The sequence below is a fragment of the Onychostruthus taczanowskii genome, unplaced genomic scaffold (genome assembly GCF_017590055.1).
Source record: "Onychostruthus taczanowskii isolate IOZ18803 unplaced genomic scaffold, ASM1759005v1 scaffold43, whole genome shotgun sequence".
In the NCBI taxonomy this organism is placed as follows: Eukaryota; Metazoa; Chordata; class Aves; order Passeriformes; family Passeridae; genus Onychostruthus; species Onychostruthus taczanowskii.
In genome coordinates, this window is record NW_024501792.1 from 6547990 (window position 1) to 6618591 (window position 70602).

Genomic DNA, 70602 nt, shown 5'->3' on the forward strand with positions numbered 1-70602 from the left:
CTGCAGTGATCCCTGGGCGAGCTGTCAGGGATTCTGAGACCTTTCAGGAGCCCTGCTGTGCTATAAATAGAATTTATTGTGATTTGTTTCCCACAGAAGGCAGCTCTTTCACATTTTATCTCTTTCTTCATGTAAACACAGAACAAAGTGAGGAAGGCTTTCTCTCAAGATCAAAGTGTGTGTGGAACTCTTCCCCTGGATCATTTACATCACTGCACTGTGTGTGAAGCATTTCCCAGCTCTGCCTGTCTCACCTGCCAGGGATTAAAGGCTGCACTGCAGCCTGAGTTCTGTGCTCATGACTTAGCACCTCACATCCCCTTCTTTAAATAACAGTACTTTCATAGTAAATCCCACAAATACATCGTTTACAGAGGGCTTTTCTACTCTTAGTTCTTCTGCTACTGTTCTGTCTGTTCCTGGCTCTGCTGTTGCTTGGATTTGGCTTTGTTTTGCAGTCAAGTTGTCCTTGTTTCCTGAATTTCTGTATGTAGGATCAGTCTCTCTCAGACAGGAGTAGTAACAGACCCTGTGCTTCATGGTCATGTGCCAGGTTCCTCTGAATGTGTCTCACCTCTCACTCAGGAGTTTCCCAGCAGATGTGTTGAAAGGAACATCACTCCAGACTTGCTCTCCATTAATAGACATTTTGGACTTCAGCTTTTAAACTCTCTTTTTATCTCAGAAGCACAAAGGCCCTCCCTGATATCTGCAGTTGGGCCATAGTGGCACCACAGGGAATGGGGGAATCTGGGGGGAGAATGCAACCTCTTAATTCTCCCTGTACCTCCAGAAAGCAAAGAAACCTCCGGTGACCCCACAGAATTGCTCAAAAGGGAAAGGATTTGTTGCATTCCTGAACAGATGCACTTTTCCTTTGGATAATACAGGTTTTCTGCCCTGTGAATTCCTTTAAGTGTCTGCCCATGTGATGAGCTGAGCTGACACTGAAGCACATCAGCCATGACCTGCTGATTTTCCCTGCTCTGTTTTTGCTCCTGACCCTGCTCTCCTGGGCTGCTCAGGCTGGCCCCTGCAGGCTGATACTCCACCTTGGACCAGTCCAGGCTGCACATTCACAGACCAGACACCAGTGGCTGGGAGGATTCCTGTCCATCACAAGTGCTCCAGACTGGCACTGATGGGTTTTGTCCTGCCCCTGGTTCCTGAGGCCTAATTCCTATCATTTTCAGTAACATCCACTCCAATCTCACCTCAGCAATTTCCATCCCTCAGCTCTCCCTGGCTGCCTCCCCACGGTGTGGATAACAGCCCTAATTCCAGAGATGCTCAGCACAGCCTGCAGCCCCTGCTGTGGCCTTTAGGCTCAGCCCAAGACTTAGGCTGTGAAAAGCCTGGCTTCAGAACCTCCCAGCTGAACCCAGAGCTGGTAAAGGCATTTTGTGCTCTTTCGTCCAGGGTCTGATGAAGCAGATTTTGTCCATCTGGATTAGAGTCTGCTTGTGCCCAGCAGATTGGTTAAAATGTTCCTGGGATTTATTACAGTTTAATGCCATGGAAGCTAAACAAATTTCAGGAACAATTTTGAGGCTCAGATCTCAGCAGGCAGCTATTTGCCTAATGTCCTACTTTTTTATACATCTCCTGCAGAAAGAAAATAGCTTTTAGTTACACGGGAACCTGATTATTGCCTGAAATACTGGCACTGAAAATTGCCCCTTTTCAGGCCATTTCCTGCTGTCAGGGGCATGCTCAGTGCCCTTGGAAGGTGCTGGGGAGCACGAGCTGCAGATCTAAAGGCAGGAACACTCTGCTTTGCCTGGGATATGCAATATTTCACCAGCAAGGCTTTTTCTATCCCCATCCTCCAGTTACTTTTGTGCTCCTAATTATTTCTATGAGTGTAATTGACTTGCAAGACATTCTTGGCTTGCAGAGTGCACGGAGTGAATTATTGACCCGTCACATGGGTCATTGATGTGAGGAGATGTCAGAACAAACTGGGTGCAAAGCAGCTACTCTGCATTCCTAATAGCAAATGTAAGCCATTAATAACTGTGCTGCCTTGCTGCACTCAGAGCCTGCCCAATTTGGGTTTGACATGCATATGGCTGAGTTCATCCTCAGTGTAATTTGAAATTCATTGGGCACGGACTTCAGCTCCTTCTGCCGCTTGAAAATCTCTCCTGTGCCGAGATGTGCTATGCTAATTCCAGCGTTCATGGCTGACTTGAGATGTTACATTTGAAAAATCAAATCCAATTAAATCAACTTATTACCAAGGTCAGAGACCAGCATTCAGTACATTCATTCCTTGCTATTTCACAGCAAGGAGTAAACTTAGGGAGCAGATTCTGTCTTAACCCAAAACCCAGCTGATCTGTCCTAATCAAATGGCTTTTGGCTGCAGGACCTAGGAAGTGCAGTCAAGTGATAAAGCATTCCCCAGAGTCCAAATAGCTGAGCTGAATTCCCAACTTTCCACTTTTTTGTGTACTATGAGACAAATATTCTCCTCTTGGTGCCTGTTCCATCTGCTGGTAAGATGGCAGAGGAAGGAGGGGGTTGGGTGGATAAATTCAGTGACTGCAAAGTTTTGAGTGTGGAGCTGTGGGCTGGTAACAGCATCAGCTTGCTGTAGTCAGAGTTGGAATGGAGCACAGATTTTAGGAGAGTCTCAAGAGATGCCCCATTGTTATATTGGCAGGCACCTGTTTATTATCTGTGAAGGAAAAAAATTCTGCGAATATAGTATCCCAATATTCTCAGCAAGGAGTGAAGCAGAGGGAATATACAATGGCTTTTGGAGGGGGACAAATATAAAGCTGATTTGCAGATCCTTTTGCAAATTAAAGTCTTAAGTTTGGATTTATGATGAGCTCCCACACTGTGCAAGGCTTTGTATTTAAATTACACCATCACCAAGAGCCCAGTGGCACTTTCTGCCTCTTATTTTTCAGTACCTAATGCAGTTCCTGCAGGAGGTCCTTATGTTCCAGACAGAACCAGACAGAAAAGAGAGAGCAATGTTGACCTCTTGGACTCCCTTTACGTATATCCCACTGTTTCATTTCCAGGGAAAAACAGCTTAACCTGTCCAGGCATCTCACATCCTTCCCACTCATTTAGGAGCTTAAATCTCAATGGAATTTTCTGTGGTGGTGATTCATTCCACCAACCTGAGGGAACTTACTCAAGTGACTCTGGTGCCTCAGAATTCCTCTCAGTTCTCAGAAACTGGCATTTCAAAGTGAATTGCTTCAAACTTCCCTGGATCATCAGCTACACAAGCAGTTCTAGGTACCAAGATTCCTTTTTTAAGTTTCTGCTTCTGTTAAGTGCCTAAGTTGAACCTGGGACTAAATTACTTCCAAAACTGAAGCTCTGACCTCAGCCATTAATGAGCTTTAAAAAATCTTGTATCAGTTGTGCCACTTCATGTAGGATTCAATTATGCAGCAAACTTTAGGATGTTATTTGAGCTTTCCAAAGTTCTACTAAAGTGGTGTAAAGCCCATGAAGGATTTACTCTCACCTCACTTTGCCCCTTCAAACATTTGAAGAGCCCAGGCAGCTCATTTAAGAGAGGCACCAGAGCTGCAGTTTAAATTTGAGGGCTGAAGGAGCTGCTCTTCAGGGCATCTCCTCTCACCCAGGGTGACAAGATTAGACACAGCCCCCAAATTTAAACAAAAAAAGGGAAGTGAGACGGATTCCTCTCGATATTAACAAACCTCCACACAGAGGGTGGCCATTCAGGTCGCAGCAGCTCTGCCCTGTGGTGCACATTTGTAGAACTGCCTGGTTTTCCCTTTGGGATGGGCATTCCAAGGGCTTCCAGCAGTACCTGGCAGCTTGTTGCCCGTTCTGGGCTCCTCTGTGCACAGCTCTGCCCACAGCACACAGTGGCTGGGAGAGTTTATTAAAGCCTGAGCTGAGTTAAAGTCCCTTGCCTTTCTCATGCAGAGGACGCAGGTTCCCATGTCCCTGCCCTGCTTTCCTCACCAAAACCAAGCTATTCAAACCACCACACTGGGCCAAGCAAGAAGGGAACAAACCCTTACCTGGGTGAGGCTCAGCAGGGAGGATGAGCCCTCATTGGCCCCGTGCTGCTCCCAGCTCCTGCTCTGGGGACAGGACTCCTGATGGGGGGCAGCCAGAGCGCTGGAACTGAGCTCTAAAGCTCCTTTTCTCTGTGGGCAGGCTGAGCTGCAGTCCAGGCAGGGCGTGTGGTGCTGGTGCAGCTTTGGGATTGTGTGCCCAGGGCACACACAGCGGGCACTCCTGGGGCGCCCTGGCTGGGAAGGGGAGGTTCCATTCCCGTGTCAAACTGCCCTCGTTCCTGCTGTAATCCAAAGATTTAGGGATGTGCCTTGATCATAGGGGGCTGAGGTGAGCTGCTGAACCCACTACAGCCCTCTGGAGCTCTGAACTCCTCTCGGGAAGGGCCTTTCCCACCACCACCCCTGCAAGAACCCCACAGTTCCCCAGGATGTGCTGCTCACCAGTGCTGGGGTGGGTCCACGGGACTTCTGCCAGAGAGGTGAATTCCCCGAGCTGCACTCTTACATTTCTCCTGTCAAGGACAAAAAACAAATCTGGATGGAGCTGGAACCCAGCAAGAATCCCAAATCCCATGGCAAGAAAATGAAGCATGGGAGTCTCTCTCCCCCACCTCCCACCACCGTCTCCTTCACATCCAAACACAAATCCATGATTGAGGCTTAGTGCTCTTTGCCCTCATCCCTCCCCACTCCATACAACGCTCCCACTAAGCAGGGCTGTGTTTCCAATTCTCCACACACTCTCCCTTCAATGTCTTCTTGCCAGCCTAGGTTCTGTCTGAAGTAAGGACCTCCTGCAGGAGCTGTAGAAGATGCCAAGCAGTAAAAGGCACAAAGAACCACTGGACAACTGATTTAGGTACTCAGAGAGCCCATCCCTAGAGTTCCATGCCCTCTGCATCCAGCTCCAGCTCCTCATCCCTGTGCTCTGTGTGCCTTGTCCAGCTCCCCCAGACGCTGCCAAGCAGAGCCTGGAGGGATCCAACAGCCCCAGCTGTGATCAGGGACCTGGAGCCAAAGGCTCTGTGCCTGTCTCAGGGACACTGCCCCGTGCATGGAGAACACCTGGAACTATGAGAAGCTCTCACACTGCACCTCTTTGGGCTTTTGGGACAGAGTTTAACTCAAGAGTGGCAGCTCTCAGATAAGTACCTATGGAAAAAGGCCATGGTGGAGGAAATACAGGCTGAGCATGAATGGCCACTTGTTCCTTCATGATCATTCAAACCATTACCTGGTTATTTTTGTAATTCTATAGGGGAGATTTTCCCCCTCTTGTGCACTAAAGTTGCATGATGCAGAAAATTGGTTTGTTTAAGCAAGAGCTCTTATGATGTCTTTCATCAAATGTTCTCTGAGAACATTACTAATAATTCATTAAAGCAGCACTGTCAGCTGGAACACTTTTAATTACCATTTTCTGACAAGTGAACCCTTAAGTGGTATGCCCTGATTTTTAAATTTATTACTAACACATATGCAGATTTTTTCCCTTTCCCTGCTGATGTTTATAGGGGTTGAGAAAAGCAATTGACTGTGGGATTAAGGAAGTGAACCATGCACTACACGTTGTCATGCCCAAAATGGAAGAGAATTTAAGGGTGGTTACTTTTTTTAACTTTAGAAGTTTAGAGAACCTTGTTCCTAGAGCTCTGAGCATCTCCTGCAGCTGAGCTGGGGGAACTTCTGCTCTGAGCTGTTGTTTCTGGGGAACTGAAACACCTCCCCAGCTCAGGTAGGGCTGTGGAAACCCTGAGCTGATGCTCATTAACTGTCCACTTGCACACACTTAATTAGCCCTTCAGTTACTCTGAAGTTGCTGAAGTCACTCTGAAGCCCAGGCGGCTGCTGCTAACACAGGGCTAAACAGCAGTGCTGGGAGGTCCCACACAAAGCTGACATGCTCTGAGCTTGTAGCAGCTTATCCCACCCTGTTTTTTCCCAGAGCTGAGGCTGAAGGCCCTTCTAGCCCCATGTCACTGTCAGAAATGCATTCAGCATTCCCAACAGAAGCAGTGACTGAGCTGCCATCAGCTGCACTCGGTGGCTGAGGGGACTGCAGCAGATGCAGAGCTTTTCTTTGGCAGTGTTCTCCTCAGTAGCTGCTTAGTGGGAGCAGAAATGAAGGCACAGAAGTGGCAAAGAGCTGCCCAAGGAGAGGGGAGCCAGTGATAAGGCAGACTAGAATCCACAGATGCTATTCCACAAAAAAAAAAAAAAAAAGGATTTTTTTGTTCCCTTGCTGTAGTCTTGACATGGCAAATTTGTGCAAGGAGACAGAAGGGACAGTATATAGGGAAGTATGATGGGAAAACAGTAGAACCCTTACCTTGTGTCTCACCCAGTGCAGAAGGGAGATGGAGAGGAGCTGCCCGTGTCCTCCTGAGCAGGGAACTCCCACGGAACTTGGGTCCAGCAGCTCCTGCATCTAAGGAAGAGAGCCCAAGGCCCTCCTTGGCTTTTATGTGTGGCTGTGGCAGGTCAGACTTGCTGCCAGCTCATCTGTATGCAATGGCTCATTAATGCTGGGCCTCATCTGCACGGGGCATGTGGAAGGCAGGGGAATGGGCTGCAGGATGGATGGGGAGGCAGCGAAGAGCTAGGCTGCCAGAGTTAAACAGTAATGCAGCGTTCCCTGGAGGAGTGACGTTACTGCTGCTGCCCAACGCCTGAGCCTCGTGTCCCAGTCCACCAGCACAGGCACAGCATGGGTGCCTTGGCCACCTGTGAGCTCCAGGCCTTGCCTTTGCACAGGGAGTTGGTTTGGGCAAGAACCAGGTGCCTCTTGATGACCCCACATGCTGCAGAACCCTCTGCAGCCTGATGTAATGGGGCTGTGCTCTGTGAGCTGGCTGTGTCCTTGCCCAAACTCCTGGTCTAACTTCTCCCCCAGGTCTGAGCTGAACCTGAGTCCATCTGAGCCCTTTGCAGAGGGGAGGGGCTGCAGGAGTGACCCCACTGGGTCTGCAGGAGTGACCGACTGAGTCTGCAGGAGTGACCCCACTGGGGCTGCAGGAGAAACATCACTGAGGCTGCTGTTTGTCTCTCTGTATTTCTGTCACCTTGGAGCTTAAACCAATGTCCATCTTTGGTAGTTCTCCATCCTCTGAGGTCCCCTGAGGGACCAAGTGCCAAGGCTAGGGCTGCAGGACAAACATCACTGAGGCTGCTGTTTGTCTCTCTGTATTTCTGTCACCTTGGAGCTTAAAGCAATATCCATCTTTTGTAGTTCTCCATCCTCTGCACCCTGAGGGACCAAGTGCCAAGACCTGGGATGATCCCCTACACCTGCAGACACACAGACACGAGGTGTCTGATAAAGCCAGGTCTGGTTCCACTCGTGCTCAGGAGGCATCTCCTCTTCTCCCTCTCAGGCAGGTGTCCAAGGCTGCACTGCTTTGTGGAGGTGCCCATCCCTCTCCATCAGCAGAGGATGGCTGGGGCAGGCTGTATCCCTGAGTTTTGGAGGCCCTGCTGTAAATAAATGAGTTCTTCCCTCAACAACCCCAGCCTGGAAGCTGCTCTTTCTTTGGGGATAGAGCAACAAGTGCCCGGTGCCTCTGGCCACCATCAGGGACAGCTGGAGATGGGATCCTCCAAGGCTTGAGGACCTTGGGAACAGGATTTGGATGATCAAAACAAGTTCTTTAACACCTGGGCAGAGGCAGGTGTGCTCAGAGTGAACCAGAGGAGCTCTGTGGCTCAGGGAGGCAGTGTGTGCCCCACAGCTGCAAGGACAAAAGCACAGGAACAAGGAATTAACTCTGCTATTAGACACCCCTTGTTCTAATAGCTCTGCCATTAGTAACAAATTTGATCTCACTCAGGCAGCCCTTTTCATCTGCAGAGCATGTCAGTCCCTGTTACACCTCCTGGCAGGCAGCTGTGTCACACCAACACCTTTGGGCTTTTACAGCACCAGGAGCTGAGGATGGAATTGCTCCAGACCCTTTACCAGGAGCTGATTGATGAAGTATACCCTGAAAGAACCTGGTTATTTTTATACCCTACCTACTACACTCAGGATTCCCATCTTTTTCACCTATTGGCAGTTCATGATAGCACAAATTAATTTTCTTGCATCACTTAACACACTGCAGATTGTTTAACATAATTTTCCAAAGCATCTGGCTGGTTCTCCTGCACTGAAACTCAATGGGATTTTTCCCTCTAGCTTCAAAGACCATAGCTGAGCCCTTAAAGGGATTTACTTCTGTTAAATATTATCCTCAAAACTGAGAAATTAAAAGCAAATGAGCTTTCTTCCTTTTTCCTCTAAGACATGTCAAAAGAATATTATAAAATAGAATAGCCTTCCCCAGCTTTCAGAGACTCCTCAAGTGAATTTCAATTGCAGGTTTTTAGGAAAGAGTGTAATTAACAACTTTAATTTCTGAAGCCAGAAAATACATTCTATATTTAGCATGAAAAAAAAGCAGAGCAGGAGGAGGGGAGTAAATGACCTAGATTTTCACAAGTGACAAATGACTCCAAGGTGCTTGGAGCCCCCTTGGATGGCAGGGATTCCCACATAGTGCAGAAGGATTCTTCTCCTTGTCTCTCATGTTGGACATTCCAAACCACCCAAGGCACTCTTGGAAATCCAAGGGGTTGTGTTTGTAAAACTGTTTATTTTATTCACCTCGGGTAATAGTCCCAAAATTGCATCCATAACCAAGCAATTAAATCCCATTTTCAGCAGCCCAACATTGCCTACTTTTCTGAGCTTCCTTCATTGTTTTCCTGGAAATGTGTGTGATGAGAGCATCTCCCACCAGGAAAAATGGGGAAAACAAGGCATGACTGAGATCCCATTGCCAGAATGTCCCTTGCTATATTTGCATTTTCTTGTCTTTCAGCATTCTGTTTGCCACGATAAAGGCAACATTTTCTATAAAAAGCAAGAGCCTGCTTGCCTACCAGCAGTTTTTCTGTCTAAATGCTGATAATCTCTGTTCTGTCAAAAGAAACATTCAGTGCTTTTATCTCTTGGAATGGTTATTTATGGAGAGGTCTCTCGAAGATGCAATCAAAGATACAGACGTTAAAAATAGGAGGCGAGTGAGTCCTGCAGGCGGTTGTTTATTCATTAACCTCGGTGCAGGAATCCTGGCAGCCTCCCAGTCCTATACTGACGGTGTGCTGGGCACGGGAGGGATGTGAGCTGCAGTGCTGGGAGAGAGGGTCCATCCTTCCCAGGACAGGTGATCCATCCTTCCCGGGGGACATGATCCCTCCTTCCCAGGAGAGGTGATCCCTCCTACCCAGGAGAGGTGATCCATACTTCCCAGGGGACATGATCCGTCCTTCCCGGGGGAGATGATCCATCCTTCCTGGGAAAGGTGATCCCTCCTTCCTGGGGAAGATGATCCCTCCTTCCTAGAGGAGATGATCCGTCCTTCCCAGGGAGGTGATCCATCCTTCCCAGGAGAGGTGATCCCTCCTTCCCAGGGAGGTGATCCCTCCTTCCCAGGAGAGGTGATCCCTCCTTCCCAGGAGAGGTGATCCCTCCTTCCCAGGGAGGTGATCCCTCTTTCCCAGGAGGGGTGATCCATCCTCCCGGGGCTGAGGCGCGCTGAGCGGGTTCCAGCCGTGCTGGAGCAGCAGGGACAGGGGGCTGAGCACTCACTCTGCTGTCTGAGCACCTCTGAGTCACTCCCAAACCTCCCTCCCTGGGAATAAGCGCCATCATAGTGCAGGAAATGTGAGAGCGGGGTTTTGGCTCCTCTTGGCTTCCACGCCAGCCTTCCCTAAATAATCTGAGCACGCAGGCAGGCAAGCAGAGAGTGTAAATCTCTGAGTGCCTGCAATGGAAGAACTGCCTTACAGATGGAGTAAATTATACCCCTCATCCCTCCCAGCACCTTCAAGCCTTGCTAGTAATGAAAGCAAAGGGTTTGTAATCACTTCAGCCTCACACGTTCTGAGGCAGCAGCTCGGTGAAGCCTTGTCCTCCTCTGCTGAGTCTAATGACAAAATTTAAATGCACAGGCTGTTTTAAACGCATGTGGGACCCCAGAAAGGCAGAGACCAGTGGGATTGGACTCTGGGAGGTCAGACACAGCAGCAGGGCCCTTGTGTTCTCTGCTCTCTTCTTTACAGAGCACTGAGGATGGGCCCAGAGATGGGAAATCCCTCCTTGCACTTGACAACATGAGAGATGCCCTGGCAAGTTATCATGGAATCACAGAATCATGGAATATCCTGAGCTGAGAGGGACCCACAGGGGTCATCCAGCCCAGCTCCTGGCCTGGCACAGGAAAGCCCAACAATCCCACCCTGTGCTTGGAATGTTGTCCAAACCCACCCCTCCACTGCCCATCCTGAGGATGCTGAAGTCACCCTGAGGTCTCCCCGCAGCCTCCTCCTCTCCAGGCTGAACAAACCAAGTTGTTTTGTGTCTTTCTGACACGTTCACACACTTCATTCTTCATTTTCAGAGAACTGATGAAGAGAATTTAGCACTGTCTTTGAGTTGTTACATTGGAGCAGCTCAGCTGCCATAAAAAATTCCTAAAACCGTGGGATCCAACCCCGGGTGCCTGGCAAGGCCTCAGGGGACAACACCTCTGCTGGCAGTGCCACGTGGGGAAAGTGGGACTTATGCAACTCTGCTGATGGAGGGAATTATCCCCCAGCACAGCTCCTCACCTGTATTTACCTGTAAAGCTGGCTGCTCAGCAGAGCAGGGAGTGCCAGGGAAGTCCTTCCTTGCCTGGCACTGTAGGGCTCCGCTCTCCATCCTGCCGGGCTCGGCTGCAGCCAGCACGGGCTGGGGGCTGTGGAGGGAGAATCCATCAGTGAATCCATCCATCCCCATCCAGGGACCGGGCACCGAGCGGGGAGTGGGAGCGGGATGGGAGTGGGATCAGAGCAGGGATGGGAGCAGGGATGGGAGCGGGATGGGAGCAGGGATGGGAGCGGGATGGGAGCAGGGATGGGAGCGGGATGGGAGCAGGGATGGGAGCGGGATGGGAGCAGGGATGGGAGCGGGATGGGAGCAGGGATGGGAGCGGGATGGGAGCAGGGATGGGAGCGGGATGGGAGCAGGGATGGGAGCGGGATGGGAGCAGGGATGGGAGCGGGATGGGAGCAGGGATGGGAGCGGGATGGGAGCAGGGATGGGAGCGGGATGGGAGCAGGGATGGGAGCGGGATGGGAGCAGGGATGGGAGCGGGATGGGAGCAGGGATGGGAGCGGGATGGGAGCAGGGATGGGAGCGGGATGGGAGCAGGGATGGGAGCGGGATGGGAGCAGGGATGGGAGCGGGATGGGAGCAGGGATGGGAGCGGGATGGGAGCAGGGATGGGAGCGGGATGGGAGCAGGGATGGGAGCGGGATGGGAGCAGGGATGGGAGCGGGATGGGAGCAGGGATGGGAGCGGGATGGGAGCAGGGATCAGAGTATGGATGGAGCAGGGATCAGAGCAGGGATTAGAGCAGGGATCAGAGCAGGGATGGGAGCGGGATCAGAGCATGGATGGAGCAGGGATGGGAGAAGGGATGGGAGCAGAAGTGGGATCAGAGCAGGGAGCAGGATGGGAACAGGGATGGGAGCAGGGAGTGGGATAAGGGGCTCGTGGCACCTTAAGTGGAGGGTGTGCACAAACAGCAGAGTCAATTCTCTTTTCTAGTTACTGAATCCTTCTTTCAGTGAGTTAAGTTGAGCCTACAGAAGATGAGATAAGGCTTGTACTGATAAAGAGCCATGTTCCTGCACTGGCAGCCATGTCTTTATCACCTTCCTTGCACTCCTAAGCAAAGGAATCCATGGAAAAAATGAGTGAGTGCTCTGAACAGTGGCACTGGCACCTGACTCAGAGGTATCTGAAATCTCTCCTTCTGCTTGAATCTTGAAAAACAGAAGTTTGAAACTCTGTGAGTAGGAAAGTGTTTGAAGCCACAAAGAACTGGTCAGCAGGTAACACCTGCTGACATTTTGTTTCCAGATTTTCAGCTGGGTTTGTCTGGTACCATCAGGTTTCTGACGGACATTGGAACTCTCAAGCTCTCACCCTATCTAGTGCACATGGTGGTAATAAAAGTGTTAATTAGTAGCTGCAACTCGGTGACAAAGTTAATTAATTGGGTAGAAGAAGGAGCACAGATGTCCCAGGTACACACAGCACACCAAGGTTTTTCTGAGCAGCAATTGATCAAATACTCTGAAGCCTTAAAATGAGCTCACACTTCATTTCATCCTCTGCATGTTTCCTCTCACATTGGTTGCCAAATAAACTCACTTCTGGAAGCTCTAAAAAGGGAATTTGGGGAAGTTTAAGTTTCCTCAAGGGCCTGAGATGTTCCTAAATTGCCATTTGTGAGGTGCTGTCCCCAGACCAACCCCGGCGAGCCCCCGGGCTGTCAGATCCAGCTTTGCTGGGAGCACAGAGGTGTCTCCACACAGGTTTTCCTCTGGAGCATGTGACATCCTGCTTGCCTGAGCCAGCTTGGGAGCTGGATAAGGGGCAGGGTGGCACAGCCAGGCATGGGGACTGTTCCCTGTCTGCCAGAGCGAGAATATCCAAACAGGAAATAGCAGATTAGGGTATATTTGGCTTACTTATGTTGTCTTCTCAGGGCTGTGTTCAACATCACCAGCAAAATTGAGTTGGGAATAGAATATCATGTCTAGCTCTGGAGAACGGGTTCTGGAGAACCAGATGTGGACTTCTGCTAAATCTGCTGTCTGTGCCTCAGTTTTTCCAGCCCTGGAACTTCCCAGATGAATAAAGGCAGAGTTCTGTGTAGCTACAGCCCTGCCTCACTCTTGCTCAGCAGCAGCCACTCCTCCTGCTGCTGTTCCCGAAGTCCCTTGACAATCTAATGGTTGATCTTGCTGCTCCCCAGAAGTTCCCAGATATTGTCATGCCTCCTCTGCAGCAGGACCTGCTGTTGGTTGTTGTTGTCTCCTTTGGGATGTGTCTCTAAGGTCATCCTTTGGCTCAATGTCCAACTGACCATTTTGGCCTTCCCTTCCTCCTGGCTTCAGGAACTCATTCCATCTGTTCCCCAAGCAGGCTGCCTGGCAGCCTCAGCTGCACTTCACAGACTGTTAGGCTCAGGTTTTACTCGGGTTTGATTATTACTGCTGCTTTTACTTTAGACAGTGTCAGTAGGTGATTTGAAAGGAAACAGCACAGCACAATCCTTGTGCAAGGTAGAACATTCTGTGGTGCTTCACGCTGAGTCTCCTCATCTGCAGGTCCCCAAGAGCTCAAAGAGAGCATCATTTATTATCAGCACTAGTAAATGAAACTCACCCTCTCTCTGGGAATGCAGGTGAGGCAGAGAAAGAGGCAGGAAGCAGTCACCATTCTGCTTTTCCCAGAGGATAACCAAGGCAGAGACAGGCAAAGCAAGGCAGAAAGCCTGGTTTGATATCCTGACCCACTGAAGTCAGGCTCCCCTGGGAGCCATGCAGAAAGTGAGAGCACATTGTGTGAAGGAACTACAGCCCTGCTGAATTCCCTCTGCAGATAATGGCTGGGCTGGAGCCCACGGCGATAGGAGAGTGAGGAAGTGAGCAGGTTGTGTGCAATGATTGTTTATTTAGTCATCTCCCAAGAGCACTGAGGTCCCAAAGACACACAACAGGCTAATGAGGAATTCAGCACATCCCCTCCACATGTGTTCTGCTCTTTGTTCTGCTCTTTCCCTGGGAGAAGGGCTATCTTTGGCTGGTGTCTGAGGGCAGCTCATGGGCCTGTGGGGCCTGGCATTGTGAGATTCAGACAAAGCCTCCGTGGGAAGAGCTGGACCCAGGAGCCAAGCCTGCACTGCTGAGCAGGACTTTGTGCTCCATGAAGGCAGTGCCAAGGGGGACTGGAGCCCCTGAATCCCTGCGTCCCTCAGGAGCCCCCCAGCCCTGGGAGCAGCAGAGGTGGGTGGCAGCTTTGTCCTTGTTCCTCAGGGCAGCAGAGGGGGCTGGCAGTCCCACACTGCTCCCACTAAAGTTGTCATTCCTTTTGTGTGTGGCTGCTGCCATCAGAAGAAAAGAGCACGGAGCTTCCAGCAGGTTTTGTCGCTCAGCTGAGGCCTGCAGGTGCCTCAGGGCTCCCTTTGCAGGAGCACATTTCCCAGAGAACCGTGCACAAAGCCAGACCTTTCTTTGGAAGGTCAGCCCCTGAGGAAGGAAGGATGGCTGACGCCCAGAGTGAGCCCATGCAGGCAGTCACCCGAGGGCTCTGCCAGCAGGCAGGGAGCCGCTGCCACCCGGGGTGGGAGGAAGCAGCCTCAGGTGCCAGCTCGGCCTGCTCTGCGCGCCCCAGCACCGCAGGGCTGGAGAAGAGGGGACAGTGGCAGAGCAGCTCCTCCCAGCTCAGTTTGGCCAGGCCGCTCTGGGTGGCTCGCAGCTCCCCTCGGGAGGCAGCTGGCTCCAGAATCCCTGCCGGAATGGGAAGCAGGAATTCAGCCAGCTCTGAGTCAGGTTGTGTAGGTTGGCTCCTTATCTCTCTCAGTCTGATAAAGCCTGCCAGGCTGGGTAGATGAGACACTCCTCTGCCCTTCCTCTCACCATGTGTCCATACCCTGAGGTCTCTTTGTGCCAAAGTTTCCCATTTACAAAGATTTTATTCCAGAAACACTTTCTGAAGAGGAACTTGATTTATGCCCAAGCAGGCACCTCCAGCTCCTGCACCAAGATTTTTGGGAGGTCTCCATCACTCACACTGAGGTGAAACTTATCTGCACAACCTTTTCTGTAGATGTCCCAAAACGTGTTCTGTAGATGTCCTGCACGGTACTTTCTAAAAGTGTGAACTCTTACCTAGGCCTCATACATGGGTAAAGAACTTAAAATCAGTGTGTCTTTGCCATCAAACTATGGACAAAGCTCAGTAAAACTTCTGCTTCATGCTTGGAATCATAGAATGGTTTGAGCTGGAAGGGACCTTAAAGATCATCTGGTTCCACCCCCTGCAATAATCAGGAGGACCTTCCACTAGAAAAATTATACTTAACAACAACAAAAAAAAAGTTTAATCTTTTTTTGCAAATAGTGTGTGTTGTTAAATAACGTCCTAGAGATGCGTGGCTTTACCCCACACTGGGCAGGAGAGGAAAAACCAGTGTGGTGGCCCACTCCCCTCTGCTGGGCTGTGCAGGGACTGCTGGAGGCAACGCTGGCTGCTTGTGGTGGGAAAACCACTGGAAAACATGAAATAAAGGTGGAGGGTGACAGGGAGGGGGGGAAGGTGAAGCTTTGGGCAGGAAATGTTTTAGCATTTTCATGCCATACCTGCCTGAGCCTACAAAGATCCGTCCTGCTCCTCAAAATAGGGCCAGTGCTGTCAATTAAAAAAACACTCAATCTTTTGTCAAAACCTTTTGCACAGCAAATAGGGGAATCAGAGAGGCTGAGCTTTCCATGCAGTTGTGGTTGTTCTGCTGATATTTTGGGGATGGGGTGGCCACACATGGGAGCCAAAACAAGGGTGGTGGTAGCACTCCCTGTCTGTTGGCTTTAGCAGTTTTAGCTCAGATTTAAGACAGCTCAGATGAGAGCAGCATCTGGTCCAGGCACAGCAGGGAATTTTCTTGGCCTTGGCTCTGAGTGCTGCATAAGTCTTGGATAAATCACCCAAAGCAACAATCAGAGCCTTTCTGGCACCTCAGGGACTTTGCTGGGTGACAAGGTGTGTGCAGGCTATCAGCACAGATGAATCAATTCTCCACAAATGGGACAGTGCAGAATGCACAAGTTCCAGTGCTTTTGTCAGTGTGGAAACACCACAGCCCACGGCAATTTCCGTGCTGAGCTGACACAACCCAGTGCTCCTGCTCGGAAACGTTCTGCCATGGCAGCACCTGGGGGACTGCCAGAAGCCTCACCAGAACAAAGACCATGTCCATATGGTATCATATTTCCTGGGAAAGCTTATTTTTATGCTTTTTGACATGCCTACAATTCTGGTGTTATGCCTCATTTACGGGGGTACGTCCTGGGAAATCCAGGCAATAATTCCTGTGTCTGTTCCTGCACGGAGCAGCGGGACCCTGCAGTTGGCTGAGTTATGGCTGTGGTTGTCTGCACGCTGAGAAGGTTTTATAAAACTGAGATTACACTGATCTCCTTCATCTTGGGCTCAGATACATCAAACAGAGGATGAAATTCATGACTAACCAGGAAGTAAAGTAAATTTCATCCATCTGGGTGAAGCTTCTTTTCTCGTACAATTTTAGCACTAAGCAGCAGTAAAATTTGGAGTTGGTGTGTGGAGTGGCACAGGAAGAAGCCTCAGGCGGATCCAGGCAGAAAAGAAAGTTCCACTGAGGGCCTGTGGGGTGAATCCAACAGTTTTGCTGCAATTTTAGAGAGGTGTTGCTGCTCAGTGACAGCATGGGAGGGAGCCCTGTAGTGTCACTGAATACTGCATAACTGCAGGGAGGAGTGGAGGTTGCAGAGGACCCAGTTTGCCTCCCAGCAGCAGAGCCTCATTCCCAGGACTCCCTGAAAGGTTCCTGGCTCTGACCTGCAGCAGGTTTCACACAGGTCACAGCAAAACTCATCTGTTCGCTCCTTGGGAGGATTGGGAGCACTTTGAGGAAGGTCTGCCAGTTAAGGGTTCTCCAAAATGCTGGGCACTGCCCAGGCTCCCAGAATGGGAATGGGCATAGCCCCGGGGCTGCCAGAGCTCCAGGAGCCTTTGGACAGCACTGCCAGAGATGCCCAGGGTGGGATTGTTGGGGGGTCTGGGCAGGGCCAGGGGCTGCACTGGGTGATCCTGGTGGTCCCTCCCAACCTGGGTTATTCCATGGTTCTGTGAAAAGCCATTCTGCAGCTGAGTTCAGGAGCAGCAGCTGTCCCAGCTGCAGAGGGGCAGGGTCTGGCAGCAGTGCCTGCATGTCTCCTTCTTCCAGGGCATTCAGGTCCCACAGTGCAGCATCCTTCTCTGGGCACACGAGTGTGCTCCAAAGGGTGTCCCTGCTCCAGCCCCCCTGCAGGACAGGAGGGGGTGTGGAGAGGGCTGCCAGGCCCTGCTGTCACAGAGGCTTGAGGCACCTGAGCCCCACAGCAGAGGCTCCATCCTCTGCCTGTGGGAGCAGAGAGGAACACGGAGCCTCCCAGGGCCAGAAACTGCAGGAAGCAGGAGCAGGGGCACCCCAGAGCTTTGGCACTTTTTTTCCTCACTGTTTGAGCCAGGCACTGCTGCAGTTTTATATTTATGAACCCGTGCCGGGGGATTGCTGGAGAGGTCTTTAATTTCTTCTGGTTTCACTCTGAACATGCCTCTCTTGGGACAGAGGGAACATTTTCGGTGTTATTGAATGTCATTTCTGTGCAAACTGAACAGAGGAAAAATATTCTCATAATAACTGGAATATATGGAGGGTGGTAGCTCCTGGCTGCTGATTTTTTTTTCTCCCTCTGATGAGAGTTTCAAGGTCAGCTGGATCCACAGACACAAATATGCCAGGAACAAAATGTGCAGATGCTCAGGAGTGTGGGACAGCCACGCTGGCACTGTAAACAGCCCTGGCTCGTGGCCAGCACTGCCTGCACCCAGCATGCAGGAGGGCTCAGGAAAAAACACTTTATTCCAGCCAGATCAAGATTTATCTTTTCTCTCCGCTGCATCATTAAACGTGAGTTATTCGTATTTTTGTGGGAAAACCTGGATTCAGCACAACCTCAACATTTTATTTGGAGGATCAGGAAGGGTTTTATTTAGAACCCAAAGGCAATATCTGAGTGCATAACAGCACTGAATGAGTGGCTGGAACAAAAATAGGGAGGGAAAAATGGTTCTTTTCCTCATTCTGCTGCTGATTTATTGTGTAAACATAGACAAATCTTTCACTGTAGCTCTTGCAATTTCTTACACTCCCTCTCTTTTCCCTCCTAGATATGTCTGCTTTTGTCAGTTACTTGTGTGAACTAAATATCAGCCAGTCAGGCAAAAGCTGGCAATATCTTCCTCCAGCAGTCTCAGGCTGACTTAAAATATTAATGCATTTTATAATGTACTTATTTTTTGTAACTGTCAGTCGTTGTTACCAAGACAGGGGATTCCTTATAAATATTGAATGCTGCTGCAAGGTCTGCAAATAAAATTCTAGAAATGGTTCTCTCGAGCTCGCAAAAGACTGAAAAACTGCTGAAAATCTTGCTAATTTTAGTAAACTCTGTGGAAATCCGAGTTGCATAACTGTTTCTGGGGTTTTCTAATGAACAGCGATGGTTACAGTGGCGGGTTTGAATTCAAGCAGTGCATGCAGATTCCTCTCTGGCCACAGACACTTTGGGGACAAATGGAATGATTAGTCTCACTGTGTAGGACTCCCTTGAAGGTGTGGGTGCACCTCAGAAATCGGCTTGAAGGTCTATTATGTGTAAAAGAATAAAACCTAGTTGCAGAGGAGATCCAGTGCCCAGCCCAAGGGCTGGAATTGTGACAGAGCAGAAAATTCCCCTGTAGAGCGTTTCCAGCCCGTGCAGGGAAAGGGAGTGCAGCCAGGAGTGCTGTGCCAGGTGTGCCCAGCAGCTACTCCGTGCTCCTGCTGTGGCAGCAGGAATTCACATTTTGGTTCCTTGATTCACCCAAAGAATCCCAGAGCAAGACTGAACTGGGAGTAAGAGGGGGTGAGACCAGCTGCAAGGGCCAATCTGCTTTTAGTTCCTGAGAACGGATTGCAAATAGTTTCAAAACATGGCATTTACACACATTGCTGCTGCAGGGTCTCTCCTTGCTGCTTTTGCTCCACAGATTGTGCTTTCTGCTCACTGACCACAGGACGTGCTGGAAGAGGCTGGTTATGGTGCCCTGATCCCTCTCCAGGGGTTCCTGGCTCCCCTGATCCCTCTCCAGGGGATCCCTGGTTCACAGGGACACAATCCAGGCCTGGAGGGGAGCACACTGAGCTTTAGCTGAGCTGTTTCCAGTGCCCAAAGGCAACATTCAGTGTCTGACACTCATGCAGAGACATTTGTGGAATCTTGCAGAACCAATTAAATCCCCTGGAAGATTCTTCATAGGCAAATGAAGGAATTGCTGGCTCTACCTGCTCTCCCTCCTGCCAGTGCTGGGAAAGCCACGAGCTGGAGCTGAGATCCGTTTTCAGGGAAGAGGTTAATGAATGGCTGGTTTGAGAAACAGACTGTGCCTTCCTGTACCCACCCCTCCCATCCCCTCCCATCCCATCCCATCCCATCCCATCCCATCCCATCCCATCCCATCCCATCCCTCTGCAAAGGGGAAGCTCTGTGCTTTAAGAGAGAATTAATGTAGCAAGATCCCCACCTGGAAGAACCAAGGCATTTGCTTTTGTCACACACCTTTCCAGTTCTGACAGCTAACAGGGAAATTGTGTCCCTGGCTTGCCCTGATCAGTGTCTGGCTGGTGCCTCTGTGGTTGCTGAGCTGCAGGCGGGGAGAATCCCGGCTCTGGAGCGGAGCTGTGCTCGCAGGGGAGGTGGCACACAGGAGATGTCACACGGCCCTGTGCCACTCCCGGGATCCTCGTCCTGGCACCTACCGGGAACTTCAGCCTTAGGTGCTGCTGCTGCACCTGCAAAACAAGAGCTTAATTAGTGTTAATTACCAGAGCAGCTCGCTCAGAGCAGGACTAACCCACTGGGCGCTCCCGAAGGTAAAAGACCCACGGGCTCGGCCGGCGCGGTGCAGCGGGACAGCGGCGCATCCCTGCCGGGCTCGGATGGCATCCTCATTATCACATCAAAGCACGTCCAGCCTGGCTCCTCCACAGCCGAGCGGGGGAGTTGGCTGAGGAAACTTCCCCTCGCCTGCCTCTGCGCCTGCTTCCCAAGTTTCGTTTTGATTTTGGGGGCTGGATAAGCCCCAAACACAAAAGGAAGTCGAGACAGAGTGGGTGACTGTCACGTCAGGATTCTCAGAGCCTCAGCTCCCGTTCAGGCGAGTACCAGGGGAGGCTGGAGGCGGATGAGCAATCCTAGGAGCTGTTTCCAGCACTGCCTCTTACAACTCTGTTTTCTTCTGGTGGGGTGGCTGACAAACGGGAAGAGACATCTCTCATTCCAGAGATCAAATTGCACAACAAATTAAAACCCTCCCTGGAGGCACTGCTGCTCCCTCTCCTCTCAAAGCCAAAGCCTGCCCTGACTGCAGAGCAGGTGCCTGTGTCACCGGGGCTCACTGTTCCTTTGGGTGACGAGTGTCAGGGCCAGTCTGGCCTCAGCAGGGGCGGTGGCTCATTTATAGCCCGTGAAACCTCAGGGAAATGCCGGGAACTCCCCCACTGGCTCCCTGACAGATCACAAGTGGGGCCGCCCTGCTATGTTCTACAGGAACCTGCAAAAATCCAAAGTGTTCGTTTTAGGCAGTCTTTTGATATAGGTAGGATCCTCAGAGAGCAATTTAGTGACACTAAAATAAGATTAGAGCTTGTTCTTCCACAGCTTGTTGTTCTGCTTGCAGTTCCAGGAGCTGAGCATTCCACAGTTGCCATAAATCCCCCCTGTAAATAGCTCTGGTTGTCCTTTGAACAGTACAGCTGTTAGAGCTTATAAGCACCCCCAGGAAAATCAAGATGTTGCACTGATGTAAAATCTGTACCTCCATGCTCCTGGAATTGGATCCTTCAACCCATTCTAGCACAGGGTTTAATTTGGCTGCCTCCTGCTCCTACCTGTCTGTCTGCATCAGCTGGAAAGGAAGGAGCAGAGCTGCTCAGACTCAGAGCTGTGCATCCTGAATGCCACTGCCTGAGGTGAATCCCATCCTGAACAGAGAATCAATCCCTCTGCATTTCCATGTTTCCATCCCTGCCCAAAAATATCCAAACTGTGCTGCCATTTGGTGTTAAATCAGCCCTTCTGCAGCCTGCTGATCCCTGCAGCTCTGGAACGTATTTCAAACCTTTGAGGCCATTGGAAACTTTTTCACCACCTCAGCAGGGGCACAGTGATGTCACTGGAGTTGGTTTGCAGCTGAAAAACTGCTCTTGGGTCTGGCTGGTCTTTAATTAGTGCAAATTGGGAGATGTCTGTTGAAATAATATGTGAAACTCAGCAGAGTTTGCAGTGTAGGGATAAGGAAGCAAAAGCAGGGACTCGCATGGACCAGGGGAAGTTGATCCTGCCTGGTGATCAAAGAAAAGCTCCTGAAAGGCCTTTGGTGCTGATTGAAGCAGTGTCTCTCAAGAGCCCTGCTTGGTGTGGCCTTGGCTGTGCTTGGGTTGGTGCCCCAGCCCCTGTGACAGGCACAGAAAGGCACTTCCAGCGTGGGCTGGTTGGGGCTGGGGTCAGGAATTCTGCTCTGCTCCGAGCTGGCACCTGAGACAGGAGTGGGCACAGCGCTGTGCAATCCCACAAGGAGGGCAAGGGTCCCAACTATCCACCTGCCATGGACAAACGTCCTTAGGGGAGAAGCCTCTAAGCCTTTGTGTATTCTCCAGCTGGACAATCCATGGAGGATGTTGGGAAAAGTGGGATTTCTGCAGCCGCAGGGGCTGGGAGGGCTGTGAAAATCCAGAGCCACGTTTAACCCCTGGCATAACCCCGCTTGTGTGGTGGTTTTGGGGCTGGTTTGGAGGGATGGCCGCGGGGCCGGCAGATGGCAGTGCCTGTCAGAAGTCCACTGTCGGGAGAGCAGAATTCCAGCGCCGGGAGTGCAGAATTCCACTGTCTGGAGAGCAGAATTCCACTGTTGGGAGCGCAGAATTCCTGTGCCGGGAGGGAAGAATTCCAGTGCCGGGAGAGCAGAATTCCAGCGCCGGGAGCCCCGGGAATCTGCCCAAGCCGGGAAAGGTGTCAGGAACGTGCACGAAGCACGGAGCCACTCGAGCTGCTCTGCCACGGGAGCCGTGCGGGGCTGGCAGACACCCACCCACCCACCCAGCCAGCCGGCCGGCACGGCGGGGACCCCTCCGGGCCCCCTGTCCCCGGTCCCGTTCCCAGAGCGGCCGCTCGGGCCAAGCCCGCGGGCTGCGGGAGGGATGCTCCCCCAGCCCTGGCCGTGACACACCGGCCTTGCGGACACTCCGCTCCTCCAGCGCTGCTGCCTGGGCAGCACAAAGATTCCTTCTGCATTTCCTAGCACAAAAATTCATTCCAAATCTTATTAAGAGAGATGAAGGAGGAAGCGGAGCTGATGCCATTCTGAAGGTGGCACTGTCCTTAGTGCTGGGGAAGCAGTATCCAGGGACCTGCTCTGAAATCTGTGATTTAGTGGGGCTGACTCTCCCACTGAATGAAGTTACTCTTTAGTGCTTTTTAAGGAAGTCTGAATGCTCATTAAAAATACCCAAACTGTGACTGTAGTCCCCAAACAGCACTTTTATAAAGTTATCATAGACATACCCCTAAAAGGTAAAAGTGATTCTGCTGAAAAGACATTCCTGGCAGTTATGAGCAGGCAGAAGATCTGATGGAATTTCACTGAATTTGATCAACAGTTCATTACCACGGCCTTTGCTTTCATTGCAAGGGGTTTCACTGCTGACTGGAGCTCAGCCCTGAGCTGTTGCAGCCTTGCTGGGCCACCCTGAGCTGCTGCTGGGCAAACAGGAGCCAGGCTGGCTGGGCTGAGCCCACTGCCCACGCTGTGCTGCAGTGGCAAACACGAACTAGCACGTGGAAAAGCAAAATTACACCTCCAAAACTGATTTTGATGGCTGAAATCCTTGGTCTGGCTCCAGATTCCTGTCCCATCTGGACAGATCCAACATCCACAGGAAAGAACCAGAGCACTGATAAAAGGAGTGTGTGTATAGAGATGGGCTTTCTTCTCCCAGTCCCTGGGCAGTATGACTATTAATAATATTCAAACCTGTGGTTATTTCCCTTTCTTCAGCATGTCTGTCTTTGATTTTCCCAGTCTAGTCTCCATAATAAGGGGTTATTTAGCCTTGATTTAAGCTGGTTAAGACCTAGGTTTTCTGATGTACATGAAGTTCCATTAGTTCCCTTTTTACCTTGTTAAAAAAAATTAAAAAGGAATGCAAATAATAAATTGCAAAATGTCTAGATAGGAAAATAAAAATAAATATCATTCCAATGCTGATGTATTTTATTAGTGATAGTGTAACTTTAAAAAAAAAAAAAAATTGAAAATCATTTAAAGGACAACAAAAAGTAGCTTGCAGATTCCAGCAACAGCCACACAATCCTGCACTGTGCTTTGGTTTGGGTAAATTCTCTTTTCCTGACCAGACAAATCTTCTATGAAAGGTTTTCTGATGGGCTGTAATGTGTGTGCTCCTGGAATAGGGAATTAGGGAGGACAGGGGGACAGGACTGGCAACAAAGCCTGGGGGTAACCTGCAGTCAGCAGGCAGATCTGCCTGAGATGTGCAGCTGGCCTGACATTTGCTTTTCAGAAAAGGAAATAGTTCACTAAGCTGGGGAGACAGTGTGGTATTATCAGTGACGAAGGAAAAACAATAAAATAAAAGAAGAAGAAAAAAGAGAAAGACAAAAAATTACGGCAAAGCACTGAAGCACTTGGAGAGCGCTCCCGGGGACCGGCTGTATCTCCGGCAAACCCCACAGCGGGCAAACACCATGGCAGAGCCTGATAGAACCACGCTCTCCGCCTTGTCCCCACTGTCCTTGGTCCAGCCTGGCGGAGTTTCCACGGTGCTGGTGACGATTTTCACACGTGTGAAATGCGCGGCTTCCGCGCTCTCCCTTCCTCCCGGCTTTAGGAGCTGCTGTGTCTGTGCGATGCTGAGAGCCCCGGAAGGATGCCAGCCCAGCACACCCAGCCCAGCCCAGCCCAGCCCAGCCCGCACTCTGGGAAGGGCGAGCCCGGCGGAGCCGCTCGGAGCCCCTCGCTGGGAGCTCGGAGGTCTTTCCCGAGCTCAGAGCTCCTGCGATCCCGAGCTCCCCAGGCAAGGATTCGCCTCCCCGCCTGCCCAGCCTCCCTCCCGGCAGCCCAAACCCCTCCCTCGCCCCCCGCCCCTGCGCTCACGGAGAGCAGATACGGCGCCGTCACTCGCAGCCTCCGCGCCCTCCCTCTGCCCCAGCCCTTCAAAAGCTCGGGAGCGCCGCGGATCCCCGCAACGGGAGAGGGCACAGCGGGGCAAGGCGGGCGAAGGAGAGGCAAAAGTGGCACGGCGGCGGCGGAGGGCTCGGAGCCGAGCAGGAACATCGGGGATACCCAGGACAGGGGCGTGGGCAGCCTCCGTGCCACGCCAATGTTCGCTGCCAGCGGGCAGCGCCAGGGAGGCGGCGGGCAGCCCGGGGCCCCGAGGAGCAGCCCGGCTCCCTGGTGATGGCATGGACCGGCCGCTGCCCCCCCAGCCTCTCCCAGCCCCGCTCCTGCCCCCGAGCCCAGGCGCGACTGATGCGGAGCCGCTCGTAGCGAGTAAGTTACGGTTCCTTTGTTATTCCAGGTCACTCCCGATCTTCTCTGGCTACAGAGGATCGGGACGAACGCGGAGCTGTTGGGCCAGCGGGATGCCAGGCTCCTGTGCCCAAACCTGCCCGGGTGTGAGCTGTGGACAGGCTCCTGCCTAACTCACAGCTGCCACGGAACTCTTTGGGAGGGCAGGGATTGGATGCTGATCTTGGGCAAATGCACCGTCAGATCTAAAGGTGTGATGCGCGAAAAGACATTAAAAAACAGGAACTGCTCAGATACAGGATTAGTGGAGATCACTGAAATGCAAAGGGCACCGGGAGACTGATCAGTGAGCAGCCCTGAATTATGGAGCGACTCCATGATCCTTATCTGGAGCCAAGATTAAATTCTTTCATAATTAAGATACTTGCCAGTCAGCTTGGAGTTACAGAGCCCTGGCAGTGCAGCCTCCAGATGAACAAGTGGCATATGCAGCCCTTGGAGGGACAGGGAATGCAGTGCGCTGGGAATCCTTCGGGGGTTATGGCTCTGGGAGGTAAAAGCATGACTGTTTTTTTGACCAGTGTCCTGTTGCATCACTCAGAAAGGCGCCTGGGGTTCTCCTTGTGCCAGCACATGGTGGTTGGGAGTACCAGGTTAACTTTTACACAGCCTCTCCCTTGGGTTTGAACAGGGAGTTTCAGGAACCAGTCGAGAACTGGCAGAAACTGACCCCTGTCCCAAAAAACTTACCTCTGGCTTTTGGAGATTCTCATCAAGCAGCTCCTTCCTCCTGTGCCCTTTTACTTTAAAGTAGACCTTGGATTTGTGGAAGAGGAGCTCGGAGGGAAACCAAACTGGCTTTCCTCACTGGTTCTCTGACCAGTCCAAGCAGAAGTCCTGAGAAGGGGGGCAGCGTGTGGGGCAGTGTTTGTGCTGGGGGGTTATTTCACTTCTGGGCTTCAGGGGGGTTATTTCACTTCTGGGCTTCAGTTCTTTGGCTCACTCTTCCTACCCAGTTGGAAATAAAGGATTAGGATAATTTCTGATTCCCATGGCAGAATATTTTCTATCTCTGAAAAGTTCCAGCCCAATTATTTGTGGAGGAAAAAAAAATAAAAAGGGCAAACAGAGCTTTGGAGTAATATTCCAAGGCAAATCTCCAGACTCCACTGTTTAAGTCACCCATTTTCTGTTGGGTTTGAGGTCAGGAGAGGCACTTGGATACTTGGGGCAAGCACTGGCCCTTGTCCAACAGTTTGGTGTGGGGTCAGTTTGTCCCTCTGTCACTCTGTCCCCTTTCTGCAGTGGGTTCAAGCACTGCTGAAGGCCTTGGGGCAAAAAAAGCCTGTGTTTGGTAAACCCATCAGTGAGCTCTTTGGGTGCAAGGTACTGCAGAAGTGTGAAGTGGTCCAACAATTTAATGTATTTTTAAAAAGTTTTACTGGTTTTGGTTTTTTTTTTGGGTTTTTTAGGTGATTTTGTTTGTTTGTTTTGGGGTTTTTTGTTTGTTTGTTTGGTTGGTTTTTATTGTATTTTTTTTTTTTTTTTGGGTTTTTTAGGTGATTTTGTTTGTTTGTTTTGGGGTTTTTTGTTTGTTTGTTTGTTTTTTATTGTATTTTTTAAAGCCACTGCAGATTGCAGAGTGATTCTCTGTTGCTGCAATGGTAAATTCCTAAACAATTGAGAATGGGAACACTGCTGCTCCTGGGGCAGGATTTTCTCCTAGAACTGAGATTCTGCTTTCTCAACATTCAGTGTTTGCTGTTCAGAGTAAACAGCCAGGAGCAGGAGAAACAGGAGTGTCTGATCAGGACAAAGGTGTCCCTGGCTTTGTTCAGTTGTGCTGCTTGAAAGACAATGGTCAGATTTTCAATGACACCATAAGATGTCCCGAAAATAGAGCTGGGGTGAGAGGCCAGGGACAGAGAGGCTGCAGAGTGCCTCAGGCACAGTCACTTCCTTGGAGGTGGAAGGATCAAATTGATTTATTTCCAGGCTTTATTTGTTGTTGGTAGAGAAAATATCATTTGACTGTTCCAAGTCGTGGAAAACACCTAAGAGCACAATATTGTGGCTGCACCCTTTGCTCAGGGACTAGTCACACTCAAGGTCTTTAATTCAATGAAGTACAAGAGAATTGCCTGGGTGTTACATGGATTAAATCCTCCCATCCTTCCTGTGCAGTGGAACTCTGCCGTAGGAGATAGTCCCAGTTTTATGGAAACTCCATATTCTCCAGTCCTCATGCTCTAACAAGTTGTAAAAGCCTGAATGATGCCTCAAGAAGCGTTTTCTAGTTTTCATCTTCTTTTTCTGTAAAAAAAGATCAGTTTTGTTTCTCCACTCTGTTCTGTATAGGTCTGGAGTCATTATATTTAATGCAGCTGTGAACTTGTGACGTGTGGGGTTTTTTTTTTTTACTTCAATCCGTAGCTGAGGGAAAAAATGTATTTGAAACCTGTAGCTATTTGAGAGAACAGAAACTGCCTTCGTTGGCTTGGGAAATAATCTTGCTGGGTTATTCATCTGGTGGATCAGGCTGTGGAGGCTCTGCAGAGAGGTCTTCAGACACACCTGAAGCAGACAGGGACTGCATTCCCTGCTGCTGGAGTAGGGGAAGCAGGAAAGAGTTCTGCAGTGATTCCAGGGGCTCATTTAGGAGTTTGGAACAGCTAAATTTAATTCCTGCCACAGACTCCCAATTGAGTGTTGAAGAACTAAGTGTCTTTGTGAGTGATTTCCCCATCCTGAAATATGGGAAATTGAGCCCGTCCTTGGTCCAGCCTCTTGGAAAACACGTAAAATTTTACAGCATGTGATATCTGTGCTGAGTGATGTAAAACACTTGGATACTCTGGGAGTGGGAGAGTCACATTCCTCCCTCACAACTGGCAATGGAAGGGCTCCAGGATCTCAGAGGAGAAGGATGGGTTGGGAGGTAACTCACGGGTAAAAGGAAAGTGCAAATGTCCATAAATCCTTCCTTGGGGTCAGATTGGCTCCCTGGCCAGAGAGATTTTCTTTGGAAAGACTGAGCACCTTCTGTTGGGGTATTCTGAGCCAGGGACACTCTGGGCACACAGGAGCAGTCACAGCCCAGCTCTGTGACAAGCACAAAGCCACCCTGGCCCTTCAGGCTAACCAGCAGCCACCCATCTTTGTGAGCCGGCGGCCTCTAGTCCCAGGGGAATCTGCTGTCACATCCTGAGTGCCAGGAAAGTGGTGCTGAGACTTACCCAAAACTCACAGAGGAAACCAGAGGCACCTTCCCACCTCAGTGCTGAGCGAGGTGACACTTGGAGAGGCAATTACTGGAGTCAGGGAGCTTTGGAATGTTTGTTTGTGAAGTGCCACAGGCCTATCTTCTTGTGCAGTGTCTTTGAATTTTTCCCTGGCTTTCAAGGACACAACTCTTCTGCAGCCTCCCTTCCACCTGTGGATCCCCAAGCACTTCCCAAAGAGGCAGCCACCAAAACCCCAAACCTCTATTTATATGAAGTCAGAAAGATGGAACATTCCATGGTTTCCCCCAAATCCACCTGCCTTTCCTCACCTTGCATGCACAGATGTGTGTGGAAAGGCAGGCTGGTGGAGCTGACTGCTCAGTCCCACTTACACACAGGCAGTGATAAAAGGATGGAGGAAAGATGCCTTTCTCTGGGAAATCAAAGCCCCACCTCAGTCAGAGCCTATCTCAAGTCATTTTTCTTCAGATTGTCAAAGGCCATCTTCTCCTAAGACTTCTCCTTCCTCCATCTTCCCATGAGCACTCAGTTTTCAGCAGCCAATGCTTTTATTCTCTTCGGTGCTGCTGCTTTAATTTCCTTTATTCCTGCACCTACTTCCCTATGTTGCTCCTGTCTGACAATTAAGAATTTCATTCCTTTGCAGCACTGTAACCTAAAGCAGAATTATGTGGCCCAGAGGAACCTGGGCACAGTAACCTGGTTTATGGGGTGTGGGCAACAGGCAGCAGCAGAACCAGGTCAGGTTTTTCAGTAATCTCTGCTCAGTATTATTGGTTGCTTGTTGAGAAGTACAGGACTCATTGTCTGTCAAAAAAAGGAGATAGGGTTAAGTGAAAAAGAATAAAAATTCTGGGAAGTTGTGGGAGGTTTGCTAAAGAACAGTTGCTCAATTATTCTCCCAGTGTGAGAAAACACAGGCATTGGGTTTAAAAGAAACAAAAAGAAGTCTGCCTTTACACAAACTTGATGACAGATTCACGTCTTTAAACTCCACCTGCGTGCCAGTTTGGTCCTTTCCAGCATCAAATCCCATCCCCCTGGAAATTTGTGTGTTTACTGCAGCAAGATCAGCAATTATTTAAATGGAAACAGCCCCCTGTTCAGCAGGGAAAGAAGTTTCTTCAAGTGTTTTATAGTTTTGACCTCCTTGCTGTCTCTGGCAAATTGCTGGAGCTGCCAGGAGCACACCAGCTCTGTCAGGAGGGGCTGGGAGCTGCTCTGCCAAACACTGTCTCCTGGAGACTCACCCAACCCCAGCCTGACTCCTGTGCAGCAGATCCCAGCCCCTAAATGTCACTGCCTGCCCCGAGTGTGTCATCTGGGCAGAGCTGAGCATCAGCAGGGCTGATAAAAACCTCTCTGCAAGGCTGATAATGCACTGACTCACAGCTCCTCATGCAGTAGCCTGTCCTAAAGGAAGGCAGCTTTGTACGGAAGTGACATTTTTATTATCCTGGCCTCGTTTAACCAAAGACAGCAAATGCCAGAGAAACAGAACAGTGCCTGTGACTGTAAGAGGCCATTTCACCCCATGGCTCTCTGTGCTGGAGGGAGCAGGGATTTACAGACTGGAGCTGAAATCTCTGGGAGATGCACGAACAAATTTACTGGGATCTGGCAGAGATGTTTATGGCTGTGCACTGTGCAGGGAAGAGTTAACCAGGTCCTTACCCAGTTACACTGCTCCTTTCAGAGCCTTTTGTCATTTGGGCTAAAGTTCCCCAGGGCAGTTAAAATCATGAAAGAATGACAGCAAATTTTCTAGAAGATTCTGCTGCCTGGGATCTCACAGACCATCCACATCCATATCACAAATTTTACTGTTGAGGAATTAAGGCAGAAGGAAGAGCAGTGATTTGCTCAGAATTAGAAAACCCTGGAATCATTTGGAGCAGAAAGCTGGATAGTGTGCAGCCACCTAAAGCTGTGTTCAGACTGCTAACCAGGAGCATTCTGTTTAAAGACTCTGAAGCAAAAATTCATATCCTTAATTATTTTTAATAACCACGCTGAGGTTATGCTCATACTACAATAGGAAATTTAAAGTTGAAATATTGGTTGGAATTGTAATGCCACTGAAGCTGTCAGTGAACTTCTTATCCAGCAGGAATTTTTCTGCTTTACTTGATCACTTGGAAGGTGTTCCTGAAGGTTTGCAGAGATGTTTCAGCTGAGCTGTTGCTCGAGATCAGTAGCACCACCAGAGATGCTGCCATCCCTGTGAGTGTTTTAGTTAAAAAGGTTCCTCCATACATTCATTAATGGGCAGTTCCTCAAACCTGCTCCACCAGGGTGATCTTTCCAGGGATTTAGGATTTTTGGTTGCTTTTCCTCTATTCTGTTCTTTGTTTTAAGGTCTCTTTGGTGTGAATCTAGAACATGTAATCTTCCGCTCTAGATTGAAGTCTGGAACTGGATTGTTCTCTCCAATGGTGCCAGTGATAGCTTCAAATTTACTGTTATAAGAAAATTATCTTTAAAACAAGTCTTTTAAAATTGAAAGCAACAGGCAACACTTGCCTGGTTTTACATTTAGATTGATGACAGCTTTTTAGTCCAAATGGAGTAATTTTAGATTAATCAATCAACGCAAACATACATCAAGAATACTATTTGTAAGGAAGTGAGGAGGTTTTTCACTACCTGATTTCCAGTGGGGGAGGCTTCTTTCCCTATTAAAGAGGGGGGAAAACTGTGTGATTGTTCTGCCATGTGCTTTCACATGTTGGGAAGTGAGAGTCAAGCTGTGCCCCTGCACAGTTTTCAGCATCTTGCAGCACTTTGCACACGTGTAAAGAGAAGAACCTCAGAGAGCAGAGAGAGCCAGGCCAGCGGGTCTGGAGGTTTGCCTTGCAGCAGGCATGAAAAGCAGTGGAGGACGTGTGTGAATACACCCTGAGCCAGCTCTCAGGAGGGACAGACACAGAGCAGGGGTCAAAATCCTGGCTGGAGAAAGAGAGCCCACAGCACTGAGATTATCTACCCCATGTCCAGGGCGGGTGGCAAACCTGATCCCCCCGGTTTCCCATCCCAGCAGCAGGAATTGCCAGTCCCTGCCCTGGCCCTGGCAGCAGGCAGCAGTGCTGGGCTGTGCTGGCACAGATGGTTGGGCTCCCTGCGGAGCCGAGCCAGCGGGGCCGGTTCCAGCAGCAGGCTCCGGCTGCTTCGTTGGAGCACTGATCGATGGTGACTTAGACAAGGGCCACGAGGAGTTCTCTGCCATTAACCAGACTTGGCTGCAGCCGAATGGAAGTGAAAATTTGTTGCTTCGTTTCTTCATCCTGCCTCTGCTTCCTTCCCGCCCACCCTTTGTGCTTTTTAATACGGAAAAGATGGAGCTACTTTGTTCGGTCTTAAAAATTGTCTCTCCCAAGATACTCTTAATTGTATCTCTACACCTCTTCTCATTCACAGGCACATAAGAAGATTAAAGACAGAGGGAGCAGTAATAGATTTAGTTAGGTTTTAATAGGATTTGCAGAGGACAATACGGGGAATGAGCGCCATAGAAAATATTGCTGTTCTATCTTTGATATCCCTAAGGCTCCTTAGGTAGTCTTTGACAGAGGTTTTGTCTGTGCCCTGCATCCAGAGTCAAGACTCTCATTTTTTAAAGGAGTATCTAATCATCTCTGTAAACAGGATGTTACATTGGAACTGGCAGACAGCATTGCCGCCCTCATCTCGTGTTATTTATTTGTATCCTGGTAAGCATTACTCTGAATGTCGACAGTGGGCTTTTTAATAGCTCTGATGCATTCCTAAAAGTCCCCAGTGATTTTGTCTTATGTCAGGTGGAGCAAAGGGGTGAGCTCTGATAGATCTCATTAACAGCAGGCCTGGATTCATCACACCCTCACACGTGGGATTCAAGTTGCACAATTAAATGTTTATTTCACATTTAAAGCCCAGGCTCACGAATAAACTTCCAGAAGGTGATTCAGCACTCCTGAAATCTTAGTTATCCCTGGAGATGCCTTTCTCTGCTGACTGCAAGGGAAGCCTTCATGCATAATTTAGACTCATGTGAGATTTAGGTAGACAGTGCTGCTCAGCGTTTTCTCTTAATTTCTAAGGTTTCTCTTGATATGCACCCAAAACCTGAGGCATGAAATAGCTCCAGTCCCTTCTGAAAAGTTATTGATGTATCTTTGTTCTGAGTTGTGATCTCAAGCAAATTTGATGTGTAAAAAAATCTAAGGACAAAAAGAAAGCCCCAAAATGTTCCAAGGTTTAAGTGTTCCACGTTCCCACAGCGTGCCCATCACCCTGCTGATGTTTGAAGGGCCTGTGTGTGTGATAAATCAGTCTTTAATTCTGGGTCACTGCAGGGCTGTGTTTAACAAGTGGCTGTCGTGGGAGAAGTGTGAGCCCTCCAAAATCAACGTCCTGATGGTCCAGACAGTGAAACAAAATGGCTTTTTTTCTCTTTGCCTTCTGCCTGAAACTGTCTTTGTTTGTTGTGCAGCCCAGCCATGGCTGGAGATTCCCGGATCTTCATGAACCAGGACATGGACATCGGGGTCACATCCCGGGAGCCCAAGAAGATCCCCAAGCAGGCTCGGGATGACGTCCCCATCGCCACGGACAGGACCCGGCTCATTTCCACCGAGGGCAAGAAGCCGCGGCAGCGGTACATGGAGAAGAGCGGCAAGTGCAACGTGCACCACGGGAACGTCCAGGAGACCTACCGGTACCTCAGCGACCTCTTCACCACCCTGGTGGACCTCAAGTGGCGCTTCAACCTGCTGGTCTTCACCATGGTCTACACCATCACCTGGCTGTTCTTTGGATTCATCTGGTGGCTCATTGCCTACATCCGGGGAGACCTGGACCATCTGGAGGACGAGAACTGGGTCCCCTGCGTTGAAAACCTCAGCGGATTCGTGTCGGCGTTCCTGTTTTCCATCGAGACCGAGACGACCATCGGGTACGGCCACAGGGTCATCACGGAGAAGTGTCCCGAGGGCATCGTGCTGCTCCTGGTCCAGGCCATCCTGGGCTCCATCGTCAACGCCTTCATGGTGGGATGCATGTTCGTCAAGATCAGCCAACCAAAGAAGAGGGCGGAGACCCTCATGTTCTCCAACAACGCTGTCATTTCCATGAGGGATGAGAAGCTCTGCCTCATGTTCCGGGTCGGGGACCTCCGCAATTCCCACATTGTCGAGGCTTCCATTCGAGCCAAACTGATTAAGTCCAAACAGACCAAAGAAGGAGAGTTTATTCCCCTGAATCAAACGGACATCAACGTGGGATTCGACACTGGAGACGACAGGTTGTTCCTGGTGTCCCCTCTCATCATCTCACATGAGATCAATGAGAAAAGCCCCTTCTGGGAGATGTCCCGCACCCAGCTGGAGAAGGAGGAGTTTGAGATTGTGGTCATCCTGGAAGGAATGGTGGAAGCCACAGGTAAGGACCTGTCAGCAATCAGTCACTGTTTTGAGGAGGACAGGGGCACAAAGCATTGTGGGCAGTTTGGCATCAAGATTTCACTGTCCATGTTACCTGGACTGGGAGCACAGTGAGGTTTGTTCTTGGGTAGTGCCTGACTCAGGTGGGACACCTGAGATAACCAGCAGTGAAAAATCAGGCCTTTAGCTCATGCTGTAGGGTTTCACCCTCTTTTTTGTAGTGTTTCACCCTCTTTTATAAGTCTGGGATTGAGGTGAAGGGGTTAGTCCTGGAGCTCTCATAATCACTTAGAACTGATCCACAGGAGAAAAAAAGCAAGGTATTAAAGGAATTCTTGGTCTGTGGTGGTCCTGTTTCCTGTGATCAAAATTCATGGTGCAAATCTTCTCCCATTTCTTCTCTGTATTAAAGATTGGCTGTAACTGTGCTATTTTAGATACTGCTGTAGTGTTGATTTTAAAGGGGGCTATGAAGTGCCCAAGTCTCACTGTATCCCATAAAGCAGCACGTGCTGAGGCTGAATGACTTGCACGTGGTGCAGGACACACATTCCCAGAAGGAACTCAAAGAGGAAAAATACAGAAACTGCTTTTGTGACTCTTGCAGCCCTGCAGCTGCTTAACAGCTCAGACAAAGCTGGGTAATGGGAGATTAGGAGATATCCTCAGCCCATTCCCAGTTTCTCCTGGGGGTGTATTTGTGGCAGAGATGAAAGAACTCTGTGTCTGTCTATAGTGACTCTGGAAAAGGGATAACGCTCAGCTTTCCGCGTGGGGAAGGCAGCTGAGGGAGGAATGGGCACAGAGGCTCCTTCCCACAGGTATCTCCCACAGGAGCTCTGGCTGCACCTGGCAGTCATTGCCGTGGGTCATTTCCACTCATGAATCCCTTTGCTCCAGGTTTGGGGAGGAGCTGGCAGCCCTTCCTGCTGCACTTGCGGCACAGCAAGTGTGTCCAAGCCCCTGAGATGCTCAGGTGCCTTTCAGGCAGGGTTTACCAGCCTGGGGTGGGCAGAAGGCCTTGATGGAATCAGGGTCTGCAGGGGGACAGGACTGCAGGCAGCTCCGAGGAGAGAAGTGCTGGCTGAAGATGGACAAACAAAGCCGGAGATGCAAAAAAAAAGCTTTTATAAGCAGTTTTCCCCTTTGGTGTTTCAGGATTTCAGTTATGAGCCCAGAGTTTTCCTGTGGGTGGTGGTTGGATTTTGTTTTCCATCTCAATGAGGTTCTCTCTGAGTCATTAGCAGGGGTTTTCAGCTTGTTACAAGTACTCAGTGGTGTCAGCGCTCTGTCTCACAGATTCTGCCCCTTGCTGACTGTTAATTTTATCCCCTCCTGGAGATTTGCTCATTAGTTACCACAACCCGAGGAAGAAAAATCTCTCAAATTCCTGTATCCCAAACCTTTGCTCCCAAAGGCAGCAGTCCAGAGAGGTAATTCAGTGTTCCAGAGTCTCCCTTTAGGTGATCAGCAGTGGCTGACTTTCCCAAACAGAGCTGATAGGAGGTGATGGATAAATTACATTCCACTGGAGCTGGAATATGTGCTGTGCAAGTGGAATTCACCTGGCCTGTCCAGGGAAACGCTTTTCCCCAGCAGAGCATTGTAGAGACTCGGCAAAGGAAAGGGTGGGTGGAAAAGACTATCAAAGGCAAGGATTTGTAACAGTGACTTATTCTGCAGCCTAAACATTTATTAGAGGCTGGAGCTTCCTAATCTGGGCATGGCATGCAGCTCCTTGTTTGTCCAAAGCCTCTTTCCTCGTCAGACAGTGACACTATGAATGCTCTGAGCCCCTGCTGCTCTGCCTTCCTCGCAGGAAGGCTCAGCCTCTGCTGGGGATGTGTGAGGGGAAGTCATTATCAATAACAACCTCGGAATTAAAAGCATGGCAGAGGAATAATATTGCCTTACAAATGGGCTCTTCTCCCAGAGGGATTGCAGAGGCCGGGCTGTAAGGATATTAAGGAGCATGCATCTGTGGAAATGAATTACCCTGGGCTCAGAAGGCAGCCTGGGAAGTCCCACCGTGGAGCTGGAGGAGGCATTCTGCATGAACTCGGAGCTGAGTGGACCTTGGATGATTCCAGGATGCAGTTCGGAGGCTGGGATGGCTCTGAGGGACCTCTGGCAGCAGGGGAGTGGGATATTTTGTGTCAAGAAGAGTGGCTTGCAGAGACAGTGTTTGTGCTTTCCTGCTTCATCCTCACACGTGGGAATATTGACAAAGCAGTTTGGGGTTATTAATTCCTCCCTCCACACCTTAAAATCTGCTCCAAGCAAATTCTTAAGGTACTTCCCTGCCCATGGCACTGCTCAAGCCCCATCTGCTCTCAGGAGTGGTGTGATATTTACTCCCAGCAGGACTTCTGTTAAATCCTGACATTGTCACAGCCTGGTTGGGTTCAGGGCACTGTAAAATACAACAGAGCATTTGTTCCCTTAGCAACCCCTACGGAAAATGAGGACTCCACCCCCCCTGAGTTCAGAGGTACCACTGGTCAGAATATACAGCTCTGCTCTCCATAAGGTGTTTGGAAAGCAGGTCAGAAAGTGATTGGCAACATATCAACAACTACAGGCATTGAAGCACGACTAAAAGTGGGGATATTTTTCACTGATAATTTGGGACAGTGATTTTATAGCTATTTTCCGTAGATTTAACCAGGCACACACATATTACAAATGTAATGCATTGTCTCCTCTCAAACAAGCAGCTCTATTTACTGACATTTAAGTTTAATTCTGACCCAGTGCAAGGCAAAGATGGTAAATAGCTTCAAATGAAAAGTGTAGAGTAAATTCTGAGGAGTTCACACCCTTCAAGTCATTGGGTTTTTTACAAAGTGAAACACTGTGACTTAAAACAAAGATTTTGTGTTCAAGTTGCCTTGGCTTTTCAAAGGCCTGAGTAACAGCACACTGAAGAGCAGCAGCTCACCAGCCAGCCTAAAATGCAGTGTGTTTATTTGGCTGAAAAAGATAAAAAAAGCTGGTGTTACTGCACTGAGAGCTGTGGGGCAGCCGGGGCTGCTGCACTGGGTGACCCTCAGAGCCTGGCACAAGCCCATCGATGTTGGGGATGGGTGAGGAGGCACGGCTCAAGGAGCGGAGGGAAAAGGCCAAAGGGAGGGTGAGTTTCTGGGCAGATCTGTTGTGGTCACTGCTGGGTGAAACGAGCACTGTCAAGACAAAATCAATATTGCTGACAAGTGTGCAGACTCCCAGGGGGCTCTGGGGGCATCTGGGGGCAGCAGCATCACCCCCAGTGCTCCTGGTGAGCTGGGCACAGGCTTTCCTTCAGGGAATTCTTTATCTTTGCCTTATCAGAGAGGGACTCTTGTCAACATCAGCTGCCCCAAATCTAACTTGCAATAAAAGGGAACAAAGCAAAGGTGGAAAGTCCGTTTGAACAGTTAATACATTTTTGCTTTCCTTGTCTCTCTGCTCCTCAAAAACTCAGGGCCACCCTGGTGAAGGACAGCTCCTGCTGCTGCTGGCCAAAGCTGCTGCCCTTCCCCTGCTGATCCCAGACTGAACAGTGTTTAAAAGCTGCTGGGACAGGGAAGAGCAGGGGAGGTCCGGGCCCCCTCCCACATGGTGCAGTCAGATGGGTTGTCATGAAGGATTTGGCTGATCTGGTTAGGGAACATTAGCAAGTCCGATTTTTTAAAATAATGTTTTTCTCTGTAAGCAATCGCTGCATGTGCTGACACACTCTGCATATCCTATAAGACTTCCTGGCAGGTAATTTGAAGGGCCTCTCTTCTCTTGCAGCTTTACCCTTCTTCTGCTATTTGCTGGCAGTTATCCAAATCCTGATCCAAATGCTGCTTTTTCCGTGGCTGCCTGCTGCCCTCATTCCCTGGGCACAGCATCCAGCACTGCTGCTCCCTGGGCACGGAGGCAGCAGAGCTTGTTACTCCACTCCTGGTCCTTCCTGGTCTTCATTGCCTCTTTTTCCCAGCACAATTAAATAAGGCACAAGAAACACTCCAGATGCCTGATTAGTCCAGTCACTAAATGAAGTTTTAATGAACTCTTATGTAAGTACAGGTATATATTTTTCTGGCTTAGAGTCAGTGTGATAAAAAGGGATTTAATGATTAGAAGTAATTAACCCATCCTGTCCCTGTGGGAGTGTAGGCAAACAGCAGAGTTTTCACACTTCAATTTATCCACCTTTGCAGAGGACAGAGTGCAGTTTCCTGGCTGTAAATGTAGGGCCAAATGGAGTAGTCACAACAAAAGATATGCTGAAATTAATCATGATTTTCATGGGAGCAAAAAGGAAGGGTGAAATTACTGAATGGAGTTTCTGGGCATTCATCATCTGGTTTGGGTTATCTTGTGTTGCTTTGCATTTTGCATATAAATAAGTTTTCTGCAAGGAGGATCTTTTAGAAGTGTTACAGACACTGCCTAAAAAATGACAGGAAGAGATGTCTCAGGTCATTGTGTTCGTGAGCTGGACTGTCCTCTGGAGGCAGAGGCTGGCAGTGGTGTCTGAGGAGCCTCTGCAGTTGCTGTAAGCCCTAAACAAGTTACCTGGTGTGAGCTTGGCTCAGGCTGGGCCTGCTGGAGACATGGCAATTGAATCCAAGGTCTTTACATCTTAAAGTCCTTTTATTATATTTTTTCCCAGTGCCTAGGAGGTTTTGCATGCCTGGAGAGCATTCAGATAAATTAAAATCCTATTACTCTCCTCTGGCATAAATATCAAAGTGAATCAAGCCCAGCCATGTCCTCTAAAGGAGACAAGCACAAATAATTGGAGGACCATGCTCCTACCTTCTAATATTCCTTTTCAAGCTGGAAGAACATTGACTATTTAGATGTTACAGTGTTCTTTGTTCTAATTAACATAGAGGGACTAATAACTTTTATAACTTACCATATGCTAATGCAAATTGAAGGACACATATTGCTTAATTACAGCAATAGAACTTAAATTTTTTATGTCTCTTCCTTGCCACCCGCAAACTTCCATCACTGACACTGCACCTCCGAGGCCATCAGCTCCTGGGCAGTGGCTGTTCCACAGCTTCAGAGCATCCAGGAGAAGGAGAAACATCATCCTGGGCACAACAGAATGGGCAGAGGAGGGCAGAGAGGGAGATCACTGCCAGCAGGGCCCATGTCCCAAGGGGCCGAGCAGATCTGGCCCAGCCCAGGCAGGCACATGACATTTCCCAGCAGATAATCACTGAGCTCCCTGGCATTTCAATGAGCACTGTTAATTTTAGCCTGATGAAAAATGTTGTCTTGACAGCCCCAGGGGCTGGGCTATCTCTGCCCACTGAGGAGCTTCAGGCCAGGGAGCAGAACTGGAAGGTTCACTTCTGCTGGGGATGGGATCCCATGGAACCTGAGGAGATTTCGGGTTGGCAGAGCACCCTCTGTGTCCCCCTGTGCTCTCCCATTAACTGACGTCACCTGGGATGGGATGTTTGCCAAAAATCAGCATCTCCAACAGCAGGAGAGAGCCTTTGGTGGCACCCAAGCAGCTGCAGCTGCAGATTTGGGGTGGTGAGGTCTGGTTTACCCGGGCCCAGGGAGCACTGTCCCCTTCCCAGCCCAGGCTGTGCTCCAGGGCAGGAGCAGCAGGATGAGCCCGTGCTGAGCCGGCTCCTCCCGCTCCTTGTCAGCACGCTCAGACATTCCAGCTCTTTGCTAACTGGTTGTGATGACAGCAAAGACCTATTGCAGAGTTCCTGGCACTTGTTTTACACCCCGGCGTTTGCTCTGCTCTCAGATGTGATGAGACACCGGCTTTAATACACATCACAGTCTGCTCTGGATGTTTCATCTGCTGGGAAGCAGAGAGGGGCTGTTTAGGGAGCATCCCTGGCTGCCATGAGCAGGAGTAGGCACAGCTCTGTTATTGGTCTGTGGCTCCAACCCACAGACGAAATATTCACTTCTTAGGATTCTGCTGTAATGAAATGAGCATTAAGTCTCTGTGCAATGCTTATTGCACAACTTGAAACCAGGACACAGTGCCCTGGTCTCCAGCATCCATAAATCCTGGAACTGGTTCTAGCTTTACTGAAAACTTGGTGCATCTACTTCTAACTTCAAACAAGTTTTATCTCTGGTTTCTATTAAAACAGAGTTTTGTTTGCAGCATGAAGCTGAGCTGCTGCATTAAGAGATGAGAAAACTGCAACTAAAAGTTGGCATCTGAAGATTTCTCATATCATTTCATGTTTTCCTCAACAGACAGACTGCACACATTTATATTAAACATACTTTTTCATTTTAAACCAGATTGTTTAGGAGAAAATGAAACTTCTAATGGTCTTACAACCCCTTAAAATAGGATAGAGTTGAAAAATGTATGTCTGTGAATTCAAGTACATCTACTTGGACTGAAAGAAGGAAAATGAGGATATAGGGCCATGAAGATGATGGGATGGAGCAGCTCACCTATGAGGAAAGGGATTGTTCAGAAGAGAAGGATCCAGGGAGAGCTCAGAGCCCCTTGCAGGGCCTAAAGGGGCTTCAGGAGAGCTGGAGAGGGACTGGGGACAAGGGATGGAGGGACAGGACACAGAGAATGGCTTCCACTGCCAGAGGGCAGGGATGGATGGGATACTGGGAAGGAATTCCTCCCTGTGGGGGTGGGCTGGGCCTGGCACAGGGTGCCCAGAGCATCTGGGGCTGCCCCTGGATCCTGGCAGTGTCCAAGGCCAGGTTGGATGTAGGAATGCGCTTCCTAATGACAGAGTGGCAAAAACTAAGCTTTGTCCCCCAAAAAAGTTGGACAGTGGGGCTTTGGAGCTGCTTGAGGTAGGGGAAGGTGTCAATGTTTAATGTCCCTTCCAACCCAAGCCATTCTGGGATTCTGTATTCTTTTGGCATGAAGTTTATTTAAATGAAACCCCCAAATACCAGTTCTCTATATCTGCACTGTTAAAACCCAAAATGTGTAGTTATATATTCTTTAAGGAAAGGATTAACAGCCTTTACTGGGGCCATAGATGCCATGGTTAATTCTGCAAGAAATTCGGAGGGTCTGGAATCTTTCTTGAGTTCTTATGCTCCCCGAAGTGTCAGTGCTTCAGGGCTGCATGACTGATGTAGAAGAGCAGTAATGTCACAGTTGGTGTGGTACCCAGATCTGGGTGTATTTGCAGGCAGGAGTTGCACTTGGTGATCCTTGTGGCTTCCCTCCACTTCAGGATATTCTGAATTCTGATTCTACTTGATGGATGGGAGCATATGGCAAATGATTCCCTATACCCAAGACATCCCACAGGCTCAGATAAACCAGAATTGTGCAATGAAACAGGTGATTTTTTTCAGGGATACACAGGGGTCTGAGTCTGGGGGTTGCTGTGCCCCTCTGCAGGGTGACACTGGGATATTCTGAGCACGGAGGGCACATGTTGTGTTCCAGTGGCAAGTGGTTGTATCCATGTGCTCTTAATAAAAACAAGGTTTATTGTTTCCACACCTCTTCTGTCATCTTTGCGCAGTCACAGAGGCAATAATTAGCTAGGGACATTACAGATGCATTAATTAACCAGGCTGGAGAGCACAGGGCAGCCTGCAAAGCAGGCACTTAATGGAATTTGAAGCAGAGACAATGGTGTTGTTTACTGGGTGATGTGGGAGTTGCCAAGCAGTGTGTCCCCACGCAATTAAACACCACTGCACATGTGCTAAAAAGGAATATTTGAATGGGATTATGGAGCAATTACAAGTTGTCTTATTGTGCTGGCTCAGTGTCCCCCTGGGGTTACAGAAAGCAGCTCCTGCAGGAAGCTGGCAGCAGCAGTGTTTGCTTGCTGAAAGCTTTCCATTGTTCCTGCCCTAATTGAATACTTAGAGCAGGACTGGGACGGTGTCCCAGGAGCTCAGGTTCACTCAGGTGCTCCCTCAGGGAAGGAGCTATTTCAGACCTGGATTATAAGCAGGAGTTCCCTCAGAGAGCTCCAGGCCCCCACATTTCACAAGGACACCCCATCTTTGCGCTGGAGACTCCTTGATGGTACCTTGATGCAGCACTTGGAAAAGCAGGATAAGAATCAGCTGATTCATCCACAGGATTGATCCTCGAGCTTGCAGGGTCTCCTCTCCTGCTCTCCTTGCTGGCTCTGGAGGAGGCACTTGGAGGCCTTTGGGATTTCTGTTGCCAAACCAGCTGTGTATAAAGGGAAAAGAACTGGTTTATTTTAGCCAGCTGCTGGTTTCCAGCCTCCTGGGGCATGAGACAGCACCAGGAAATGGGATTAGCCCTGCAGCCCTGATCCCCCAGTCAACATGAATGAGAGCCCTTGCCCAGGGAGGTCAGTGTGGGATCAGTGCCTGTAACACAGCTCCCCTGGCAAAACCTGTACCAGGACTGGGAAGCCAGCAGCGCTCCTGGGGCTTCCAGCTGGCCCAGGGCAGGAGGGCTGACCCTCCTCACCCCAGGGCTGGTGATGCTGCACATGGCAGAGCCACCAAAGGCAGGAGTGGTCTCACCCTGTTCCTTAGCTCTAAAGCAAAAGCTGAGTTTCCTGACAAGATGCTGAACTTCCACAGAGCTTCTCCTGAAGGCAGCAGCACTTGGGGTGATTTTCATTCCCTGGCTGTGTTTCTCAGGCAGCCTCTGCACTTCCCAGTTCCTTCCAGCCCAGGAAGCAGGCACGCTGGAACACTGTGACTAACGCTGTACTTGTTGTTCCTGCCCAGAAGCAAACACTCCTGCAGATCTTCTTGAGGGGAAGGATTGGGTTTGCAGCCTGTGCTACAGAACTGCAGATGTCTCAGCACTGTGTGTGTGTCACCTCTCTTCCCCTTTCAAGGAACAAAATACTCCTGGCCTGGTGACTTCAAACCATGGAAAGCACTAAGAGGCTTTCAGCTTTGCAGAGAACTTGCCTGTGTGGGTGTCTTTTAATGGTCTGTAGCAATTATAAGAACAAAATATTCCTCTTTTCACAAAGGTGGGGTTTTTTTTATTTTTAAGGAAAGGGGTTTTCTGAGTGCTCTGAGATTTCAGTCACTTGTGAGCTCACAGAGTGAGAATATGTGATATGATCTTCCCTGAAGCATCTGACACTGAGATTTTTTTTCTCCCTATGCATTACTTTAGATTTCTGTCCCTGTGCTCTGGGCTGCAGGAATTAGACTTGCAAGTATTGGCCAGAAACTGGATCAAGTGCATGTTTTGAATCTATTCCAGTCAGGCCAATCCCTCACCCTCTATGAGAGAACTGTGGGAGAACTTTGTGAGGTTAGCTTTTCACTGGAAATTAATTCCAAAATCAAAGCATAATTAGGAAAAAGAGAAGAAAGATGTTTGGAAGAGAAAACAGCCTTGACACTGGGGGGTGATTCCAAGAGGATTTCCTCACAGGTGTGCTTGTCCCTACTCTGCAGAGCTTCTCTTTAAACTTTTTTCAAAGTAAATAAACTCTGATCCATGGGGCTGAGGAGCAGCTTGACAAATACCAGTTCCTGTGAGCCACGGTTCATTCAAACCACAGCCCAGCAGCACAAGGGCTTGAACCCTCCTGGGATTCAAAGCAGCTGGGTTGGGAACCCCTCACCTTTGGGCTGAGCATCCAGGTGTGTGCAGCTGTACAGGGAATTGTGGCACTGCTGCAGGAGAATTGTGGCACTAATGCAGGGGGATTGTGACACTGCTGCAGGGGAATTGTGGCACTAATGCATGGGGAATTGTGGCACTGCTGCACAGGGAGCTGTGGCACTAATGCAGAGGGATTGTGGCACTAATGCAGGGGGATTGTGGCACTAATGCAGGGGAATTGTGGCACTGCTGCACAGGGAATTGTGGCACTGCTGCAGGAGAATTGTGGCACTAATGCAGGGGGATTGTGGCACTAATGCAGGGGAATTGTGGCACTGCTGCACAGGGAATTGTGGCACTGCTGCAGGAGAATTGTGGCACTAATGCAGGGGATTGTGGCACTAATGCACGGGGAATTGTGACACTAATGCAGGGAATTGTGGCACTGCTGCAGAGAAGTAGGGATGGTGGCAGCCCGGAGGAGGGCAGGGCAGGGGGTCCCTGCGCTCTGGGCTGTGTGGGGCTGAGGCAGCGCTTGCAGGGCTGGGGGTTGTTCCAGCAGGATCCACCAGGACCTGTTTATGTCAGGCACAGAAACAGCCCCTCAGCAGAGCAGGGGGAGGCAGAGAGAAGCTGCTTAGAGCCTGCAAACCCCTAAGCACGAGGTTCAGGAGGTGGAAGATGCCGAGGCGAATGCATCCCTTTCCCTCTGGGTACTCAGCTTGTTCATGATAGAGGCTTTTGTGAGGCTTATTAAGCCAAGACTTGTCTGTGTCCCAGAGCAATCAGGTATGGAAATGACACAGAAGTGCTTTTAAGTGCCAGGCGTGGTTGGGTGAGCACTAAGGAAGCTTTGCCTCTAACATCCCTCTCTTTCCACCCAGGGATGACTTGCCAGGCTCGCAGCTCCTACATGGACACCGAGGTGCTGTGGGGACACCGCTTCACCCCCGTGCTCACCCTGGAGAAGGATTTTTACGAGGTGGACTATAACAGCTTCCACAGCACCTACGAGACCCACACGCCCGTGTGCTGTGCCAAGGAGCTGGCCCAGTCCCGCCGGGAAGGGCAGCTCCTCGGGCCCCTGTCCAGCCTGGGGCGGGACACAGGGACAGCCAGGGCGGACAAGGAGGAGGAGGAGGAGGAGGAGGAAGGCAGGGAGCCGGCGAGACTGAGCGGAGCCAACGGGACAGCGGGAGAGGGGAAGGAAGAGGTGCCTGTATAACCCCGGAGCCGCTGGAGCACAGCCACCCACACCCTGCTGGGACACTGCACCGGCCAGCCAGGACCCCCGGAGCCAGAGCTGGGGTTCATGTCCTGCTGCTCGTCCTGGGAGTCACTGCACTGCACCGTGCCTCAGTTTCCCTCCCTTTCCCTGAGGCTCTGAGCTTTGCCCTCCTCTGCAAAGCATCTTGATCTCCACGGACAAGGCCCTCTCTTCTCATCACTGTCAAAACCGAAATTCCCACCGCTGGTTGTTTCAAACAGTGTTCATTGGATGTGCAGAACTCTGCCCCTCTTGCCAGGGTGTTTGAGCAGTCCAGAATGTCCCATCTCAGTATGAAGAATGTGGTTTCATACCTTCACTTAACTTGTGAGTCAATGTATTGTAGACATTGTTCCAGCTAAATTAAAAGAAAAGGTAAAAACCTCCCTGCTATGTAGTGAAGTGTTTTGCCTTCATGAATTTTACAAACAAGTGTTACTGTTTGCTTCCAGGATCACAGCCATTGGGATTTATTTCCTACAAAATGTCTGATATGAGCAGGACACCTTTCCCTGCAGACCTTTAACATGTTTATCCAATGTTTTGTCTTCTCCAGCTGACGTGTTTTGTGTACTCTTTTCATGGAATCTCTGACACATTTCATAGGCTACCCATGGTCAGAGCAAGTTTAGATTTTGCCCCAGTGAAGGTTTTTTTTTCTGGCCTGAATGTCCCAGTTGCAGTTCTAATTGATGATTTGATGATTTAAAACAAAGGACATAGTCCCCTCGGGGTTGGAATGTTCTGGAATTTCAGAGGCTCTGGAGTAGGGAGACTGGGTAATGGCAGTTTGCGAAATTTGCTGCTTTTCTGCAAAGCACATATTTAAAATAAAGGTTGAAGTGCTGATGTTCCTGCAGCTAATGGGAACACACTGACTTAACTGAAGCCAACAATTTTGATCTTTAGAAAGAGGCAGAGAACCAGATTTCCCAAAGAGGATTGTCTCATCCAGAAAAGGAATGAAGAAAAGCAATCTGTGAGATAAAATATTTCCACAAATTTCAACAGCACAGAAAAAAAAAAAAATGGCCTTGTTGGGGAAAATCTCTTCCCTTGCTCCTAAAACTTTGGTGGAAGATAGAGGCTACCTGCAGAATTACTTCTTTAATAAAATAAAATGAGGAATACATAATATGCAAGAGTTCTTTTTCATAGAGAAAGGACTGTATCTTTATCTGGGGAATAAATGTGCATTGTCTGGACTGAGCTGCACACTCAGGATCTGAAATACAGTTTTGCTTCTTGATTTTAATACAAAGACAAGATAAACTGGAAATAGAAAGCAGTGGTCTTATTGACATGGAGGAGAATACAATCTGTAGGGGTCAGAGATACCATTTACTTACAGATGTAATCTTATCATGTAGGGAAAAGAGAAATATGTGGGGTTTTTCTGAGGGGGTGGAAAGGACCATGATGTGGCTGTGTTGTATTTAAACCATGTTAGGAGCCAGCAGCCAGTTCAGCCTCCAGGGTGCAGGAATTACCTCTCAGTTATACATTTCAAGGGAAAGAACTCCACTGGAAATGCTCACTAGTTCTAGAAAGCATTTTGCAGCCTCAGAGTGGCCAAAACTTTTCCAGAGGTCTCATTTTTGTTTTTCTGCTCAGATTCTTCTTTTTCTATGCTGAGCCTCGGAGGAATGGAGAGAAGAAAACAGAGAGAAAAATGAGATCCTTAGAATGGCTTGTTCATTTTCTGAGACCTTCTCACCCAACCTCTGCAAGATAATTACATGTCAAAAATCCAAACTGGGTTTCAGATTTTCTTCCTCTGTAGCTGAAGTGATCTCCTCCTGCAGGAGATGGAAATGGAAAGCAAACCTGCAGTGGGTCTGTGCAAGTCCAAGGCAGTTGGAGCCCTCGGAAGGATGTTACAGAAAGCCTGCCCTGCCTTGTCCAGCTCAGCTGGACATGAGAGAGGTTTGATGGGTCCCTCCTGTGAGACCAGACACAGAGCCTGGAAAATGGCAGTGAACTCCCTCTGCACCTTTCTCCTCCCTGGCTCTTGCCTCCCAGAGAGAAAATGGCCATCTTCAAATATCCCAAAAGCTCTTCAGTGTGCTCATTGCCCTCGAGGTCTCATCCCACAAAACTGCTCCTTCCTAAGACTCTTGAGTCTGGGAATTCACATATCCTCCTGTGAGGAGTTTGGGTTGCTGCTGGCTGGATATCTGCTGAAAGGTGGGTTGTGCAAATCCATCTTAGGGCGTGGAAGGTAGCACAAGGATTATTTTGTGTTTGGAATCTGCAAATACACCCCAGTGACTTCCTGAATTGAGGTTTCAAACTGTCTGCATGAGCTGAGCCCAGGAATTTCTCTGATTCTGAAGGATGGAGAAGCCCTCCTGCATTCCTAATGAGCTGAGCAGATCCAGAGCAGAGGATCCCCCAGAGCTGGGGGCACCCTATGTTTCCTGTATTTTCATGTTGTGCATATTTTCGGGTTGTGCAGCCTGGCCACCACTTCTGGGGGTTCAGGGACCCCTTCCAAAGTCTATCAGGCAGGCCCCAGGGTTGTCCTTTACCTGAAAGGGTTTTAATTTAGTGAGTGTATTGAACTTTCCTGAAAGTGAGTGGGAGCACCTCTTCCAGAATTGTCCTCTCGGACAATTGGATCCATTTCCCTGCTGTTCACCAGCATATGCAGGACAATAAACCATGGGAATAAAAGCATAAAATATATGCTATTTGCTGTAATGAACATTTAAATACAAAGCTGCATCTCTTATGGGAGTTGAAATAACTCACACAGATATATCCACCCACATAAATACCCCATTTAAACTCTACACTCATCAGTGTACTTTTAAAAATGTTAACTAATACTCCACAAGAAACATTTATAACCTGTAAGCATGCTATTCACCCATGAATAACCATTTCTATAATGGACCCAGTAAACAAGCTAAAAATACATATTCAAAACATGGAAAACATCTGCTTTATGAATGTATCACTGATAAGGCAAAGTCACAACAGAATCCATCCACAACTCATGTAGGAGCCACTTATGCATAACAGAGGCTCTCAGAAGCTGCCAGTGTTGTGTGTGCAAACATTTCCACCTGAACGCTGCATTTTAACACAGCACCTGAGGGCTGGCTTATTAAACATGAGCCCAGGTGCCTCTCTGCACACAGTGTGTCCCCAGCAGGCAAAGCTGCACCTTCAGAGCATTTCCCAGCAGCACAGAGGCAGAGCCCGCGTGGCACAGCACAAACACCCTCAGAGTGCAGAGCAGGGAAGGAGCTGGATGCCAGGGTGTGCTCCTGCCCTGCAATCGCCCATGAGAACTTTGGAGCAGCCAAAAGCTGCATTTCCTGTGCTTTATTCTCCTCCCTGTGCAGGGAGGGTGGGTAGCACCTCTCTAAGAGGAGAGCTGAGGGGGCAGTGGAGAGGCAGGAACACAGCAGAGGCTCTGTGCTCAGCTGGGTTTTGTGGGAGGCTTTGGGAATACGCTGGGAGGGAGCCCTGCACACCCCATGGTTTTATTGATCAGCTGCTTTCCCAGACCCAGCCTTTGAGCTGTTCTGTCCTTGGGCAGTGCCACTGGTGCTCATGGAGGGCCAGGCTGCCCTATGTGCCTTGGGTGCTTCTTTCTCCTGTATGAATTCCCATGTTTATGCATACTAAGACTTTTCATTTTGAGTGAAGTTAATTTCTTAGACTGATCTGAAGATAGAGTGGAAAAACCCAGCCTCTGCCTTGGCAGATTGTTCTGCGCAGGGGTTAATCAATATCCCTCTTAGAAATGTACCTTTATTTTTCATTTTAATTATCCTGGTTTTAATTTTCACTCATTGGAAGACTCATCAGTCATTTTAGGCTTAAATTTACCACCCCATTGTTTTCTCTCTCTTGTTACTGTGAATATATTTCCATCAGAAAGGGTGGATCATGGACCTGAGAAAAGAGGGAATGTTATTTATGCTCAAGTAATTAATACCCAGTGATAAGCTGTATTTGCTGCCAGCTATGTCTCCTGCAATATATGAGAGGCAGGTTGCCAGGATGTGTTAAACAGCAGTGTGGTGGAGGACAGAGAAGATGCTTAATTAAGGTCCAGGGAAACCAGGCAAGCTTTCAGGAAAGTGATTCCATTCAAAGGCCAGGGAAGCAATGATGGGCTCCTGAGAGTCTGCTGGGAGTGATCCTGTCAGGGCTCCATTTCCAGGGGTGCTTGGTCTCTTTGGTGGCTGTGAGGAGCAGCAGAATCTAGATGCTGGCATTTAATTCCATGAGGAAATCAGGGCTGAATTCTTACTTCATTTTGGATGATCATGCTCTCTCAGGGAAATGGGGAAAGGTTCCAGGGGAGCCCAGTGAGTCTCTCAGCTTTTCCAACAACTATCAGACCAGAACTTGCTTCTTAAGTCCTGCCTTAGGGAGTGGAGGGGAAAGATGCACTTTCAGACACTGTTGTGCATTAGAAAATGCACACAGGGGTGTCTGTGCTGAACAACTGGTGCTGGTGGATAATTTCTGCTGAAAAGTAAAATCTAATTCTGCAGCTTTGCTGAAGGAAGTTTGTTATTCTTGCAGGACTGAGCTGTTCTGCTTAGCTGGAACCAGACAGCACAAACATGGAACTGCTTTTCCAAGAAGGTGAAATCTGAAGTTCCTCTAAAATCTGTGCTTCACATGTTGGGGTGAATGCAATTCTAGAGCTGCTCCAGTTTAGCAAGAACTCCAGGTGTGGGCAAATACAGACCCTAGTTCAGTTGGGTGATCTGAAAGAATGAATGAAAAAACCCAGCCTAGTTTCATTAACCCCAGTAAAACCAGGAGTAACTCCTCAAAATGAGAGCTGTATTTTGGTTGAATTGGTGATACCAGAACCAGGACATGAAGTGTTTGTAAAACTCTGCTTTAACTCACAAGTATTTGCATCATGGTCCATCTCTGAGTAGGACAGGGGAGGAAATCAGGGGCCTTTCTGTACCTGGGAATAGAAAGGAGCTGATCCATTCAGCACAGTGGGATTTGCTGCTCTCTGTGTCTCTCAAATCCCAAAAGGACAGGATGACCTTCTGATGCAAAGAGGGGCAGGTGTAGCACTGCACAGCAAAGAGCTGAGCCTTTCATTTACCAAATGCTGTAAAGAACAGCAGATGAGGAGGAGGGGAGGCCTGGAGCCATCAGACAGGGCTTGTTTGCCCCAGGGATGACAAGGTGTCTGCTCAATGAAGCCAGGGCTGCTCTGTTCCAAGCAGCAAAGGGGGATAGCCAGGGGGTTCCAGCTTAGGGAGCTCCATCCTTACCCAGTTTGTGTCAAATTTAACTGAGTCTCGTTTCCTACCAAATAGGGCAAGTTATTTAAGGAAGGGTGATTCAAAATTGAAACAACTCTATCCTTTCAAGCCTCATCTTGTAATTGAAATATTCATAAAGCTCTTCATTCAGCATAAGACCATTGCAGGAGTATTTTAAGGATTTCATGCCTTTTGCAGTTACAATGTGCAAATTCAGCAAGACTAGCCTGCATTTTAGGAGTGCAAATGAATCATATTTTTAACCCATCTTTCTTTCATTATATTTTCCTTTATGGGATTTTCATCAGATTGAAAGAGATTGTGTTTTTACTGTGTGTACAAACAGCTGCTATGGGTTAGGCTGAGAACCACTGAATTCAGTGTCCTGGTTGATGAATGTTTTGGGGATGGATGTCAAAAAATAATAATCTAAAAATCTGTTCTTTCCTAATTTTACTCAGGTCCTCATATCCTGTGTGATTTAGAGATGAAAACTAAATGCAGATAAAAACCAAAGTTAATAAAAAACATATTTCCACCCCAAAGAGGAGCAAATGCTTCCACAATTCCACAATTTGTGGAGGGCCAAGCTGCCCTGTGTGCCTTGGGTGCTTCTTTCTCCTGTATGAATTCCCATGTTTATGCATACTAAGACTTTTCATTTTGAGTGAAGTTAATTTCTTAGACTGATCTGAAGATAATAGTGAAAAAACCCAGTACTCAGCAGTGCCTCATGTCCTGGTGTGCAGCTCCCTGAGCAGGGACACAGCCATTCCCACCGCCCAAAAGTGCAAGAAATGCACTGGAGGAAATCAGAGCAATAGACCTAAAAGCACCTGAGGAGAATCAGGCTGACAGCTCCAACCCTCTGCACTGCTGCAGATTTATCCCTGAATGAGGAGAAAATCTGGCAGTAAGAGGAAAATGAATGATGGTGAAAGCTGCTGGGTGCTCACCCCCGTGTGTGCTCCCGCCCGTTCCATTGCGTGCCCGTCATTTCTGTGCCAAACAAATGAGCAGCACAGCCACGCTGAATCCGTGCCCCATCTGCCTCCCGGCCGCAGCACGGCTCAGCTGCTTCCCTGCTCCCAGAATAGCAGGAGGGGAGGCAGTGCCAGGTGCAGGCAGAGACAGCCTTGGCCTGCTCACCCTTCCAGGGAGCCCAGGAGGGCTTTGTCCTTCCCTGGCAAAGCCTCTCTGCGCTGCCAAGGCAGACGAAGGGACAGAAATGGCATTTGGGCACAAAGAGGGAGCAGGGCCAGGACAGGGCTTGTGGGGCTGCTGGAACAGGGAGAGGAGGTGTTCTTCCACACTGGGTTTCAGGACGACCAGTTTTATGGGATCAGGGCTGCTCGCTGCCCTGTGCTTCACCCACCCAGCTCCTCTCCCCATCGGCTCCCAGGAGAGCTCAGCTCCCGGGCTTGTGTCTGCAGAGCCTGAGCTGGGCAGCTCCTCCTGCATTACAAACCCTGAAATCAGCACCTGTGCAGCTCCTCCTGCATCACACATCCAAAATTCAGCCCTGAGAGCCCTGTGAGGAGCTGGTCCTGGCTGGTGTCCCTGAGCAGCCAGCCCAGCACCAAGAGCTGCCCCTCACTCCAGACATTGTGGGGAAGGCACCATAACCAGGGGCTGCCTCTGAGCCCTGGATTTGTCCCCAGCTCCCACTGACCCCACACAATTCAGTGCTCACACCTGCGGCTTTGTGGGATCTGTTTAGCCTCCAGCTCAAGAAGGCCCATGAGCATGTCCTGAATTTTAAACAGGTTGGTTTTTAGAGCTGGGGCTTTATGGCTGCAATTTAATTGGTTTTTCCTCCAGGTTTGTACAACAGTGGGATGGGGCACTGGCACAGGACATTGTGCAGCCCTCGAGTGCAGGGTGGGACAGCTCTCTGTGCATGGATACTGGGGATAAGAGCCAGAAAAAACTCTGTCCATACAGAGGGGACTGAATTGGAGACTCAAATCAGGGGGAGGAAAGCCCTGGATATCAGACCATGTAACCATGCAAACCTGGGACATTTCCTGCCTGCAAAACCTGCAGGCCCTCAGGATTTTCCATTCAGAAGGTGGGGTCTACAAACTACATCCCCAGTGGGGTTTGGGACACACCTGCACAAGGTAGCCTGGCAGAGGTGGGAATGGCTCCCCATCCCCAGGGCTGAGCTGTCCCTGCACAGTCCCGTCTTTACAGGGGCCGTGATCAGCCCTTGCTGTGTTTTGGGGGTGGGCAGGGAGGGTCTGTAGTGTTCTGAGAAAGAGCAGGTTCCATACCTGGAACAGTAATTGCTCCATTTACATAAAACATATCCATTAATTGCCTGAGTCTGTACTCCCTGATGAGCTCACTGCCTCCCCAGACCTCACATGCTTCAGGCTTTATTTATAGGTTCCCCTGACCTTTTCATTACTCAGAGTCTCTCATGGATCCTGTCCTCTGTATGTTACCATATCCCTTTTTCTTGTCCCGTCTGACATTTAATTTTTATTAACTGTGGTGTGAGGTAAAGCTGGTATTCTTTGTTTTCCACACTGTGTTCTTCTCCTGCTCTCCAGGCCACAGAAAGTCACTCCAGAATCACTTGGGAGAATTTTTTCCTTGACATTCTGAGATTTTCCAGCAGGACATGGAAGATTAAACCTGGGTTTAAGGTTAATAATGTCTCCCTGAGGCCATGAGAACTGTACAGTGGGGTGCACGAACATGAGCCTCACTGCTGACCTGCAAGGGTGTAAGTGTGGGTCGGTCTCCTGTACACCAGAAGGCGAGCACTGGTCACTGGAAAGCCCCTCTGCGCCTCCTGGTTCTCAAGTGGCTGGCTCTCATTCCAGTTTGTGCAAAAAGCAGGAGCACATGCTGGGATTTGGGTATGATGGAGGCATGTTGTAGTTTCCCAGCCGTGTTTAACATGTTTGCCACACCCTTTTGCTGAGGAATCTCTTCTTGTTACTCGTTTAACTGAATAATCACATTAACTCAAACAGTTTAAGCAGAAAACATCCAATCACAAATATCCAGGAATATTTGTGAGAGACAGATTAAAAGAGACTTCCATTAGCTGCTCTTCATTTGGGAGGTTCCTACCAATTAACAGCAGCCTTCGTTCACTCTTGGATGATGTGTTGTCTCCTGAACTTTACTGGCTAATTAAAAAATTCTTCCCTCAAAAAAATTAAATTATCTTCATTTTTTTGGTGAGTCACAGTGCATGTTTCAGTGAGAAGTGCCTCACGCTGAATTTATAGCCTGCATGAATCTGTATACAAACATGTTTGTACAAACATTTATTGGAATGGATCCATAGCTCAGTTCTGACACTAATGGACAGCAGAGAAGCACGAGCTAATGCCAAATCTCACTAAATTAAATCCTTTAATTCTGTTCAATAGAGCAGCTAAATTCCCAAATGCTGGGAGGGAGAATCCCAAATAAAGGCACTGGGATGAGTGGTTTTAAAGCAGAGAGGGGGTGCACGGGGGGCTCCAGCCCAGGGACCCTCGGGGAGCAGAGGGAGCTGCCAGGAGTCCCCAGCTGGTGCCAGAGGTGGGAGCAGTGGTGGCCAAGCCCCCCCAGCCATGGAGAAGCCCTAAGAGCGCTCAGCACACACTGCTGGGGGAGGGACAGGCTGTGGGTCCCCGTACCTGGGCTTTGGTAAAGCCTCTTCCAGCACTTCCCGGAGTATTCTGCTGAGAAACCCTCTGCTGGTGGCCCGGCCGGTGTGCTCAGGTAACACCCAGCACGGTGGGGAATGGGTTAAACCCAGCTGGGCAGGGCTGGTGCTCCCCAAGGCTCAGCCTGGCACCAGGCTTAGTGTCATTGTGGAGGGGACGAGATGGAGGGCACCCCTGTCAGTGCCACCCAGCTGGGTGGGTGTGGGTGTGGGTATGCTGTGGTGTGTCTGTGTGTGTCTGCGGCTGTGGGATTGGTGTGGCTGTGGCTGTGGTGTGGATGTGAGATTGGTATGGGATTGGTGTGGGATTGGTGTGGCTGTGGCTGTGGCTGTGGTGTGGCTGTGGGATTAGTATGGCTTTGTCTGTGGAATTGGTGTAGGATTGGTGTGGGATTGGTGTGGCTGTGGCTGTGGGATTAGTATGGCTTTGGCTGTGGAATTGGTGTAGGATTGGTGTGGGATTGGTGTGGCTGTGGCTGTGGGATTAGTATGGCTTTGGCTGTGGAATTGGTGTAGGATTGGTGTGGGATTGGTGTGGCTGTGGCTGTGGGATTAGTATGGCTTTGGCTGTGGAATTGGTGTAGGATTGGTGTGGGATTGGTGTGGCTGTGGCTGTGGGATTAGTATGGCTTTGGCTGTGGAATTGGTGTAGGATTGGTGTGGGATTGGTGTGGCTGTGGCTGTGGGATTAGTATGGCTTTGGCTGTGGAATTGGTGTAGGATTGGTGTGGGATTGGTGTGGCTGTGGTGTGGCTGTGGGATTAGTATGGTTTTGGCTGTGGGATTGGTGTGGGATTGGTGTGGCTGTGGCTGTGGCTGTGGCTGTGCTGCAGGGCAGGGGCTCTGCAGAGGGATGGGCACGGGCTGGAGCCCTGGATCCAACAGGGCCACCAAGGCCGGGTGCCGGCTCCTGCACTGGGGTCACACCAACCCCATGGAGCTCCAGGCTGGGGCAGAGGGGCTGGGAAGTGGGAAAGGCCCTGGGGGTGCTGTGCCAGTGGCTGGACATGAGCCCAGGTGGGCAATAGGCTAAGGGCACCTGGGCTGTGCCAGCTGTGGGGTTTGTCTCCAGGGATTGTCCCCTGCGCTGGCCCTGCTGGGGCACCTCCAGTGCTGGGGGCAGCCCTGGGCCCCTCTGACAAGGACGACATTGAGGGGCTGGAGCGTGTCCAGGGCAGGAACAGAGCTGGGAAGGGGCTGGGGAATTCCTGAGGGAGCTGGAAAGGGGCTCAACCTGGAGAAGAGGAGGCTCAGGGGGGACCTTGTGGCTCTGCACAACTCCTGACAGGAGGGGACAGCCGGGGGGGTCGGGCTGTGCTCCAGGGAACAGGGACAGGAGCAGAGGGAACGGCCTCAAGTTGCTCTAGGGGAGGTTTAGATTGGATATCAGGGAAAATTTTTTTTCCTGGAAAGGGCTGTCCAGCCCTGACACAGCTGCCCAGGGCAGGGAGGATGGAGGGTGGAATTCCCACTCTGTGTCACCTGGGGACATGGTTTAGTGGTGGCCTTGGCAGTGCTATTGTCCCTGGCTGCTGTTGGACTTGATGGCCGTAGAGGGTTTTTCCACTTCTGCAGCTCTAATACAAAGTTTTCTATGTGAATATTGATATAGTCAATATTCCAAAATGATGGAATATTTCACATTGCTTTTAGATTAAAAGTTGAAACCAAATCTCTGAATTTCTCACGGGACTCTGGTATTATTTACTGAGCAATAGTATTGTGCTACTGTGTGTACAGGGGAATATCAGATGTCTGGAAGAATTAATGAATATTCAAGGAGTTCTGCTTTGCAATGAGCTTCAGCTGAAAGCTGTGTTCATTCATACACATTTAAGTAAAGCTTAGATTTGCTCGTTTTTCATAAATCTTCTTTTGAAGAGAGGAAAACAATCAGGCTGTGCTTTTATAGAGTGAATTTAAAATTAAAATTAGACATTTAGGTGTCATTTCAGTTGTAAAGTAGCCCTTAGTCTGATGGTTGGAACAGGGTTTCCAATTATGTTTAATTTGTATGCACAGGGCTTGGTTAGACAAAGTATTAAGGATTCTTACTTGTTCATAATATTTCTATCATGTGCAGGGCTTTTCAACACCCTCACTAAATTAGTTCTTGGAAGCCCTTGTTCACTATATTAACGTAATCTATCCCACACATAGTAAAACAAACTGTTTGGCCTTTCAAATGAGAGGACCCCAATCTTAATAAATATTGAATTATAAAGCCCCTGCGTGGGGAATACAAGCTAATTCTTTTCTCTTTGCACCAGCTGTGAGCTGCTCTGTGTGATGTATGGCACAAACTCTCCAGGAAAGAGGAGCAAATTGAAAACACCACCCCTGTGGGTTCCCTTATTAGACTGGAAGTGACTGTGAAATTTGCAGGACACAGCTCATTAAAACAAGGCTGGCAATCTGTGACCCTGGAGTGGGAAGAGGAGATCCATGCTGGAAAACAGGCTGTTGCTTTGACTGGGGGGAACTTGGCTAGGGAGGAGGAAAATGTGTGTGGCTGCTTGTTAACCCCCTCCTCACCAGAGCTCCTTACGAGCTGCAGGAGGTGGGGCAGCAATGGCTCAGGTCCGGGTGGAGATGAAGGGATGGGTTCCTGGAGAGCTGCTGGTGGGCAAGCATCAGGAGGACAATGGCTAAATCACCAACCATTGACGGGCAATTAAAGAAGAACTCTTAACAATGAAGCTAATTTAACAGCAATTGGTCTAACCCGTTTTAGCTCTGTAACCTTAAACAAAAATACATAACTTTTTATTCATAACACTGCCCATCCCAGCTCCACACTCCCAGGGCTGTTTGTGCTGCTTGGGCACTGAATGGTGCAGAGGAAATATCAGTGCCTGGGTGTTTCATCAGTGGGAACTCAGCACAGCGCAAAACCAAGGGCTGCAGAGCTGCTTGTTCATTACTGAGATATTTAATTGCTATTAATTTAGTGATAATTGCAGTGAGCCTCCTGACCCAGGCGAGTGTATCAAGGAGAAGATTTTCACAAAATCCCAGGATGGGTCAGGCTGGAAGGGACCTCAGAGCGTCACCAAGTCCCAGCTCCCTACTCCAGCAGGGCCACCCCAGAGCACAAGGCACAGGATTGTGCCCTTGGTTCTGGAATATCTGCAGTGAGAGACACTCCACACCTTCCCTGGGCAGCCTACTCAGGGCTGGGCTCTGCCCAGGGCAGCAGTTCTGCCTCCTGTGAGGGGAATTGCTGGGATCAATCCCTGCCCGTGGCTCTGGGGCCATCGCGGGGCCGGAAGCAGATCCTGGGCCTGCTCTGACCTCTGCACACAGGGACAGACACAGGGACAGACTGGGACAGACAGACAGGGACAGACTGGGACAGACAGACAGGGACAGACTGGGAGACACAGGGACACACAGGGACAGACAAGGAGACCCAAGGACAGACAGGGACAGAGAGACAGGGACACTCAGGGACAGCTAGGGCTGAGGCCCCTCTCAGCTGGGGCTCCTCTCCAGGCTGAGCAGCCCCAGCTCCCTCAGCTTTTCCTGGGCACCGAGATGCTCCAGGCCCTTCCTCAGCTCTGCAGACTCCACTGGCCCTGCTCCAGGAGGAGCCAGAGCTGGGCACAGCACTCCAGATGTGCCTCAAGAGCTGGGCACGGCACTCCAGGTGTGCCTCCAGGGCTGGGCACAGGGGCAGGATCACTCCCTGACCTGCTGGCAGTGCTCCTCCCAGTGCTTCCCTGGATATACCATTGGCCTCCTTGGGCCCCAGGACAAAGTGCTGGCTCATGGACAACTCCGTTCCATCCTGGGTTGTCCATGGAATGATCTCTTGGAGAACCTGGTGTTGAATTCCATCCTTCAGTGCTTGGTGTGTGGAAAGGCTCAGCTGTAGAGGAGCTGTCCTGGCTCTGTAAATCAGCACTGTCAGAAGCCAAGCCAGACCAGACCCAGACTGCACAGCCAATCTCACTTGCCCTCAGGCACAAATCCTTAAAATTCCACTGTGTGAGTGTGCAGTACCCAGGGTGCTCCCCAACCCAGCCTAGTGCAGTTTGGTGCTGAATATTCAGCTATCAGTTGTTTGCACTGATGAAAAGAACAGGATAGTTTACCTCAAACTTACTCTAGGTTCTAATAAATCCCATTTTCATACCACCAGAACCCAGGGAAAAAACAAGGCAAAAATATTAACATTTTCTGCTTGAAAAAGCAGCTCTCCTAGTAGTTAAGTTCAATCCCTTAAGTGATCATCTAATTCTAGTCTGACATTTTCTGTAAGTGAATAAACCTGTATCTTAATTCTCCCCCTGTCAAAGATTAAATAATGCTACATCAGCTTTTAGTGTGATTGATCCAAATAAAGACCATGAAGAATGTAGCCTGGTTGGAAACATTCAATGAAATCATACATTTGGGGAAAGCTGCCCCCATCCCTGCTGATGTGGAAGAGCTGGGTTGTGGGAAGAGAAAAGCTGGGATGACAACACAAACTGATGTTGCTCTGCATGAGGAAGAGGAGAGGCTGAGTACAAAAGGAGCTCAATAATTGTGAGTGAGATCCATGGTTTGATGGCTTGGGAAAAGCACATTCCCTTGAGGCAGATCCAGCTGGATTTCCAAAATGACCATTCAGTCACAGATGAAGATTTTGGCCCTGCTCACCGTGACAAAGAACCAAACCCCTTATCTGTGACATGTGGGGGATTGGTAACTTCCCCTTGGGCTTGGAACTTTCCTTTAGGAAGAGTGGAAGTGGGGGTGCAAACAATGAAAGTCTTACAAATTTCTCATGCCCTTTGTGCCAATATTGCTGTTCTCCTTAGGGAGACTGAGGGATGGAGGGACACATGACTTGAAGTGACAACAAGGAAAAGGCTCTATGTTGTTGGACTTCGTGCTAGTGCAGTAGTTGTCCATCTTCTCCCTGTGAGTATTCTGGAGTCTGAACCATTTCATTTGTTTTTCAGTTGAAAATAAGTTTTACATTCCTCCTGCTGTAATTCTGACATGGGAAAGCTGCCTTTTCCTCATCCAGATCAATTCAGTGATTCACTCCTTACACAGTCTGCTGATGGTTATGAGGATGGAATTACAGGCTTTGTAAATGGCTGTAAAAGACATGGCTCCAAAGTGGTTTATTTTCATAGCTGAGATTTTAGAAAGTGAACTTAAAAGTGCTGTAGTTTTCCTTGTGTGCTAGGAGGCTGGAGAGAGGATTTTTGGAATATTTGATCTACACAAAGTGCAGATGGGAAGATTGCTGGACAGGTGGGAAGAAGGAAAGTGAGAAAGAAAACAAAGAAAGAAAACAAAGGAAAGAAGAAAGGCAGGAGCGCACAGGTTTATTTTTAGGAAGTGTTTATTCTTAGAGTGGGAACTCACAGCCAGGCTGCATTCAGCAGGGCATCTGCACACAATGTTCTGACCTGCAGGTGCCCAAATACCCTTCCAGAGCCCCACACAACCCCAGCAGCTTTGGGTCATCCCAAGAGAAGTGGCTGATTGCTTTTGCACCTATGCTATTAATAACTGAGGTGGAGGGCAAAACTGATAGGTTTTAAATACTGGGATCATTCCTTAAAGTCAAATTATATTGGGCTTATGCATTTGTTCCCATCCCAATTAAATTTGTGGTCCTCTCTCTTTGAACAGTGCACGTTCCAAAGATTAAGTAGAAAGTTACTGGAAAAACTCTGAACTGATAACAAGGGATTAATATTTCTTACCTAATTGTCACTGAGATGGATGGTTTGGGAATATTTCCAAGACTACACTTGCTTTAGTAGCCACACTTGGAGCACACCTTGCTGAAGCCTTAGCAAGTGCTGAAGGACAGGGATGTGTTTCCTCATGGCAACCCTAAAGATCCTGGGATGAGCTGACCCAGCCTGGCCTCCGTGGTCCCAGTGATTACACAGGGAATCTTCAGCACATCTGGAAAGTTTGTTCAGTAATTAAATTACTCATCTGGGACTGTGAGTCTTAAACTTCCTCTGTGGGTATGTTGGACCCCTTGTGGAAGGCTGTGCTCCCACACGGAGAATTTCAGGAAAGTTCCAGCTGGATGCAGTAATTCAGGCCCTGGCTGAGGGGATGCTCCGCTTGACGGCTTCCGCTAGGAATGGTTACAAGGAGAGAAGGATAATCAGGACAGCAGCTGAAGGAGTGAATGTGCCCCCCCCTTGCCCTTTCCCTCCTGCCCCCACCCCCAGAGCCACAAGTGCTGACAGAACTCTGGTTCCCATTTGTCCTCCCGTTCCAGGGGAGGGATCCTTTCCGATCGCCAGGTCCTTGAGGGGTGTGAAGAGTAAACGAGGTGTGAACAACACATCAAGTGGGCAGCGCAGGGAAGCGGAGCCGTGAAAGCATTTGCTCCGTAAAAATAGAACGGGGCTGTTGGCAGCAAGAGGTGTCTGGAACAGATAAAGGCGGCAGTGAGTGATGGGAGCGGGGTTGTTTTATTAACGCAGCAGTCTGAGCTTCCTGACCTTATGGGAGAGGACGGAGCTGGGCAGGACAGGTGAGCCTGTAACTTGTTCTCAGCGCTGGGAGGATTGCAGCTCGCCCCATTCAGTACGGAACAGCCACGGGCAGTGTTTGTCACCTCCCCTCAGCCGGAATGGGGAGCACAGGGCAGATTTACTCCTAGCGATGATCCCGTGGAAAGGCGTGAGCTGCTCTCCCGTTTGTTTTAATGGGCTTTACTGTGGAGGAGCTGCAGCTCTGGAGTCCCCCTGGAGCCCCAGCATCCATCCAGCCGCTGCTCTTTGATCATCCCTGGGCACTGGGAAGCTTGTCTGTGTGCTTGGAATTAGCGTGGATGTTCTTCTCGGGTGAAATATTTATAAATCAAGGGGAAATTTTCTGACTAAACAATAAATCGCAGCGTGGGTTTGCTATGAACATCCCTCGTGTATAACTGTCATAGCACAGCACTGCCTCCAATCCAGGGATCTCATCCATCCCCATCCCACAGAGATCAGCATATCACCAGCAGAAAGTGATTTACCAGACAAGTCCCAGTTCCTGCCTGTATTATTCCATGATTTATGGCTCATCTGATGTGGCTGTAGCTGGAGTGCAAGACAGAATCTGTTCTGCAACACAAACAAAGGGTATTACACTAACAGATCTGATATTGAAAGATGGGTATCTCTTTGCATGGCAGCTCTCTGGCCTGTTGTTTATTTGCTGTCTCACTCAACTGCAGCTCTAGCCTTGCTGCTCTGCTGCCAGAAAGGCTAAAGCATGAAATGGAATTACAAGTATTAACAGCTGTGGGTTGTGTCACTTAGGAACACACAGCAACCGCTGGAAGGGCCACCAAGGATGGGCAGGGACAGCAAACGGGAGCTCAGCACTCAAACCTGTGAGGTTTCCCCCACTGGCTCCAGGATTTCAGGTTTGGCCTGGCAGGAGCAACAACTCTGAATGAGACTTCAGCCACTCCATGGCTTTTAAAAACATTAATAGAGCATCTAAATTTAGAGCACTGCACTTCTGTTTCATTAAGAACTCCACTTTAGACAGACTCCATGGAATGTGCCCCCAGAGCAGCTCCGCTCTGCTGCTGCAGGGACTAACAGGAGCTCCCACTCCTCACCCTCAGCTGCTCACAGCTTGGGGCCTTCCTCACCTCACATCCCTCCTCATTCCTGACCTTGAACCTCAGCTGGCCCCTGTTCTTCAGCTGTCATGGGGCAAATGCTGCCCAGCTGAAGCCACTGAAACAAAACTGGTTTTAGCTTTCAACCGAGTGAGGAGGCCTGGTGTGAGTGCCTGCAGAGAAAAGGAACTTATGCTGGTTTGCAAACATCACTGGTGTTTGAATTGCCCTTCTGTGCTGTTTTGGAGTGAGCAGGTAGATAAATCCAGGGGTTCTTACAGATCTCATGGAAGCTGAGACTCAAAATCAATGCTGAAATCAGGCTTCAGACAGCAATGCAAAGAGCTGAAATCAGGCACTCCTCTTCTGGACACCTCAGCCCAGCTTTGGGCACTGAGCCTCTCTCTTAGAGGGCTTTGGATGCTGCCAGGTGTCCTGCTGGTGGATCATGTTACCCAGGAGCCAGCAGAAGCCCTGGGGCAATGAGCTGAAACTTTAGGAAAGACAAGTACTGGTGTAACAGATGGGACCTTGGCCCAAAGCTTAGAAATAATGAGAATTAGAAGTGTGCCACCAGGGAAAAGCAAGATCAAATGCTTTAAATCACAATATATTACACTTCCCCCCAGCACTTTGGCAATATACAGGCTTAATGCCTCTTCTTTTCCCTTTTTAAGGGGAAGAATGCCTCAGTGTGGACTTACCTAAACAACTCGGGAATTTTTTAGCACTTGATTATTCTAAAATATTGAAGGTTTTTGGCACTTGAGCAGATGGACTTGAAATCCCTGGTTTTGCATCTTGATGGTTTTTCTCTTTGGCCTCATTTGTTAAAGGTAGAGGGATTGTTAGGCCAGAGGCATTTCTGTCATCTCTTGGGTGCATGTGACTTTTTGTTTTCCATGGAAACCTAAGCAGGAAATAGTTAACAAAAGGCTCCCAGCTCTGCAGTGTGAGAGAGCAGGTTAAGAGGTTTGGGGGGAGAAAAAAACCCAGAAAACAAGAGTATCACTCTTAGCAGCAGCCAAGGGCAGAGCTCTCCAGATCTCCTGTCAGAGCCTGTTCTGGGGCAGCCAGGCTCACTCTCTCTTCTCCAGAGCCTTGTGTGGTTTGAGGGCTCCACAGACCTTCCTCACCCTCCCCTTGAACCTGAAAATCCTCACCAAGGAGCTCTGACAAACTTGGGGAGATAATTTGGTCTAAAGTTTGCAAAAGCACCTGTCTGGCCTCCTCAGAGCAGGAAACCTCCCTGGTTTAGAAGTGGTGATTCCAGGGCTGTTTGGAGCCCTGGCCACCCCCATTTGACTGGAGGTTTCCTTGCTCTGGGCATCACCTGTGGAGCCTGACCCAGCAGGCAGCTGGGGCGTGGGGCTGGAGAGCAGCAGAGGAGCCACAGGAAGGTGCCACTCATGGGCTGACACAGCCTGGCTTCCTGCAGGAGAGTGTCCACCAGGGATGTCTGTTGGGACCTTCCCCCTCTGCTGCCTCGGTTTCTCCTTTGGTGTGCAATGGGCATTCTCCCTCCCAGCTCTTCTGTGACTTCACTGATGCTGCTGAAAGGTTAATGCTTGAGAGGGGTCATGCTGGAGGTCTGTTCTTGGTTAATTTTGTCCTCGTGGCCATGGGCTGTGGAGGAGAATTTCCCTGCTCTCTCCCGGGGTATTTTGTCACAGCTCTCACATCCCCTCTGCCACAGCTGTTCCCTGGGGAACTCCCAGCCTCTGCTTTTCCCTGGCAGGCCATGCAGGAAAGGAGGACTGCGATTTAAGAGCAGAGCAAAGCATTCAGAGCCACAAAAGCACCCGGAGATTCAAAGCCTCCCCCACCTGTGTTCCCAGGGAACTTGCTGAGTCTCAGCAGTCTTTTCCTGAACACAATTGTGCCTGGAAAGAACCTGAGCATTGTACAGCAGAGAACACACTTTTAAGTCCTTTTTTCTTCCTTTTATTCCTGTATCCAAGGCCTTTCTCCCTTTGATTTATGGATTTGGAGCCCATCTTTAATTATTTGCCCTGAAAAGCTGCCTGAAGCAGGGCTCAGCAGGAGTCAGACAGAGGCAGCTCAGCCCTCCTGGCTCGGCACAGCAGCATTCCATGGGAATGACCATTCCCAGGTGTGTGAGGGGCACAGCTCCCTGCTTTCTGCTCTTTGGGGTGGGCATGTACTTGGGTGTGCTGGGCAAACTCAGGCTCCAGCACTTCACATCCACCCCATCCCCCTGCCCCACAGGGCACACAGGGACTGTCACAAGGCCCACTACAGACACAGAACATTCCAACATGGCAAATCACCCTGGATGTGATGCCTAAAGGCATTTTCAGTGCTGGGAAATAAGGGCTCATTTATTCCCTTGAAGATTTCTGCTCCAGGATGAATAGCAGTGATGGAACTCTGCCACAGAGCAGGCAGGTCTGCACAGCCACCCTTGTACTGCCTAGCAAGACCTGTTTGGGTCTGGGAGCTCCGATTTCCCTGTCTCAAGATGCTTTGAAAGGCTCTGCCTTGATTGCACTTCCATCCACTTGAGATAAATAATTGTGTTATCAGTCCACAGCAAAGCCTGAGCCTCCAGGGCTCCACAGCAGCAGCACTTCCAGCCTTGCAGCAGCCCTGCAGCTCCCAGTGCTCACACAGCATGGGGACCCAGAGCAGCTGGGGCTGGCCCTGGATCCCTGCAGTGCCCAAGGCCAGGCTGGACTTTGGGGCTTGGAGCAGCCTGGGACAGTGGGACATGTCCCTGCCATGGCAGGGGTGGCACTGGATGGGGTTTAAGGGCCCTGCCAACCCAACCAGCTCTGGGATTCTGTGATTCTCTTCTCCACTGACTCTAGAGATCATCCTCCACTGTGCATGGTGGGATGCAAAACTGGAGCTTCTTCCTCCATGGGTAAATCCTATTTCAGCTGCCTTAAATAATTTCTTCCCCCAAAAAAGCTTACCACAGCTTTCTGCTGGAAGCAGGGGGATGGTTGTCAAAGCCTCAGGAAACCCCTTTGATGTGGGGCAGGCAACTGGGAGAGGTGGTAATGAGGTGCTGGGAGAACTTCAGTCAGCAGGGAGGGAGAGCAGCCGCTCTGAAGCTGCCCGAGCAGCAGGGCCCCTGTGCTGACACACCACAGCGTGAGGGGATGGCTGATTGAGGCTTGCAGGCCTCCAGTGCTTTACGGACAGACTCATTCTGTGCCTCTAAACAGAATTTCTGGACTTGCAAATTTATGGAAACACTTTTTTGGTCAGCAACAGAGGGAGCAAACAGGTATTCAGTTATCAGGTCATATTTGTGTGCCCACCTCACTCCACAGCGAGGTTCCTGCCTTCAGGCTGCTTAAACTGAGAGTTCTCTGGGGCAGGACCTCTGCCCTTCTCCTCTTGCAGGGCTCAGAATAGAAAGGGATTGGAGCCCCAGGAGGAGTGCACTGATACCATGGCTATAAATAAGGGCTGGTGGCAGGACTCTGCTGGGGCTTTGTGCCAGCCACGGCAGGCGAGGCTCTGCTGGAGGCTGCAGCGGCCAAGAGCAGAGCTGTGCACTGCAGATAGCCCTGCTCCTGGCACAGGGGCACCTCCCTCGTGCTGCCATCACAGGCACCTCGAGGCCACTGCTGCAGGACCACACGTGGCTGGGCTGGGTTAGGGACATGCTCCCAACTGTTCCCCAGCTGGAGAGGTGTCATCACTGAGTGGGAAATGACACAGGCTCACCAGACGGCTGGTTTGCACAGAGCACTCATCTTTCCTTCAGATCCTCTCTTTTTATACACCGTTCAATACAGATAGACCTGGTTGGTCAATTAATCAATACATTTCACCTGATTGGCTAATTAACAAGACGTCTTTCTTATAAACAATCTTTGAAAAAATAAGAAAAGAGAGTAGGAAAACACCACCTCCAGGGTGTTTATAATAATAAGCTATCATTGTTTATCTTCAGCTCCCTAAAGTCTCTCAGGCTGATTCTGGGAAAACTGATCCAGTTTTCTCGCTCTCTGGCCAGGCTATCACATCCACAGAGACGTGCAGGGACAGCCAGCACTGTCCCCAGGCTGTGTCACCCAGGGCAGCTCCACAGCTGGGGCAGCAGCCACCTCCTGATGCTTCCCCTGAGCCTTCCCACCTTTGCTTTCCCCAGAAATGCTCCTGCTGCTCTTTCTTCTGTGGGGTTGGGTTGTGTGTCCTGCTGCTGCCTGCCCTGTGCTCCAGGGACACTGAGACCTGGCTGGGACAGCTGAGCCTTCCTGGGAATGCTGTGAGTTATGGGATGCTGAGTGCTGTACCCACAGCATCCATCTGGACCAGACCTCTCCTCCGGAGAGCTGCTGTGAGCACAAACTCTGAATGCATTCCCCGCCCAGCATCCTCCCTCACAGACCTGCTGCATCTCAAAGGCAGGACCACAGCTCACAGCATCCTTTGCTGAATTAGGCAGAGCTGAGCTTTGGCCTGGGCTAAGCCTCCAAGGCCTGATTGTAAATCACAAATGCAGATTGTGTGCCAGACAGATTTTTATCTTTTCCTAACTAAAGTACTGCTGGTAACTCCAAAGTACTGGAGGAATTTTCCCTGCTGCAAGTGTGGACGCTGGGGAGGATAACAAATTGTGTTTGTGTGGCTTGGGCTGCTGCTTAAGTCAAGAAGAGACTCCAGCTCCTCATTAGAAAGTACCATTTTACCTTTTTATTGTTTTTTAATGAAACCATTTTTTTCCCAAAAGAGAAGAGAATTGCCTTTTTCCTAAGTGGACATTTTCATGAAAAAATAATCCATGAGTTTTCATTACAGTCTTGAAGAAGAACTTGAAAATAAAATCTGCTTGTTTCTTCCCCTGGCACTCTGTAAAAAGGAATAATAGAAGAAAAAGAGAGCAAATGTGAATTCTCAACACACATTTTTGTGGACAGAGTGGAAACATGTAAAAGCTTTTACAAAAGGTTTTGAGATGTTATGAATTGAGTTGACATTTTCCAAAGTCCTCATAAACCCCACTGGATTATTTTGGGTAGATTTCAGCTCTAAGCCCCAAAACCCAGAGTTACCAAGTGGGAGCAATGTGGTTTTGCTCCCAGGTGTCTCCCCAGGCTCTCAGGAGGACTCCCTCCAGCTGCTGAGGGAGCAGTGCCTGCTGGGGTCCCTCTTTTGTGTTCTCCTGGGATGAAAAGTGTGGTTTTGCTCTGGGAGAAAAACAGCTTTGGTTTGGCTGGAGGGGCTGAACTCTCCTGGTGGACATGAGCGCTTCTCCTTGACTTCGGTGCTGCCTTGGGCTGGGAGGGACAGGCTCAGGCCCCGTTCTGCCTCCTGCCCTGCTCCCCTGAGGACAAGGAGCAGCCAAGGAGCAGCAGGAGGGGAGGAACCTGGAAGGAGCTTGCCTGCTGCCCTCCTGGTGTCCATGGCCAAAACCAAGCTGGCTGCTCTCGGAGGGCCTCACCCTGTGTGCAGGTACTGTCCTCGGGGTGCCAGGGCTGGTGCCTTTCTCGAGGTGGGATTGTGTCTGGCTGTCCTTGCTGTGCTTTGGGCTCTGGCTGTGCTGCCAGTGCTGGTGTGAAGGACGAGGGCACCAGGCAGTGACCAAGCTGTGTCTTTGTCAAGAGGTGCTTTTTGCTTTGCTGAGCACTGAAATGTGGACAGTCTCGCTCAGTTCCACCCTGCTCTGCCCTTGGGGTTCTTGCCAAAGCCCCCTTTGCAAAGCCCCCTTTGCCCCTGCCCCCCTAAGGTCACAGCAGTAGCACAGCCTGTGCCTGGTGCTCAGGGGTTTCCAAAGCTCCCATGGGTGGCTGCTGCCACTTTCCACTTGTACAGAGGGAGAAGCTGAAGCACAGAGCAGGCAAGTAATGGCATAAATCTTAAAAGCAGGTTTGTATGGAAACTTGCTGGGTCTGAGAACTTTTTATGAACCCTCTGTTCAGCTCTCTGACCTCCTCCTCAGCTGCTGACATGGCTGTGAGAGCACAAAAAGCAGGAATTCCTCATTGGCAGGAATTCCTCATTGGCAGGAATTCCTTTGGCATGAGCCCAGCCCAAAGAGTCAGTGAGGTATTGCCCACCTTGCCCTTAGACCTCCTTAGGGCCCACTGTCTCTCTGTGACCCATCTGTGAGGGGGAAACTGAGGCACAGAACTCCCAGGGTTTGCAAACCCCCCGCTTGTGCAAGCAGGAGAATATTGCTGGAAGCTGCAGCACTTCTGGAGAAAGATGCTGGTGGTAGAGCAGATCCTTCTCCTGTTTGGCATAGCTGGCACTGAAGGGCTTTGTGGGGTTTCTCCTCCCCTTTGGCACCACAAGGGCAGCACCTTCCCAAGGCTTTGCCTCCTTCCTGTCCCATTGGATTCTCTGGACCCCTGGAACCGTTGTCTCTTCTCTCCCAAATTCAGTACAAAGCTGCTTTTTATGCTGCCTGAAATCCGTGGCACAGGAGAATTTCCACCCTGCTAGGATCACTAACCTTCCTGCCTTTCCAGTATTTGCAGCTAGTGGATAATTTGTTTGTTGTTTTGGTGATTGGTTTGTTTTTTCAACTATTATTTATTCAGGGAGGCTCTGGGACTGCCACCTGGTCCATGGGCAGAGCCTTCCCTCACATCAGCAGGGCTCTGAGAGCACCAGCTCAGGCCAGCATGGAAATCACATGAATGGAAGCCCCTCACAGGGCACCATTTGGGTTTGGGGGTTTTGTTTTCACCAACAGGATGGGAGTGCTGGGGTACATTCCTTGAGCTTTATCGCAGCATCCGCCTCACTACATGGCTGAGGCAACAGAGAGATGGCAAAGCTCACATCCAGCCAGCAGCAGCCAAATGGTTCTTTGTTACAGAACATTTTAAAAACTTTCTAGCCAATAGCACATTGCTAAAGCTTACAGACAGTTGTTTTAACCAATTTCTACAAGCACACGTACACCTGCTTCACACAGTGCTGGCTTGTCTTCTTTCTATTAACAATACACTATACACCATTAGTAAGCTTAAAACCTTCTACTAGCTTACATATTTTTCTGCAGTCTTAAGATCTATCTTAACTAAACCTATAACTCAAGTTGTTGCTCCATGTCCTTACTTGCTGCATCATTGTAATGTTTTTCTATCTTCAGACTTTGTAGCTACAACTAGCTCTGAGTTCTCTGTTCTTTCTGTTCCTAAGGCCTGCTTTCCCAACTTTCTAAAAATCTTACCTTTACTATTTCCCACAGGTGCTCCTTGTTAGGGCCTTGCAGCTGTTAAACCTCACCTGTCCCCACTCTGGGGCAAGGAGCAGAGAGGTTTCCCACAGCATCATGAACAGGAAGAGGGCTCAGGGCTGGCACAGCACAACACAACACAAAACAAAACACTACACAACAAACACAACCACAACACACAGCTTCTCCTGCCCAGGAACAGGGAGCTGTGGGGTTTGGGATTGACCGGTGCAGTCCCAAGTAGGTCAAGCACAGGTGTCCTGGAAGTGCCAGGAATTCACCTGTGGAAGGCAAAGGAGGAGCTGCTGTGCTGGGCTGAGCATGGGCTCCCTGCCCACCACTCAGCAGGGCTGAAGTGCCTCTGGGGGCCTTTTCTCCAGCCCCAAAGGGAGATCACTCAGTGTTCAGGAGGCACCAGACATCAGGAATGCCCAGAGGCACCAGGAACAGGCAATCCATCCTGCCCTGGGACCTTGGGCAGAGTTAGCAACAGGGTTGTTGTGCCACGAGGTTGTGCTGTGGGAAATCCTTTCATGTTGCCCCCAGTGCAGTAGGGAGGGTTTCCAGCCATGAAGGGGAAATGAATTCCTGCTGTGTGGAGATTCATTTGCTGCCTCAGCCACCAACTGGGTGAAAAAGCAGTTGAGGACGCAGCAGTGCAGCTGTTAATGTGTTTATTGGGACAAATATTACACATCATTCTCGGAGTGGTTCTATTTCTTTGAAGAAGGCACAAACCACAGCAGCAGGATTTAGGAATATGGACAAGCCTGTGTTTCCATAAAGCCATGCTTGATGGCAGGACACGATGGAGGTGTCCATCACATGAACACCCAGTGTTAAAGGCTTGGTTAAAGCTGCCCTGTGATCCTGTGGAACTCCTCATGTTCTTCCAGACTCAGCTTCCCACTTCCTTCTCCATTCCCAGTCTGCAGACTTCTCATTGCTGACCAGGTTTCTCTTTACAGATTTATTATCTGCATTTCTTGTTCTGTGGAATTGGACCACTCTGTGTCCCTGTTACCTGAATTCCCCAGTCCCCATTCTGACCCTGCTGTAGTTGTGCTCTGTGCCCCATTTCCTTCTCCTGGACTCTCTGCACAGTTGTTTCCAGTTCCCTCCCTTTCTTCCTCATGTTGTGCAGATTCTGATCCAATCCTGTGTTGTGCCACCCCCAAAGGCTCCTCCTGCTCTCCCTTTGGGGTGCCCATGTTCCCCTTGCTCCCATCAGGTGAGGGGGCCCAGAGGGGACATTGCAGGAGTGGGGGATGCTCCCTGTTACCTCTCCAAGGTTTTGCTCCCTAGAGAAGGGAGGTGTTAGCACTGCTGTTGGAAAGGGAGAAATTTGGTGCTATTTTAGAACCTTCAAGGTAAATCCTGCTTCAGGTGCATTGTTTGGATGACAGGCAGACAAGGACATGCCTGGATGCACACTGGAATCCAGTGGATGTTTTCCATATCCCAAGAGATGTGATGGGTTTTCAGTGAGGCTTTGCTGGAGAACCCTATTGTACTGCCTGGATGTGCTGGGCAATATTTCTGTGGCTCCACAGTTAAGTTTTTATGGAGGCCTCGTTCTGTTTAATGTAGCTGTAGTTGGGTTATAAATTTATAATTCCTGCTGCTGGGACTGCTGTGTAGCAAGATGGCTTGTGTGTAAATAATTCATGCCATTAAATTCATTGTGTTCCCTGTCTACAGCTCATTTACCTGCTGTGACTACAAATATTCCTCTGCCCGTTGGAGAAGGTGTTGGGCGATGCCAGGCGTGAGAGATCCGTCAGGAAAGGCTCCTGCCCTGGTTAAATGGATCAGAAACTCCTGGGACAGGGAGTGCCAGCACAGTCTGGTTTGTAAACATGACAGGCTGAGGATTTCACCTTGGGTTTGGAGGCTGGGGAGGCCCAGGCTGTGGGAGATGGGCTTCCCTGGCACATCCATCCTGGGCAGCAGGTGGAGTTCCTTCATGGAAGGGGCTGCCCAGGGAGGTGTGGAGCCCCCATCCCTGGAGGTGGCACTCAGAGCTCTGGGCTGGGGACAAGGTGGGGATCAGGCACAGCTGGGACTCAGTGATTCAGGAGGGCGTTTCCAACCTCAGTGATCAGTGATCACAGCTCTGCCTCCTTCCCAAGCTCTTCCTCTTTGTTTGTAGCTCTTCTAGAATTATTTCAGTGCTTGTCCCTACCAGTAAATCAGGAACAATTGGAATTCTTCCCTGCTTCACATGCAAATTCCATGGGGCTTCCAATGTATTTTTTAATTTAAATTCTCCCATGTTTCCTTGGAAAGCAGCTCTCCAGAAGCAGTAAAAAATCCTTTCCAGCCTCAGGCACCACCACTCTGTGCTGCAGTGAACAGAGTAAGGTAATCACATAAGTCCTGCACAAATAAAGGTAAAAAGAGTACAAAATAAAATTTTAAAAAATATTATTGTGTCCAAAAGATGTTTTCCCGAGTTCTAATGCACAGTCTCTAAAACGTTTTTATATTTGCAGAAATTTGTGGGAAGCTGATGTTTCCAAGAGCTTTGATGCTGCTTTATTACTCCTGTATTAGGAGATTATTTCAGACCACACTGGTAATGCTTTTCTTTTTGTGCTGTTGTCAATTCTGGTTTGTTTTCCCTCAGCCTTGCTGCTGCTCTCGTCTGCATGTGATGATCCAGGGCAAGACTTGAGGGAATCCAGGGAAGACTGTGCTGGAATAACTTCCATCTTCTCCTCACACACCAGAAACCTGATCCTCTGACAGTAAGTAATATTTATGTGTTTTTATGCATCATACATAACCTGTAAAATTGTGTTATTGTCAAGTTACCATCATATATTATCTAGAAGCAACTTTAAAAGGTTGGTTTAGCTTTATATATAAATATTGATGAGAAATCTGAAGCATGTTTTTCTGCAGAAAATACTTATATCAGACACAAAATTTATCTGGAAAAGATGTTATCCCTTATGTTCTTGCTGAAGTCTACTTAGGAGACAGCCTGAGCCAGGCTGTGTCTGTATAAATAACAAAGACTATTAATTTGGGACCAATTTATTCACTGAAAAGGCTTCTAAAGAAACACATCAGCATATTGGAAATCACTGCAAAGGATTTGGGTGATGTTTATTGAGGCTGAAGACAAATATTTGGGGTGGAAGGAAACAAGGAAGAAGTC

General features: G+C 49.5%; 1 protein-coding gene across 2 annotated transcripts; it reads left to right on the plus strand.

The window, feature by feature from the left end:
• The first annotated feature begins 23906 nt into the window (after positions 1 to 23906).
• Positions 23907 to 44878, plus strand: KCNJ5 (potassium inwardly rectifying channel subfamily J member 5). Of its 2 annotated transcripts, none has more exons than XM_041413966.1 (3): positions 23907 to 24312; positions 32008 to 32954; positions 43364 to 44878. In XM_041413966.1, exons 2-3 carry the CDS (start codon positions 32015 to 32017, stop codon positions 43702 to 43704), a joined length of 1281 nt encoding a protein of 426 aa, XP_041269900.1. In that variant the 5' UTR covers positions 23907 to 24312; positions 32008 to 32014; the 3' UTR covers positions 43705 to 44878. The 2 variants fall into 2 exon arrangements, with proteins under 2 accessions (XP_041269900.1, XP_041269901.1); XM_041413967.1 differs by lacking the exon at positions 23907 to 24312 and adding an exon at positions 24774 to 24844.
• Positions 44879 to 70602: the final 25724 nt, after the last annotated feature.

Excerpts from the sequence above, each read along its gene's own strand:
- KCNJ5 (XM_041413966.1), top strand. The coding sequence starts at position 32,015 with ATGGCTGGAGATTCCCGGATCTTCATGAACCAGGACATGGACATCGGG. Across the intron at positions 32,955-43,363 it reads AGGAATGGTGGAAGCCACAG|GGATGACTTGCCAGGCTCGC; the intron begins GTAAGGACCTGT and ends CTTTCCACCCAG.